The sequence below is a fragment of the Hibiscus syriacus genome, unplaced genomic scaffold (genome assembly GCF_006381635.1).
Source record: "Hibiscus syriacus cultivar Baekdansim isolate YM2019G1 unplaced genomic scaffold, ASM638163v2 tig00004777_pilon, whole genome shotgun sequence".
Taxonomy (NCBI): domain Eukaryota; kingdom Viridiplantae; phylum Streptophyta; class Magnoliopsida; order Malvales; family Malvaceae; genus Hibiscus; species Hibiscus syriacus.
The window spans coordinates 335,026-407,114 of record NW_024062029.1 but is presented as its reverse complement, the minus strand read 5'-3'; the positions used below and the strand labels follow the sequence as shown (position 1 = coordinate 407,114).

General features: G+C 35.2%; 1 protein-coding gene and 3 long non-coding RNA genes across 5 annotated transcripts; all 4 read right to left on the bottom strand.

Moving 5' to 3' along the window:
- Positions 1 to 1,107: 1,107 nt before the first annotated feature.
- On the bottom strand, positions 1,108 to 1,771 carry LOC120197074. The gene is made up of 3 exons (XR_005523245.1): positions 1,578 to 1,771; positions 1,227 to 1,274; positions 1,108 to 1,147 (listed from the first exon to the last, which is right to left on the bottom strand). It is a non-coding gene; the product is annotated as an uncharacterized LOC120197074 (long non-coding RNA).
- A 16,488-nt stretch (positions 1,772 to 18,259) lies between these two features.
- Positions 18,260 to 19,154, bottom strand: LOC120197056. 2 transcript variants are annotated; one of them, XR_005523242.1, is made up of 4 exons: positions 19,110 to 19,154; positions 18,695 to 18,736; positions 18,362 to 18,480; positions 18,260 to 18,280 (listed from the first exon to the last, which is right to left on the bottom strand). It is a non-coding gene; the product is annotated as an uncharacterized LOC120197056 (long non-coding RNA). The 2 variants fall into 2 exon arrangements; XR_005523241.1 differs by lacking the exon at positions 19,110 to 19,154 and adding an exon at positions 18,841 to 18,891.
- Positions 19,155 to 53,640: 34,486 nt separating this feature from the next.
- On the bottom strand, positions 53,641 to 59,877 carry LOC120197067. Its single transcript, XR_005523243.1, has 3 exons — positions 59,792 to 59,877; positions 53,853 to 54,038; positions 53,641 to 53,764 (listed from the first exon to the last, which is right to left on the bottom strand). It is a non-coding gene; the product is annotated as an uncharacterized LOC120197067 (long non-coding RNA).
- A 333-nt stretch (positions 59,878 to 60,210) lies between these two features.
- On the bottom strand, positions 60,211 to 61,211 carry LOC120197122 (importin beta-like SAD2 homolog). The gene is made up of 4 exons (XM_039198737.1): positions 61,091 to 61,211; positions 60,860 to 60,995; positions 60,672 to 60,759; positions 60,211 to 60,364 (listed from the first exon to the last, which is right to left on the bottom strand). The coding sequence occupies exons 1-4, from the start codon at positions 61,196 to 61,198 to the stop codon at positions 60,211 to 60,213; spliced, it is 486 nt and encodes a 161-aa protein (XP_039054668.1). The 5' UTR covers positions 61,199 to 61,211.
- Between the last annotated feature and the right edge of the window lie 10,878 nt (positions 61,212 to 72,089).

Here is a 72,089-nt window from a genome sequence, read left to right as displayed (position 1 = left end):
CGCAAGAAGTGCCGGTCATACCAGTGCCGGTCATACCAGTGCCGCTAATGTTAGTGGCGTTTGTGAAATAAAAACGCCACAAAAAGTCAAGATCTATAGCAGCGTTTTTGAAACAAACGTCGTAAAAGGCCAGATCTATAGCGGCGTTTTTGTATACAAACACCGTAAAAGGTCGAGATCTATAGCAATTTTTTTTAACAAACGCCGCAAAAGGTCAGATCTATAGCGGCGTTTTTGGATACAAACACCGCAAAAGGTCAGATCTGTAGCGGCTCTTTTGGATAAAAACGACGAATTCTATCCATAGCATTGACTTCTCTTAGAAAGTCAAATTCATACCCAATCTTGAATAGCACAAAGGATCAATAAATAACAACATCCAAAAAGAACAATGAAACGCAAATCATGTGGAAGAATATTCTTAATTTACATAATCTAATAAGTAAATAAAGCACAAGTTAAACCAACAAATATATTATACCAACTTAATAGCTCGAGAACAATTGTCTAAAATGATTATAAATTTCATTAAAAGTTTTACCAACATGAATAAGTTGCATTTTTCATCAGATAGTAGATTCTGAACAAAACAATCATGCAAGAATGAATAAAAACAATGATATTCACTAAATCAAGTATTATTTGGAATATACAAATAGACCAGATGTACTAACTTGACATCACACCAAATTTTGAAATGACAAGTCAATAAGCTAAGCTATGCGAATAGAATTACATTCTGGTGATTAAAAATGATTAATTACAAATTGAATAATGTGATGAATCAACTCTAAAAGTCCTTCAGGGTGATAATTGTTTTTCCCACCCTCAAGTATGATGGTCCCTTATTTATTGTTGAAAACCATACCCATCATTGATCAAACTTTCTCCTAGCCATTGTTATTAATTACTTAACACTGGAAAGAAAGTAAAAAAAGTGAAGAAGACCCAGAAACAGAAGAAATTGGAAAACAAGGATAGATGTGCTTTGAAAGAATATCAATGTAAATACTGACACATGTTTTTCCATTTCCTTGGGAACAGAAAACAGATCAAATTTGATATATGTCTTTAGCATGTACAATGAAAATGCTTGCAAGTTACGGATGCCAGTTATCATCAGATCTTGGACTCCAGGATGTTGCACCTGCCATAAACTTTAAAGTTATAATCTCACGGACTTACCTTTGACTTCATGCTATAATATCATCGTAAACGGGACTTACCTTCACAACAACATCTTCCACATCACTTTTGAGTCTTGCTCGATAAACCTAATTTAGAGATGAAAACATATTAGGTATATTCCATAGGATTCTCATAAGGAATATCCTACCAGTACGAATTAAGAGTTAAGCCAATGACTTAAAAATAATAATATACAAAATTATCAAAACGGTGTCATTAAAGCTAAATTATGTAATAGCCTATAATATCTTGGCAAGTGTTAAGCTTATTTAATGAAAATATATGTTCTTTATCCGTTTTAATCATTAAAAGCTGCAAAGTTGAAAACATACCCTTCCCAGCCAACTCATTCAGAATTTCGAGCTATGTAAAGAAATGGAAAGTAGTACCAGCGCAATTGAAGCTGAACCAAGAGGATTTACATCAAACTTTTCAAAAACCTCGCCTATACTTCGACCCAACTCCTTCTCTAAAACAAGTTGAACAGCATCAAATGGTGTTGCAGGGGCTTGATCACACAGAGTAACAAGCTTTCTCACCCATGCAACTGGGGCTAGGTCTGGCTTCCCAATAATTTGAGCAACCTAAGAGCAAAGCATCCATCAAGCAATTAACGGATTTTTAATAAAATATGGAGATACTCTAAATCACTCTATGATTGGGGAACAAGTGAAAACAAAAGTGTGAAAGTAAAACAGGGTTTCAAGACGCAAAAGGGAACATAATCAAATAGGTACAAAACCATCCCTTGAATGAACTGAAAGAACACAAAAGAAAAGACTTTATAGTTTTCCAAGAGCTAAGAATAGCCCAAATAAAGCAATCAATAAGATAAACAAACAGAAAAGAAACTAATGAGTAAAAAAGACAAAACCTTGAATTGAATATTTTTTCACAACAAAACTCAAGTCATCACTCTTCAATTTGCCAACATAGTTTCAGACATGAGGATGAAGATTTGACTGTCCAAGGAATATATAATTACATGAAAGAACTTAAGAAAAATCCGAACATAACTACCCGTATCCAAAATCTATGTCCTTTCAAAACAATGAGGGAAGCGATAACAGTGAAGTGGTGGAGCTGAAATATTAAGAACGGCAAGAGATCACTACCATCGCCAAGGCCGGACATGTTGAAGTTAATCCCTTCGTTGTTGCTCATCGTGAAGAAATTGCATAAAGGAGAAATAAACAAGCTTGATTTTAGCAAGAAAATGGGAATCTAAAACCCTAGATACGATAAAAGTGGGAGAAGAGGGGAAGTTAAAAGGTGAGTGAGAAAGGCATTTATTTAAAAGGGGGAGAAGAGGGGAAGAAAAGGGGAATCTAAAACCCTAGATAAGTTCAAACAATTGTAGCATTTATTTAAAAAATGCCACTATAGATAAATACTATTGTGGTGTTTGTATAAAAATGCCACTAAAGTTCTAATATGTTACGACGTTTATTGAAAAAACGCCACTATAGGTAAATACTATTGTGGCTTTTGTATAAAAACGCCGCTAAAGTTATAATCTGTTGCGGCGTTTATTGAAAAAACACCACTATAGGTGAACCCTATTATGGCATTTATATAAAATAACCGCTAAAGTTCTAATCTGTTACGGTGTTTATTGAAAAAATGCCACTATAGGTGAACCCTATTATAACGTTTATATAAAAATACCGCTAAAGTACTAATCTATTGTGGCATTTTTGGACCTATTGAGGTGTTTGTATAAAAACGCTGTTATAGTATTAATCTGTTGCGACGTTTATTGAAAAAACGCCACTATAGATGGACCTATTGCGGCGTTTGTCAAAAAAACGCCACTATAGATGAACCCTATTATGGTGTTTGTAAAGAAACGCCGCTAAGGTTACCATTTTGTGGCGTTTGGAATGTAAACTTCACTATATGTTTAAATTTAGTGGCGTTTACTCTAAAAACGCCGCTAAAAACGTTGCTAAAGAACATTTTTACTGTAGTGGGTCCTAACCATCGAGATTTGAGCTTCCCAAGAAAACGTCGCTATAAAGCAAGACTTGTTAGCCCATATGAAAATGCCATGGCATCAGTTTTTGGCCATGCCACTTCTTGGTTTTCTCCTTGTATATCCAAGCATTCCCATATGCTTGTGCTCTAAACTCTTCCATTTCATTAAGTTCCATCAATCTCTTCTCCCTAGCTAGTTGAGCATCAAAATTCAATTGCTTGATGGCCCAATAAGCTTTATGTTCAAGTTTAACTGAGAGATGACAAGCTTTCCCATACACTAGCTTGAATGGTTACATCCCCAAAGAAGTTTTGAATACTGTTATGTATGTCCAAAGTTCTTCATCTAACTTCGGCGACCAATCCTTACGCCTTGGGTTCACCACTTTCTCTAAAATCTGCTTAATTTTTCGATTGAATATCTCAACTTGGCCATTTGTCTACAGATGATATGCCGTGAAAATCTTATGTCGATCTCTATATCTCCTTAATGCATTGGCAATCAACTTGTTATCAAAATGGGTTCCTTCATCACTAATGATAGCACGAGGTACTCCAAACTGAGTGAAAATATACTTGTGCAAAAACTTGAGTACGATTTTAGAGTCATTCCTTGATGTTGCTATTGCTTCCACCCACTTTGATACATAATCCACAGCAAGTAATATATATATATTTCCTCTAGAAGATGGGAATGGTCCCATAAAATCGATGCCCCAAACATCAAACAGCTCTATCTCCAAGATATTTTGCTATGGCATTTCATGACGCCTGGATATGTTTCCATTCCGTTGGCATCGATCACAAGTTTTGTAAAAATACTTGAGTATCTCTAAACAGAGTTGGCCAGTAAAAGCCTGATTGCAGGACCTTAGCAGCAGTCCTTGCTCAACCAAAATGGCCTCCACATGGGGCTGAATAACAATGGTACAAAATGTCATGTTGTTCTTCTTCGAGTACACATCGTCTAATGAGCTGATCGGCACATTGCTTAAACAAATATGGCTCATCCCAAAAATAGTGCCTTTTATCGTGCTTGAACTTCTTTTTGGTCTGGCTGTCTAAATCAAAAGGCAATATCCCACTAACAAGAAAATTAACAAGGTCAGCGTACCACGGGATTGTCGTGGCATATAAAATTTTCTCATCAAGAAATTCCTCTTGAATATCTACAGTGTCATGGCATTTAGAATTGTTCTCTAGCGTAGATAAGTGATCAGCAACTTGATTTTCAATTCCTTTTCTATCTACCACCTCTAAGTCGAATTCTTGTAAAAGTAAGATCCACCTAATAAGTCTAGGCTTGGCATCCTTTTTGTTCACTAAGTATTTTATAGCTGAATAATCAGTGTGAACAATAACTTTAGTGCCTATTAGGTAAGGTCTAAATTTATCAAAAGAAAATACCACGGCAAGTAATTCTTTCTCAGTGGTGGTGTAGTTCAATTGTGCTTCATTCAAAGTGCGACTAGATTAATAAATAACATGAAAAATTTTACCTCAGCGTTACCCCAAAACAACTCCTACAAATAATCACTTGCATCACACATCAACTCAAATGGTGATGTCCAATCGAGAGGAACTACAATAGGTGCCGAGATCAAGCGCCAATTTACCTCAGTGAATGCACCGAGGCATAACTCGTCAAACACAAAGGGTTGGTTTTGTTGAAGCAATGTGCACAAGGTCTTAGAAATCTTGGAGAAGTCTTTGATAAACCTTCTATATAATCCAGCATGTCCAAGAAAACTTCTTATACCCTTGACCGAAGTTGGTGGTGGAAACTTTTCAATCACTTCACTCTTCGCTTTGTCTACCTCGATACCCTTGTGAGAAATTTTGTGGCCCAATACAATGCCTTCAGTCACCATGAAGTGACATTTTTCCCAATTTAGGACCAACTCAGCCTTCTCGTATCTTTTGAGAACTCTTGCTAAATTGCCAAGGCATCGTTCAAAATCGTCTCCACAAACAGAAAAGTCATCCATGAAAATCTCCAAAAAAATCCTCAATCATGTCTGAAAATATGGCTTGCATACAGCGCTGAAATGTTGTCGGGGCATTACAGAGTCCAAAAGGCATCCTCCTAAAGCCAAAAATACCATAGGGACAAGTAAATGTAGTCTTTTCTTGGTCTTCTGGTGTGATGGCAATTTGATTATACCCCAAGTACCCATCCAAAAAGCAATAGAATGCTTTGTAGGCCAATCGATCCAACATTTGGTCGATGAAAGGTAGAGGAAAATGGTCCTTCTTTATAGCTTTATTGAGTTTCGATAGTCCATGCATATCCTCCATCCGATAACAGTGCGAGAGTTAGTAGCTCATTATCCTCATTAGTAACCACCGTCGTGCCTCTTTTCTTCGGAACACATTGGACATGGCTCATCCATGAGCTATTTGAGATAAGGTAAATTACTCCAGCATCAAGACACTATAGAATTTCTTTCATCACCACTTGCTTCATAATAGGGTTGAGTCTCCTTTGTGGTTATATTGAATTGCCATGGCAATCTTCGAGCAGAATCTTATGCATGAAGATCGTGGGACTAATTCCTTTTAAATCGGCCATAGTCCAACCAATTGCTCTCTTATATTGCACCAAAACACTTAACAAACTTTTCTCTTGCTTAGTAGTAAGGTTAGTAGAAATAATCACCGGTAAAGTTTCATCGCTACCTAAGTAAAAATATTTAAGATGCCCTGGCAAAGTCTTAAGCTCTAAAGTAGTTGTATGCAATAATGAAGGCTTACGAGGAATAAATTCATCATAATTCAGAGGTTCAAAATTCATATCTGACCTAGCTTGTAGTAAGCTAGATTGCTCCTCCAAAATTGGGAAGTTGTCATACTCCACTAAGCTTTCATCATCCTCCAATATTTTTTCTCTACTAGTTGAATAAAATTGTTCTGGAAAAGATGTTCAGTCTCTTCTTCAATCACTGAGTTCAATTCATAAATGTCTTGGCATTCTTCAGTGTCATCAACATACTTGAGAGTTCGAAACACATTGATGGTCACACATTGATCAGCCACTCTCATGGTGAGTTCACTTTTTTCACAGTCTATCAAGATACGTCCAGTGGCTAGGAAAGGTCTTCCCATAATAATAGGTGCCTTGGCATCAACTTCACAATCCAGAATTAAGAAGTCGACTGGAAACACAAACTTATTCACCCTTACTATGACATCTTCGATTCTCCCTTCAGGTTTAACATGGGATCTATCAGCAAGTTATAAAATAACCGAGGTGGGTCTTGCATCTCCTATGCCAAGCTTCAAGAATATAGATTTCGGCATTAAGTTGACACTTGAACCAAGATTACACAATGCCTTTCCAGCAAAATTAGGTCCTATCGAACAAGGAATAATGAAGCTACCCGGATCATTTCCCTTTGGTGGCAACTTACCCAATAAAGAACAAAATTATGTTGTCGTGGTAACAATCTCTACTTTCCTCTTCTTGGTATAGATTTCCTTCAGAAATTTAGCATACATCGACATCTTCTCAATAGCTTCCAAGAGAGGTACGTTGATATGGAGTTGATCAAGAATGCCCACGAACTTCTTGAACTGAACTTAATCATTATGCTTCTTCAATCTTTGTGGGAAGGGTGGTGGAGGTCTAACTTCCTTAACTGTAGGAATAGGATTTGCTTTTGCCTTGGCATCAGAATCTGGTGCCTTAGTAGAATCATTAGTAGAACCCTCCCCTTTGTCCTTATCAGAAATGATATCATCATGTAATTAAGTTTCTCCACTTTCAGTAGTGGTAGTAGAGTCATCATGTTGTGCCCCACTAGCCTTGATTTGTTGATTGATTTGTGTTCCACTCCTAAGAGTCAACACATTACAATGCTCTTTTTCATGCGCTTTTGTGACTTCAGTATCACTTGGCAAACGTCATTGCTGACGCTCTTGTAATGTCGTAGCAATTTGACCAACTTGACCTTCCAAAGCTCTCAGAGATGAGCTATGGCTTTGAAGTAAAGCACCTTGAGTTTGAAGTAAAGCTCTTTGATTCTTAATTGAAGTAGAATGGTCTTGCAGCATTGTCTTCATAGTAGATATGAACTCTTGAATGGTAGCTTCCAATGAACTCATGTTCGCTGAAGATGAAGCTCCTTTGTTGGCATTATGCCATGGCATAGCATTTTGGTAACTTTGAGGCTCATTGTGATTCTGCTGTCGAGTGGGTTGATTAGCATTGTGGGCTCCTTGATTTCCCCATGAGAAATTAGGATGTTGACGCCATCCAGCATTATAAGTGTTAGAGTAAGGATTGTTGTTGCCTCGATTGAAATTGCCTACAAAGTTGATGGACTCATGGTTGGTCAGACATTCGCTCCCATAATGATTGCCTTGGCATAAAAGACATGCCAAGCTAGTTGCTTTCACTTCCCTCACATCCGTAGAACGTTGTAATTTTTCAGTATATTAGTGATAGTTGAGAGTTGAACGGGCACCGAATCATCATTCGTATCTAACTTAAATGCTCCATGTTCTCTCCTCCTACTCCCAAGCCTTGAGGAAGGAAACTGATAATCATTATTAGCAATTCTATCCAAGATAGCAAATGCCTCAGTAGGTGATTTATCCAGCAATGTCCCATTTGCCGAGGCATCCAGCAACATCCTCGTGGGTGCATTGACTCCATTATAGAACATAACTACTTGAGTCCAATCGTGAAAACCATGATTTGAACACTTTCGAAGCAAACTCTTGTAACGATCCCAACACTCATACATGGATTCGTTGTCGCCCTGGCGAAAGGATGTTATGTCATTCCTTAGCTGAGTATTCATGTTCGATGGGTTTTACCTCAATAAGAAACTCTTGCAAAGATCGGTCCATGATTCCATCAAACCAGATGGTACACCACTTAACCAAGCCCTTGCTCGGTCACACAATAAATATGAAAACAACTTTAATTTCAGAAAATCCTCATGCACTCCTTTTTGGCGGAAAGAATCACAAACTTCCAGAAAATTTCGAATATGCTGCCTGGCATCTTCAGTTGGCATACCCCAAAATGCCCAATAGAATTCAACATGTTGAACATGACTGGTTTCAGCTCGAAATGTGCAGCTGGAATTTCGAATGCCACAATCCCATGATTCAGATCATCCAATTCGGATTTAAATGATCATGAATAACACGTGGCCTTCTAGCAGGTTCAACATTTTCTAATGCCGCGGCATACTGATTCCCGTCATCTTGACCAATACCTTGGTTTCCAATTTGATATATATTTCCTTGAGCACGTTGAGCACATCTCCTTTGTCTAAAGAGTCTTTTAATCTCATGTTCTATTGGTTCCAATGGCTCTTCAGAATTTCTTCTAGGCATACACTAAATAAACCTGGAAAATAATAAAACAAAAATATAAAGTAAACTATACACAAATAAAAGTACAAAAATAAAATGCTATGGAAAAACTAATTAACTTCTGGCTGCCAAACCCTGGAAACGGTGCCAAAAACTTGTTTGCTTTTTTGTGAGTACTATAAAATTATACGCAAATAATGTGCAAGTATACACAATCTCTCAATTAATAAAGAGATGAGTGAGTATCGTCTCCACAGGGATTGGGTGAAATTACAAAAGTCTAACCAAATCAAAGCACTACTCTATCTATGTATAGTTAGTATTGATATATACAATGTCACGATAATGGAAATGTGTATGCTGGTGGATATGAATTGATGGTCTGATGGTGTAGCAAATGGAAATACAGTGGCAAGAGCAGATGTTTAATATTAAAAATGATGAAATGTCAAGGCAATATAAAATGGTAAATAATAGAAAATAAATAGCAAATAAATGATAAGTAGATAATCCTCACACAACAAGCTTCAACTGTAATAAATGGTAGGGATTGATTTAAGGATGTTAAACTTATCTCTCAGGCAGATTTAACCTATCTAATCTTTACTTACTCGACAGGGTTTTTCGAAAGTGCTCCCTCTATCTATAGTCAAATGAACCTAAAAGAATAGGATGTCATGGCATCTGCTCTCACTCAACGATGCTGGCAGCCTACACTATTGATAAAAACACCCTTTTTAGTCATTGAAATCCTATCCTAGTCTCTCTCGAGTACTAAGGGATTAGGATATAGTGTTCCTAGGCCGGTTCAAAGCCCTTTGAAAACACTATAGCCCATTGCTTATGAGGATCTTGTCTTGTGTTTCTCTCGAATACTACAAGTATCTTTAGCTTAGGTTTCTCTCGAACACCTAACCTTCATATAAGAAATTGACACTCTCATGCCTCTTACAAACCTAGATGGTGAAGTATTTATAAGCAAAGCAAGCAAATAACCAAGATAAACATAAATCTACCATTACAATAAAGTTTAAACAACCATTAAACCAACCACCGCCAAATAAGTTAGTTCATGGTGGGGTTCGAAATATTCATAGAACAAGCCATAAAATATTCATTCCAACAACCCAAAAATAAATAGAAAAATAACAGCAAAAGAGAAGTGAGAAGAAGCCTTCGACGCGCGCCACCGGAGGTCTCCTCAACCACCACGAACCACCTTAGCTCGCTAGCTCCTCTCTGACGCCTAGCTCACCACTCCTTGAAGCTTTATCAATGGAGGAATACCCAAGGAAGAAGAAAGAAAAAAGGAAAATAAAAATGGGATTTTTTTCTGCTATGCCCGTATGCCTATGCGTGTGTGTCCCTCTCTCCCTTGTGAGGTGTCATATATAATAAAAAATATCTAGGGGTAATGATGAGGTTGTTGGGTGATGTTGGGTGCAAAATACCCCTCATACCCCTAGAATCACACCATATGCATGAACCTTATCCTCCAGGTGGCAGTGGTCCTCTGGCAGGCGGTTACAACCATCATTTCACGTGCAGAGCCAGCTGTCCTCGTAAAACTGTATCTTTTTATCGTTTTCTACGCCAGAAATACCAAGGCATTTCAATATGCTTCAGCAACGTGTGATGACATGGCATTACTTCCCAAAGAGACCCATTTTTCTTGTTATTTCCTGCACACCACAAACAACTGCACCTTTCTCTCATACAACACTCTTAAAAGATAAAATAGCACTACCACCACAAATGCAACTACATGATCCTAAAATGACTAAAATGAGCTTTTAAACAAACAATAACTTAAGTGAAAAAGGCCTTAAAAGTAGCCTTTTTAGGAAGTTAACAACTGGGAATTCAAGCAGTGGTTGAGCTTTTGTCATTATTAAGTAATGCTAGTATTCGGAATGATGCCAATGATCAATGTGTATGGACGGGGAATGGGGAGGGCGCTTATTCGGTCAAATCATGAGTCAAATTACTATCAGGAGGATCTGTAGTGGATTCGATTCGGTCGAGGTTGGTTTGGATCGGTTATGCTACCCCAAGAGTGGAGGCATTTATGTAGCAGGTTTTGCATCTGAAATTGGCAATTAAATCTGAACTTATCAAGCGTGGTGTAAGTGGGATAGATAACCTTTTACGCCCTCTCTGTGGTTTGCATCAAGAGATGGTTTCTCATCTATTTTTTCTTGTTGTATTGTGTGGGGCTTATGGGTGAGTTTTTTAAGGTTTTGGAATCTATCCTCGGTCCTTCCAGAGAATCCTAATGCCTTCTTATCTTCTTAGGGAAGCCTAGTTCCTAAGTCTATTATTTGGAATTTTATTCCTGGAGCTGTCTTGTAGTCAATATGGAAATGTCAAAAACCAATTGGTTTTCGAGAAAGGAAATCTTGATCTTAAACATTTGTTCTTTATTTTTAGATATAGAGTGGTTGCGTGGTTTTCGATGAAATTTCCTAATTTTCTAGTTCTCTTAGATTGCCTTGTTAGTGACCCAAAGTTGGCTAATTCAAGTAATTTTCCCATGAAGGTAAACTCCTCATCGGTCTCGTGGAGTCCCCCACTCCCGGGTTTCTTCAAAATTAATGTGGATAGGGGCAGTGATAAGTGATTGGAAAAGCAGTGGAATTCTTAGAAATGAAGAGAGCAGGCTGTTGGGTTCCTTCTCGACATTTATTTGTCAAGATCCGCCTATTTTAGCTGAGTTGAAGGCCATTCAACCTGGTTTAGCTATGTTTGTGGAGTCAGAGTGGTGTGGAATGGGTCGGATAATTATAGAGACTGGTTCTGCAATTACAATGAAGTGGATTAAGACTCTGGAGGTGTGCCCTGTCGTGTTTTCACATCTAGTTAAGGAAATTTTCAGTGTTGTAATAGAGCTTAGTTGTAACACCCCCAACCCGTACCCGACCTGGATTCGAGTCCGAGGTGTCACATTGACTTTTCAAAACATTTACTTGTATAAAATAGTGAGTAATTTAAAAAAAACTTTTGTAACATTTAACTTATTCAAAACATTTACAGAACTATTCAGAGCTTATACAATATATTCTTTTGATTACATGCCAACTAGAACTTTATATACAAAAATATATATATTATTCACCTCTCTTCTGATCTGTTATTCGGTAAGGAGAACTGACCTGTCTTGTTCCTCTTTACTTCTCTTTTCGCTTTCCAAACCTACGTGTGAAACAATCACACGCTAAGTCGATGACTTAGTGAGGCATATAAAACATATAATATTTCATATAACATAAAGCATACATGAACATATATCATCATTAAAAAACACATATATAACATCATATGGTTCATGTAACACATTTCAAACCACTTACTTTTGATAACCATTTATAAACCCATAGTATACATATCACATTCAGTATGTTTGTTTAATCTCTTTATTAGCCCATGTACACTGGTGAGAACTTAAGGTATGTGAGTACACTGAGGTTGTACACACATATGCTGTCACCATAGCTCATATAAATGTCCCGAAGGACCTATCCAGAGGTCATAAAGATCCTCGGTAACTGTCTATAGGTTCCGATGAACCTAGGTAAACTATCCATATGTTCCTTAGAACATAGGTATATTGTCCATATGTCTCAAAAGACATAGGTAATTATGCCCATATGTTCCGTAGAACATAGGTATATTGTCCATATGTCTCAAAAGACATAGGTAATTCTGTCCATATGTTCCGTAGAACATAGGTATACCCTCGACTCTTGGCATGCCAACTATACCCCTAGCTCTCATATCACATAACATGGGCATTATCATTTATAACATTTCATATCACTTGTTATTTCTCTTCTGTCACATACCACATGTATGTGTAACCATATATCTCACTTTTCATATCATTCATTTATCACATATATGCCACTTTGCTTATAACACTTCTCTGGTTTTCATATGACATGTAAATCATTGTCATCTCTTGTTCTCATATAATTTCATATAGTCACTTATCACTTATCACATAGTTTACATCCTATGATCATAGAATCATATCAATAACACATATACTCATGCACACATATAAATCATAACAAACACATACCTCTATGAATTCATGCAATTTACTATTGGAAATAGACTTATCACAAGTCTTATTTTCCTCATATAGTAGAGAATGTGCACTCACCTTAGCTTTGCTTTGATTCTATTCTAATCCTTCAATTGATTCAGAACGGGATCACGTTCTATATCTACATAATCATACATAGATCTATATTAGTATTATAACTAATATACTCTAATGGTTCACTCTTTAGATTAAGAAAAATGCCAATTTCATCTTTCAATGAAAGTATGCATCGATGCACTACTGATGCATCGGTGCATAAAATGCATTCGATGTTGTATTATCACTGGGATACATCGATGCATGCCTTATGCATCGATGCACTAATTGCATTCGATGTTTCTATTTTAAAAGAGTGCATCGATGCACTACCTGTGCATCGATACACCTTCAAACAAATTTCTGGGTTTTAACCTTGATGCATCGATGCACTATGAATGTGCATCGATGCACTCTGCCCAGAACCTCTTTTTGAACCCGAAAATCATCAACTCTTCACTCAAATGCTTCATATTTCATCCCCTTTCATATTCCTAACTTTCATATACATGTTTAAACTCATTTATAATTAATTATCTCGTCTTTAACCTTAATATCTCTCTTTATTAACTTCAAGAATCATCAGATTTTTAACATGTTTTAAATCTAATTCTAACACTCCATATCCCTTAATTAGATTGATGACAAGTCAAATTGCTTCTCAAAATTCACTTACTAACTCTTTTCCATAATTTCCTTAAGAAACTCATTTTCTTTAATCTTTCATAACTTCTTTATCTTTTGATTTTAGGACAACTTAAGCTTTCCATAAGCTTAAGTATTACCCAATGATCAAAACCCACTTTTAAAATTAACAAATAATCAGCTAACAAGGAATCTTACCTTTGCAAGCTTGGCTCTTTCTTTCTCTCGTACAAGAAGAAGAAGAAGATGAAGAGAATATCTCTTCATTCTTATCCCCTCTAACATATATATCCTTATCATATTTATTTTTAATTCATTTATTAGTTAAATGACCATTTTGTCCTCTACTTCATTTGATAATTACTAACAACTTTTAGGATTTATTTCCAGATAAATCATTGAACTAATCCATTCTTCTACTTTAATCACCAAATTCTGAAACTTTACCATTTAGTCACTAACCCATAGTTTGGGATGTTACAACTCTCCCCTCCTTATAAGAAAATTCGTCCTCGAATTTTCACTGCACATCTTAATAAGAACATATCTTCTAATGTTCTTATGTTGCTTCCCTGACTTATTCTTTCTTGTCATCATCAGAAACTTACTTTTCAATCCTTTAGTTTTCCAACTATCTTTTCGTTTATACATTCATCTTCTGTTGCTTATCATAAAACAATAACCGTATACCAATCCATTGTTGTCTTTTCTCTCATTCGATTATGCATTTTTCCTTTGACCTTTCTAAAATTCCATATAATGTCACTCATCACGTTGACAATAACATCCATCTCATCACTCTATATCATAAATCCATCTATTTCTTCATAACTCTCTAATTACCTTATAACCATACCAAACTTGTATTTCGTCACCATTTGACCAAAACACAACTTTAAATCTATTTCGTCACATGTATCATTTTCAGTCGGAATTAACTCAGCAGCAATTCTGCTTAGCTTATTAAACTTATAATCATACTCATACAAGGTGTAATTCCCTTGTTTCAAGCTCGTGTATTCCAGTTTCATCTGTCTTATAAACTGGTCATCAATGCACTTATTCTTAAACTCTTATACAATTCTAATCACATCATTTAATCTTTTAACGTTCTTATGGTGACAATTGTCCACCATACTCTAACTTACCAAAGTAGTAACAAAACTACTCAATTCAACATCTCCACTTTGAAGAAATGAAAACCTTCTATCATATCATTCAACCAAAGGTCTATAACAATAGAACCTTCCTCAAATCCACCCTTGAACTTGGGTGCTCGCAACTTTATCAACTAATCTTTTAATTTAGGCGCAAGTCCTAAACACAAATCATGTATCATTTTCAGTCGGAATTAACTCAGCAGCAATTCTGCTAGCTTATAAATTATAATCATACTCATACAAGGTGTAATTCCCTTGTTTCAAGCTCGTATTCCAGTTTCATCTGTCTTAAAACTGGTCATCAATGCACTTATTCTTGAAACTCTTATACAATTCTAATCACATCATTTAATCTTTAACGTTCTTATGGTGACAATTGTCCACCATACTCTAACTTACCAAAGTAGTAACAAAACTACTCAATTTAACATCTCCACTTTGAAGAAATGAAAACTTCTATCATATCATTCAACCAAAGGTCTATAACAATAGAACCTTCCTCAATCCACCCTTGAACTTGGGTGCTCGCAACTTTATCAACTAATTTGATACATTCATTCTATGAGTTAAAGAAGTATAAATTGAAAACACATCAGAACATTCTTCAACATGAAGAATAATTTTCCAAATTTTATACAGGCATTTCCTGAGGTGTTTGCTCTTCTCCCTGCCTGGCCAGGGCAGGTGAATGCTATTACCTTCAGGTTTATTACCTTTCACTTCTTTCGAAGCTCTTATTATCATACTTCTATTATCACATACTAATCTATTTTTTTTTTAGCAAGACAGCATACTCCTTACACATCATATCAGAATTTCACTTTGAGTGGCATGTACACTTTTTAAAACACTTCTGACTTCGATTTAAGCCTAGAATTGGCTAAACCGTAGCTCTGATACCATTAAATGTAACACCCCCAACCCGTGGATTCGAGTCCGAGGTGTCACATTGACTTTTTCAAAACATTTACTTGTATAAAATAGTGAGTAATTTAAAAAAAACTTTTGTAATTTAACTTATTCAAACATTGCAGAACTATTCAGAGCTTATACAATATATTCTTTTGATTACATGCCAACTAGAACTTTATATACAAAAATATATATATTATTCACCTCCCTTCTGATCTGTTATTCGGTAAGGAGAACTGACCTGTCTTGTTCCTCTTTACTTCTCTTTTCGCTTTCCAAACCTACGTGTGAAACAATCACACGCTAATCGATGACTTAGTGAGGCATATAAACATATATATTTCATATAACATAAAGCATACATGAACATATATCATCATTAAAAAACACATATAACATCATAGGTCATGTAACACATTTCAAACCACTTACTTTTGATAACCATTTATAAACCCATAGTATACATATCAATTCAGTATGTTTGTTTAATCTCTTTATTAGCCCATGTACACTGGTGAGAACTTAAGGTATGTGAGTACACTGAGGTTGTACACACATATGCTGTCATCACAGCTCATATAAATGTCCCGAAGGACCTATCCAGAGGTCATAAAGATCCTTGGTAACTGTCTATAGGTTCCGATGAACCTAGGTAAACTATCCATATGTTCCTTAGAACATAGGTATACTGTCCATATGTCTCAAAAGACATAGGTAATTCTGTCCATATGTTCCGTAGAACATAGGTATACTGTCCATATGTCTCAAAAGACATAGGTAATTCTGTCCATATGTTCCGTAGAACATAGGTATACCCTCGACTCTTGGCATGTCAACTATACCCCTAGCTCTCATATCACATAACATGGGCATTATCATTTATAACATTTCATATCACTTGTTATTTCTCTTCTGTCACATACCACATGTATGTGTAACCATATATCTCACTTTGCATATCATTCATTTATACATATATGCACTTTTCTTATAACACTTCTCTGGTTTTCATATGACATGTAAATTATTGTCATCTCTTATTCTCATATAATTTCATATAGTCACTTATCACTTATCACATAGTTTACATCTATGATCATAGAATCATATCAATAACACATATACTCATGCACACATATAAATCATAACAAACACATACCTCTATGAATTCATGTATTTTACTATTGGAAATAGACTTATCACAAGTCTTATTTTCCTCATATAGTAGAGAATGTGCACTCACCTTAGCTTTGCTTTGATTTGATTCTAATCGTTCAATTGATTCAGAACGGGATCACGTTCTAATCTACTAATCATACATAGATCTATATTAGTATTAAACTAATATACTCTAATGGTTCACTCTTTAGATTAAGAAAAATGCCAATTTCATCTTTCAATGAAAGTATGCATCGATGCACTACTGATGCATCGGTGCATAAAATGCATTCGATGTTGTATTATCACTGGGATGCATTGATGCATGCCTTATGCATCGATGCACTAATTGCATTCGATGTTTCTATTTTAAAAGAGTGCATCGATGCATACCTGTGCATCGATACACCTTCAAACAAATTTATGGGTTTTAACCTTGATGCATCGATGCACTATGAATGTGCATCGATGCACTCTGCCCAGAACCTCTTTTGAACCCGAAAATCAACTCTTCACTCAAATGCTTCATATTCATCCCCTTTCATATTCCTAACTTTCATATACATGTTTAAACTCATTTATAATCAATTATCTCGTCTTTAACCTTAATATCCTCTCCTCTTTATTACTTCAAGAATCATACCAGATTTTTAACATGTTTTAAATCTAATTCTAACACTCCATATCCCTTAATTAGATTGATGACAAGTCAAATTGCTTCTCAAAATTCACTTACTAACTCTTTTCCAGAATTTCCTTAAGAAACTCATTTTCTTTAATCTTTCATAACTTCTTTATCTTTTGATTTTAGGACAACTTAAGCTTTCCATAAGCTTAAGTATTACCTAATGATCAAAACCCACTCTTAAAATTAACAAATAATCAGCTAACAAGGAATCTTACCTTTGCAAGTTGGCTCTTTCTTTCTCTCGTACAAGAAGAAGAGAAGAAGATGAGAGAATATCTCTTCATCCTTATCCCCTCTAACGTATATATCCTTATCATATTTATTTTTAATTCATTTATTAGTTAAATGACCATTTTTCCTCTACTTCATTTGATAATTACTAACAACTTTTAGGATTTATTTCCAGATAAATCATTGACTAATCCATTCTTCTACTTTAATTACCAAATTCTGAAACTTTACCATTTAGTCACTAACCCATAGTTTGGGATGTTACAATAGTGTTATTAATAGGTTTGTAAAAAGGGTTATGAATTGGGAGGCTGATAGTTTGGCTAAGTCGGTATAGAGAAATTTTTTAGTAACTTTTTGTTTGGATGATGTTTTTGTATAGAAGATTGTGGTTAAGTTGGTGGGAGATGTTTGTAATATCCTGTTGTTGTATGAGGTGTACTTTTTTTTGGCAATAAAATTTTTGACACTCTTTTCCTCCTTCAAATGTCCACTGAGGTACTTATGTAATGTGGCGGTTATGAAGTATGAGTGTAATTTCTTTTAGGCAATAAAATTTGTGGAACTCTTATCCTCCTTACAATGTCCGCTGAGGTACTTATGTACCGCGACAGTTATGAAATATGAGGTGTAATTTCTCTTTGGCAATAAAATTACTGGCACTCTTTTCATCCTTCCAATGTCCGCTGAGGTACTTATGTACCGCGGAGATTATGAAGGGGTTTTTAATGAGGCCTCGTTTCTTATCAAAAAATGTATTGTACTTATGGCACGCAAACAGCCAACAGCGGCCAGAGCACCAGGATCATCAACTTCTGTAGTGTTCATGCACCTCCAGAATGCAGCTGCCTGGAAACAGATACATTATGATAGTTTCAGAATAGACAATTTGAAATTTGGCACTTTCAAAAATGATAAAACATGCATTACCGGATTCGGACATAATCCAAGAGCATAAGGAGACATCTCCTCCCCAAACTTGTCCACTATAGTCTTCCGAGTAAAGACAAGATCCTCATTCTCAACTTCATTCATAAGTTTGAAAATCTCTAGAGGAAAATAAATTACAAAACAATTGACTAAGCTGAATAACAAAAAAATTAACTATGTACTGTGTGGCAGCTGACTAGAATCAATGTACATGAAACCAAAGTTGAGAAAATAGCACAAAACAGTGTTCCGAAGAGCCAAGTAAATTTTGAGACAACCGACAATAACTAGGGATACTAATAAAAAAATAATCAAGCTCCAAATACCACTTACCGTCAAGTAGTTGAAGAAGAATAGGACGAATCTCATTTAAATCTGCATATGAAACAATTTATTGTCTGTTAAGCACTCAACAATCAGATAAATAACTAACAATGAAACTACAAAGCAAAATAGAGAGAGAAGTACAAGTTGTATACCTGTGGATGCTTCTATAAACAATCTTAATGCAAAAACTGAATCAACACGAAATGGAGGCTCTGGATCATGCAATCTAGAAACAACGCTATGCAGTGCTTGGCGGAAATTATTCTGGTTAGAGAAGTTTACATAGGCATACTGGCCTGCTACCGATGCAGCCTAATATCTATTTCAAAAAAGTACAAAACTGAGAAAGTTCTCACACATACAAACATCTTTTGGAGACCTTGATTAAGTTGCCTTCATGATTGAATAGTGGAACACAAACCTTGGCTCTAAGATGACCAGCAGGACTCCAGAACTCAGGAAAAACTTGTTGCATCAGCATATGTTCCAATTCAGATTTGTAGGGCTCAGTTTGTTTCAGTTTATCACAAAGTGCTCCAATGGCTAGAAGAGCAACATCTTTCTGTCGATAGGGCTCATATTCTACTGGTGCTGCATCGTATCTGGAACAAGGAGTACAATGAATATACCAAAACAAAACAAAAATTAGAATATCAAAGAAAACCAATTTTCCCAGCAGTTCGAAAATGTAAAAAGATACCTTTTGAAAATTTCCACAATGAATTGAATAAATTTTTGAATATTCTCTTTTCCACGTTTTATGACTAGCTCACTGACAAAGTCCGTGGAAGCAGTTCTAGGACTATATAAATCTTCAATTATGTCTGCATTACAAAACATAATGTATAAATCACTGTGACCAGTACAGGGTTTTGTAACACACACACACACAAGGTTTGGTACCTTACCATAACCCTTCCTTACATATTCATGTGGATCTTCCTCCCAAAGCTTTTGATCATTGTCATTGAAGTACATGAGAAGGAAAACTATTTCAAAAAAGAAGATATCAAGCTGTGGTTGCAACAACGTATACATGCTATTTTTTGAAATGCTGCACTGGTGGGTGTCGAATCTAACAAATAATAATACTTGCTTTGAAATATAAATTGTAGTAGTGATAAGCAAGGTCGAATCCATAGGGATTGGGTAGACTTATTTTAATGAAAATTAAAGTAAATAAAAAGGGTTTTGAAATTGAGAAAAATAAAAAGGAAAAAAAATTATAATCAACTAAGAATTTAGAGAAATCAATATCAAGAATATATCCAACTAAAGGAATAGTTTCAGAGAATTGATCATGATGCAATGATAAAATCTTCTACTTTTCACTAAATTGGTTATGGTTATTGAGAAGCTCTAACAATCTGTCTCTCCTTTAGTTTCTTGATAATTAAGAGAAGCTCTTTGATTATTTCCCTTGTTAATGAACAACCCAAGACAAGCTCTTAAGATTTAATCCACCAACAATATTAACCACTAGAGGGACCACCAATTCTAACCAACAATACACAAGCTCGATTCATTTAGCCTAGGTTATATACCTTCATAACATAATCATAATCAACTGTTACTTTACCACTAATATTAGAACGTTTAAACAATTACGGATTTAAAGTTCTAAATGACAATTTATCAACCTGATAATTGAACAACGGGCCCTTTGCATAATCAATCAAGATAATAATTCTTAATAAAAACAAAAGATATAAAAATAGCAAAGAAATAAAAGAACAATGAAAATTATTTAGATCTCACAATCCTTGAAGAACCTAAACTTCAATTATCCTCCAGTTGGAACAAAAGTATTTAGCCACTCATAATTGAAAGGATACCAAAAGAAAAACTTAAAGAAAACTTGATGTAAAACCTGATGAAAAACTTCATGTAAAACTGATGCCCTAGCTCCCCTTTTATAAGGATTTTCCTACTCTAGATAAGGAAGTTTCCCTTAAAGAAAATCCCACAAAAATAGGAGTTTTAAATGCCCCATCCTTTTCTAAAGATAATAATAAATCAAAAGTGTTACAACTGTCATTAAACTCTTTTTCCCTTGTAAATTTGTAACCCTAATTTAGGGTTGTACTGACTGGTAAGGCACTCCCACGCCTTAACTGAAGACTTCTTCTGCGATATCTCAGGATGAATAAGTCGTGCCCACGCTTTATGCGAAAACCTCTTCATGGTCTTATCAACTTCTTGAATTCTGATTTTTCCTCCTTGATTTGGGGATTTTGTGAAGATCATGCTAATTATTAGATTTTGAACTTGTTTTATCCAAATCATCAACCTAATCCACAAAATACGAAATATAATCAAAATCCATGATTTAAGCAATTTTAGTTTTTCAAATGTGAGGAAAATATCATAGAATATATGTCTAATATGCATCTTATCAAATTCCCCCACACTTAAACCAATGCTTGTCCTCAAGCATACAATAGTTCAAATTCATAACTCTTCTCAACATCAATCCTTCTTCTTCCTTTGCTCATCCTTCCACAATCAAAATTGTCATGCCTTAAAGACTCAAATCTAGGCACAAGTAAGGAATTAGCAATTCCTAGAAGAAATTCTCATAAACCAACACATATAAATAATCACTCCATCAATCTTTTCGAAATCAAAATGCAGTGGGATCTAATACCCTCACATTGGATTCAATCAATATGCTCGAAGTGTTTAGGGTGTCAATAAACTCTCAATCCAAAACATAGAAAAGTTTTACCATAGGCTTGCTAATCTATCACATCCCCACCACTAATCAATGAATTGAATGCATAAAAACCTCAGGGTCTTAAACAGGGTGTAAGGGGCTTAGATGAGGTTTGGTAGGAAATGAATTTGAGTTGTTTTATATTGAAGGAGTCATAGAAACTTATCCACATGGAACTCAATCTCAAATGTTCTCTTCAAGCCACATAACACATTTTTTTGCACAATCTTTTTTTTTTCCTTTGCACGACTTTTTTTCTTTTTCTTTTTCTTTTCTTTTTTTTCCTTTTTTTTTTGTTTTTTTCCTCAATGAATGAGATTGCAACTCGAATCACTGTATTCCAACATCTTCCAATCTTCTCAAGATAATTTGAATTCTCATGTGAAGAAGCTTATACAATCCCCTAATTCAAGGTTCAAAAGAGGGGAAATTAACAAAAATGATTAGATATTTGCTTGTATCATGGTTAATTTCAAACAAAAAGTCTCAGGCTCAAAATTGGCTTTTAAGGATGATAATCAGGGTAGGCTATTTACGAAAGCTAAAAATGGTTTCACCTAAATGCCCTTATCGTTCTTGATGCATCCAATTCTAAAATGTGGTCTTCGTCATGTATATATGTATGGCAATCAATCAATCAAGAAATGAAGCATGCTGAAAATGATTGCTTATTGGCCCAAAAACTCGCAAAAAGGGTAAACATGTATTAAATCCCACACATTTTTCATTCAATCAGTCATCAAGAGTAATCAACCAGTGTGTAGCAAATAAGAATTCAACTACTCAAGCTAATCCCCTATTATGCTTCAACTTAATTCGATAATTCAGAACAATCCAAATCATGTAAGGATAAACATCGAAAGAATCTGGAATTTCGAAGAGAAAATCACAAAAAGAACTAAAGCATACTTGTTTTTTTCCAAAAAAATTGAAGCAAAATTATGTTCAAAGCAAAACCATGTATAAAATACTCTCCCCCACACTTAATTCATACATTGTCCTCAATGTATCAAAAGTATATGCTGAAAAACCATAAAAGAGTAAGAGTAGAAAACTCCCCTAAAATGTTGAGCAACAACGATATCTGTCATGAGCTGGGGGTGAAGGCGCTATGCGTCGGATGGGTTGATTCTCGGACTGAGCGGAGACATGGGTCGGGTGGAGAGGGAGGTACGGCTGGTGGCACGCATTATTCTAAAGGAGCACAGAAAATAAACAAAAGATAAGGCACATTTATATTTAAAAAAATTATTTGAATCTTGTTTCCTGAACCAGAAGTGGTGTTGAGTAATTGAAAAAGGAAAAATTGGGTTGCCTCCCAAGAGCGCCTTTCTTTAACGTCTTTGGCTAGACGTCGTAGCTTCTTAATCATCCTAAGTTGGGTACTCCAAAATGGTTTGACCAACAGTATGCACCAGAGAACCATCATAAAAAGGTTTGAAACGATGATCATCGACCTTAAATATTTGACTCGTATCCAAACTTTGCATTTCATCGATAGAGAAATTTTTTCTCCATCCAATAGCTTCCTTGTACTCTCTAAGCATTCAAATCAACTTTTTCTTTTAAGCAAGAGAGTTTGTTAGGAATGATCATCGGATTAGTTTCCTCTTGTCCTAGATATACATGCTTCAGATGATTTGGCAAAGGCTTCGTTTCCAATTTGGGTGCCTGCACAAGAGAAGGATGAAGCTTGGTGTGAGAAAGAGTGACTCAATATAAGATACATCATACCTCATGGTTTGAGTGATTCTAGTTCTTTGATTGTATCTTGCAAATCAAGATCCAACACAGACTCTTTAATAATTCCCTGCAATCATTCAGAAGTGAAATTCATGTTGAGTGTATCTTTCAACTTGTCATCATCATTTTGATCAAAGGTTTACTGTGCTAAAGGGTCAATAACATCCATGACAAAAACAGAGGACACATCACTAGGACATCTCATGGCATCATAAATATTGAATTTAATAATTTTACCATCAAATTCCATGGTAAGTATACCATCATTTACATCAATTTTTGTCCTAGCTGTTTTTAAAAATGGCCTTCCTAAAAAAATTGATGTTGATTTAGAAGAATAATTTTCTTGCATATCAAGCACATAAAAATCTAAAGGAAAAACCAATTCATTAATTTGCACCAAAACATCTACTAAAACTCCTTTAGGATATACATTAGATTTATTAGCAAGTTAAAGAATTACTCATGTATCTTTCAAAGGACCAACATTCAGAGATGATTAAATAGAAAGAGGCATGATATTTATTGAGGCTCATAGATCTAACATTGTTCTCTTAATCCTAACATTACCGAGTTTACAAGGGATAGTAAATATACCTGGATCTTTGCACTTGGGGGTAGTTTTTTTCTGGATGACAGTTGAAACATTCTCCCCCTTACTTACCTTTTCATTACCCTTGAGCTTTCTCTTGTTGGTGCACAATTCTTTAAGAACTTTAGCATATCGAGGTACTTGTTTAATTGCATCAAGTAAAGGAATATTTACCTCGATCTTGTGAAATGTCTCAAGAATTTCTTTCTTTTCTGCTTCTTTCTTAAACTTAGCGAATCTAGAGGGAAAAGGAGGATCTATGACAAATTCCTTCACTTTTTCACTTTTGAGTCCTTTAGGTTGGTCTTTCTCTTCTGCTTCTTTCTTGGACTTAGCGAATCTAGCGGGAAAAGGAGGATTTATGATAAATTCCTTTGGTTTTTCACTTTTGAGTCCTTTAGGTTGGTCTTTCTGAGTTTGAGGAGTAACAACTTCCTTTTCAGATTCTTCCTTTAAGGCTCTCCCATGTGTCAATGGACTAGGTTCCTTCAACTCCTTTCCACTTCTCAATGTGATTGCACTAACATTTTGTCTTGGATTAACAACGGTTTGTGAAGGTAACTTACCTTGGGATTCTAACCGACTCATGGAGGATATGCGTGTTCTTGTCTCTTGCTGAAATTGTTGTGTATTAGTTGCAAGTGATTTGAAAATTTCCTCTAGAGACATACATGGCTTTGATGAAGACTGCTCAGGTGGAAAACGTTGGAATTACGATGGTCTTGGTCCATAGCTAAGGTTAAGATGATCCCTCCATCCTGTATAGGTATTTAAGTAAGAATCATATTTCCTTTGTGGAGGATCGGGAAACCTTCAAACTGCATTGGCGTACTCATGAGAATCATCTTGAAGTGTAGGGAATATGTCAATCGGGTGACCGATTGCAGTACATATCCCACAAGCTTTCACTTACTGCATTTTTTCATACAACTAGTTGTTGAACAAGGGAGGTGAGATGCGATAATTGATGTTCAATGGAGGACGAACCTACCTCATTCACCCTTCTTGAATATGTGTTTTTCCTAAAGCCAAATTATTGTGAATTAGCGGCCATGATAAAGATCAATTCCCTAGCATCATGAGGAGTTTTATTCATTATGGCACCTCCACTAGCTGCATCCATCATCTTCCTCTCCATGGGTAGTAGTCCCTCATAAAAATATTAGATGAGAAGTTTCTTAGAAATCCCATGTTGAGGGCAGCTGGCACACAGTCGTTTGAATCGTTCCCAATACTCGTGAAGGGTCTCAGTATCTTTTTGTTTTATTCCACATATATCCCTTCGAATGCCAGCGGCTCTTGAAGCATGAAAAAACTTATCAAGAAACATCCTCACCATCTCAGCCCAAGTAGTTACAGAACCAAGGGGTAAATAGAATAGCCAATCCTTAGCTCTATCGGCTAGCGAGAAAGAAAAAGCACATAGTTTTATCTACTCTTCAGTCACTCCTTGCGATCTCATACTTGAACATACCACGTGGAATTCCTTCAAATTCTTATGAGGATCTTTATTCTCAAGTCCATGAAAAGTAGGCAACAAATGAATCAAACCAGATTTTAATTTAAAAGCTACCTCCAAAGATGGGATGTCAATGCAAAGAGGTTGTTGATTCACATTTGGTGCATCCAATTCTCTTAGAGTTCTTTCTTTGTTGGCCATTGTTCCTTATCGTTTGGATGAATCAACCAAGTTGAGTATAGATTCTGATTCAGGGGATGATGAAGAGGAAGCTTATTTGTTACGCAAGTTAGTTTCTTTTCTTAACCTGCGAGAGGTCTTCTCGATTTCAAGATCGTATTGGAGTTCACCTGCACGAGAAGAATGGAGCATTAAAATACGTCTAAATGAAACCAATCCCCGGTAACGACGCCAAAAATTTGGTGGGTTTCGAATCCAACAAATAATAATACTTGCTTTTTGAAATATAAATTGTAGTAGTGATAAGCAATGCCGAATCCACAAGGATTGGGTAGACTTATTTTAATGAAAATTAAAGTAAATAAAAGGGGTTTTGAAATTGAGAAAAATAAAAAGGAAAACATAATTATAATCAACTAAGAATTTAGAGAAATCAATATCAAGAAAATATCCAACTAAAGGTATAGTTTCAGAATTGGTTCAGAGAATTGATCATAGATGCAATGATAAAATCTTCTACTTTTCACTAAATTAGTTATGGTTATTGAGAAACTCTAACAACCTGTCTCTCCTTAGTTTCTTGATAATTAAGAGAAGCTCTTTGATTATTTCCCTTGTTAATGAACAACCCTAGACAAGCTCTTAAGATTTAATCCACCAACAACATTAACCACTAGAGGGACCACCAATTATAGCCAACGAATACACAAGCTCGATTCATTTAGACTAGGTTATATACCTTCACAATATAATCATAATCAACTATGTTACTTTACCACTAATATTAGAACGTTTAAATAATTAAGGATTTAAAGTTCTAAATGGCAATTTATCAACCTAATAATTGAACAACAGGCCCTTTGCACAATCAATAAAGACAATATTCTTAATAAAAACAGAAGATATATAAATATCAAAGAAATAAAAGAACAATGAAAATTATTTAGATCTCACAATCCTTGAAGAACCAAAACTTCAATTATCCTCCAGTTAGAACAAAAGTATTTAGCCACTCATAATTGAAAGAACACCAAAAGAAAAACTTAAATAAAACATGATGAAAAACGTGATGAAAAACTTCATGTAAAACTGATGCCCTAGCTCCCCTTTTATTAGGATTTTCGTACTCTAGATAAGGAAGTTTCCCTTAAAGAAAATCCCACAAAAATAGGAGTTTTAAATGCCCTCATCCTTTTCTAAAGATAAGAATAATTCAAAAGAGTCTTCCAGCCGTCATTAAACTATTTTTCCCTTGTAAATTCGTAACCTTAATTTAGGGTTGTACAGACTGGTAAGGCGCGCCCACGCCTTAACTGAAGACTTCTTCTGCGATAGCTCAGGATGAATAAGTTGTGCCCACACTTTATACGAAAACCACTTCTGGTCTTGTCAACTTCTTGAATTGTGATTTTTCCTCCTTGATTTGGGGATTTTGTGAAGATCATGCTAATCATTAGATTTTGAACTTGTTTTATCCAAATCTTCAACCTAATCCACAAAATACAAAATATAATCAAAATCCAAGATTTAAGCAATTTTAGTTATTCAAATGTGAGGAAAATATCATAGAATATATGTCTAATATGCATCTTATCATGCACATATAGTTTTTTTGGGTCAAAATCCATTATTAGCATTTTTGAAAACTTTAAAACAACTTGCAATACAGAAATGTAGAAAAAGAGCATATGGCATCAGTGAAATCTGCAATATCACCTATAGTCTTGAAATGTAGTATAAAATTATTATAAAATCACACTTTTTATCAAGAAATGACCAAAACTTCCTTCATAATTTATTAACATATGGAAGAGAAGTAAAATCAGGTATGACAGAAATGACCCTAGTTAACACTGCTACAAAAAAAATCATAACATAATCGATCAAGAAACTCAGCACATTGCTCTCTATCTCTCAGAAACAGAAAAAAACAGGCATGAGGAAACACCAGAAAGAAGATATTTATCACAATACTATCATTTCAGTTAAAGCAGGCTACCTTTAGCCTAAAAGATTGGATGGTCCTGATATCCTGAAATAATAACCAGCTTGAAAAAAGAATAAATATACATCGTATACTGACTAAAGAACATCAAAAGCACCATTTAATCACACAACCTATGCAGATAGATAGTACAAACCTGTTGCTTAAATACTGAAGAACAAGGTTGGTAACTCTGTGTCGTAATCGTCTTTCGGGTGGACCCGGAATTGGGTTTCGACTTGGATTAAATGAATTGGAGTCGCCACCGATCATTTATTTAAAAATAAATAGGTTGATCGGATACCTTATTTCTTACCTGATCTACGTCTTTCCAAAGATATGTCGGATTAGGGAGTCGGTTACAGTCAAGGAAGGGTTAGCACCCTTGAACTGCCCTTTCGGTACTATATAATTTTCAGTTGTCTTTAATTAAGAAAATTATAATTTTAAATTAGAAGGTAAAATTTGATCCTAAATTACTTACCTTTAACAAATTTATGAAAATACCCTTAAATGATAAAATGTTAGATAAAAAGGAGGAACAAAAATAATGCATGGAAAACAAGTTTATTAACGAAAATAAAAAAATAACCATGCTAAATACAAGATCAAACAATAAAAGAAACACATATAATGAAACAAATAAATCCCCGAAAATGGCTAAGACATAAAATAAAATAAAATAATAAAAGAAAACAAATTAAATTAAATAAAATAATAAAACAAAATGAAATAAAAAAATAAAAAAATAAAAAAATAAAAAAATAAAAAAATAAAAAAATAAAAAAATAAAAAAAAATAAAAAAAACAAAATGAAGAGAAGAGAAGAATGAAAAGAAAATAGTGTTAATAAATGGATTAGTTAGAATACAATATATATATATATATATATATATATATATAAACGTGATGAAAAACAAAATGAAAGAAAATAAGGAACAAAAACAAAATGAGAGGGCCACAAGCCATCAATTTATCGAGAAAATATAATGAAAGAGAGAAGGTAAGAAAACAAAGGGGGGCCTAGGAAGAAAAGCTTAGAAAAAAAATAAATTAGTTAGGTAATATGTATATATATAATATAGTATTAATAATAAAAATAATAAATAAAAAAATTTGGTAAAACAAAAATAATAATAATAATAGTAATAACGAAAAAAGGATGGAAAATATATATATTAGAATATTTATAAACAAATATATACATAAATATACCATATATATAAATAATAAAATATAAAAAAGAGAATATATATATAAGTGTAAAAAAATATTTAATAAAGGATAAAAGAAAAAAAATAATGCAAATAATAAAAGGAATATATATATATATAAAAATTAAATTAAATAAATAAATAAAATAATAATAATTAGAACATGAATACAAGGGACTAAATTGAGAAGGAAACAAATCAAGTGACCAAATTACAAGAATTTCGAAGCAATAATCGGATCTTGGGGTAAAAATAAGTAAATTGTATCTCAGGGGGACTAACAGGGTGATTTACCCTTTAACAGAAACACGCAGATCCTTCCCCGGGTCAGGTTGACACACGGGTCACCGCACGGGCTGAGTATAAAAGCTAATTTTTTTTAAAAGACTCTTATTTCTCTTCTCCCTCTCATAAAAACTCTCCCCCATCTCTCTTTTTTCTCTGCGTGGTTCTTCAGAAATGAAGAACACAGGCAACAATCCCTAGTTTCTGGCCAATGGTCACCCCGTGCCGCCTCGCCCCCGCCGATGTTCGGTGCCGACCGTCGGTCATCGACGACAAAATCAAAAAAAGCTTTCATTTTTTTAAATTTCTCTGTTCCCTCGTTCTGAAAATCTCAATAGTTTCTTCAAAAACCAAGCCTCGAGGGGTAGATCTAAGGTTGAAGGTTTCGGGAAAAAAGATTCTACCCCCATGTTCATCGGCGTAAACCCATTTTTTCTTTGTATTTTTACTTGAAAACAACAAGACGAAAATCAAGGACGCCACATGCAAGTCGAAACGAATCAAAGGTAAAAAGAGATTAAACCTTTTATTTCTTCTACTGTAGAACGATTACAAGACTTGTTTTCCTTTCGAATACTCCTACTTTTCTTGTATTTTTTTGTGTAATCTCGATGTGTGTTCTGGTGTGGTAATTACAAGGCTTATTTATAGTACTAAAAACCCTATTTTAGACTAGTATTTGAGTCCTAATCCAACTCTTCTTTGTAGGTTGCATGGAGTAACGTTCGCCGGAAGAATAGGAGAGGAAGACGTGAGCGTAAAGACTCCTCGATTGGGTGGCAGGACAAAATCTGGTATCTTCTGCTGCCCCTCTTTGCTCATTATCGTGTAACAAAAATGGAGCAAAGATTACAAGACACAAATTTTGTCCATATCGAATATCCTCTGTCGTAGATTTAAAATCTGATATTGAAACTGATTTGTCAATCATAAAATGACTCCATCATTGTGAGGTTGAGTCAAAATTGGAAAATTTTGAGCATGAAATCCTTCGTCGTGAAGTTGAAAACGAGCTCAAAGCTTTTGACAAGTGGCCCCTGAATCGTCTTCTGGCTCAAGATACTTCGTCGTGAAGGTGGAACTTGAGCTGAAGACTTTGGTGTTGTGATGTTACAGATGACTCATTCGTCGTGAAATTGGGTCAATCTGTATGATCCCTTCGTCGTGAAGTTGAGCCTGGGAATTGGATATCCTTCGTCGTGGAGTTGAAATCCAATGTAAGTTGTGTTGCTTCAAGGCCAATATCCTTCGCTATGAAGTTGAAATTGACTCTGAAACTGGAAAGTTTATAGACAGACACTCATTCTTTGAGTTGAATATCCTTCGTTGTGAAGTTGAAATCCAATCTAGAGATGGATGATGCTTGTGTGCACGATTTCCTTCGTCGTGAAGTTGAAACCGCATGTGGCCCCTTCGTTCTGAAGTTGAGCCTGGAATTGGATATCCTTCATCGTGAAGTTGAAATCCAAGTAAGTTGTATCGCTCCGAGTCCAATATCCTCTGTTGTGAAGTTGAAATTGGCTCTGGAACTGGGAAATTATTTGTTGATAACCAGTCGTCCCTTCGTTGTGAAGTTGAACTTGTGTTGTCTCGAATGGCACGATATCCTCCGTTATGGAGTTGAGATCATGGATGTGTGGGTACGATATCCTCTGACGTGGAGTTGAGATCGTGGTTGGCCCCTTCGTCGTGAAGTTGAGCCTTGACTTGAATATCCTTCCTCGTGAAGTTGAAATCTAAGTATCGTGAATGAACCCTTTATTATGAAGTTTGGCTTCGATCTAGATATCCTCCGTCATGAAGTTGAAATCTACTCTCAAGCCAATTGCATTGCTTCGAGTTCAATATCATTCACCGCGAAGTTAACATTAACTCTAGCTAAAACCTGAAAAAGTTATGCATATATGTGATACTATGAACATATATTATCTTGGGGCTATGGAGAGAGATCTCGATCTCCGGTTGCATGTCTGGAATCTTGATTCTGGAATCTTGAAGTTTCGATCCCTAGTCTTGTATTGTTCAAATATGATGTTTGTTTTTTTTTATCCTTGATCTGGGAAATGCTTCTCGACCATCTCAAGTATATGAATGAGCCTTGATCGGCTTCTGAGTACCTGTACTTTTCAATGAATCTTTGTACAGTAATATGCGAATATCTTTTGCATAAGTAAATAAATCATTAAGTTTAAGCTCAATCCAAGATTTTCAAAAGGAATTGGTTTAGAGAAAAAGATTGTCTTTTATTTATGAGGAAAAAAGAATAAATAATACATGACAAACGTTATGGAAGATAAAGACATGATGAGGTGTAAAATAAATGTCTTAGATCTCAATAATGTGGGCACTTCAAAGCTGAAAAGCTGTTAGGTGACCTTGAATGCAGCCTTTGCCAAAGGATCTTTGAAAATGCGAAAATATTCAGGAGAGTGCAACTCTTCTCTGACTCGTCGAGTCTCTGGAAAATTCAGATGCCAGGGAGTTTCAACTATCTGGATTTCTTGAGTTGTCCAAATCACCCTTTCGGGTTTTCAACTTGGACCCATCCTTGGTTGTAAGACGCCCTTTGCGGGTTTTCATCTTGAACCTACCTTATTTTTGTTCTTTTTTTTTTTTTTTTTTTTTTTTCTCTTTTTTAATTTTTTTCAGTTTAGAGCGCCCTTTCAGGTTTTCACCCTAAACGTTTTTCACTTTTTGTTCTTTTTTTCTTTTTCTTTATCCGACTTAGGATGCCCTTTTAGGTTTTCATCCTAAGCGAAGTATTTCTTGACTGTATCTGAATTGATGGGATATGGCAGTTCGGGCCAGTACATTTCAGTCAGGACAAGGGCTCCTCCGGAGAAGGCCTTTTTTACGACATAAGGTCCTTCCCAATTTGGCGTCCATTTTCCTCGAAATCTTTCTGGGCTAGCCAAATTCTCTTTAGCACCAAATCTCATTCACGAAATATTCTCGGGTGCACCTTCTTGTCATGTGCTCGAATCATTTGTTTCTGATAGATTTGACCATGATGAATGGCTTTCATTCTCTTTTCATCTATCAGGTTTAATTGATCATACCGGGATTAGACCCATTCTGCGTAATCTAGTTTGACTTCTGTCAGGACCCGTAGTGATGGAATTTCTACTTCAATGGGTAGCACTGCTTCCATTCCATAAGCTAGTGAAAATGGAGTTACCCCAGTCGAGGTTCGTACTGAGGTTCGGTAAGCGAACAAAGCGAAAGATGACTTCTCATGCCAGTCTTTATAGGTCTCGGTCAGTTTCTCCACTATCTTTTTAATGTTTTTATTTGCTGCTTCTATTGTGCCGTTCATCTTTGGTATATAGGTAGTAAAATTGTGATGCTCTATGTTGAATTGCTCACAAGCAGTCTTCATCATTTTATTGTTCAAGTTTGTAGCATTATCGGTAATGATTCTTTCAGGTAAACCATACCGACATATGATCTCTTTCTTCAGAAACTTGCAAATAACGGATTGAGTGACACTGACATAGGAAGCAACCTCTACCCACTTGGTAAAATAATCGATGGCTACAAGGATGAAACGATGACCATTCGAAGCCTTCGGATGGATTTTCCCAATAACATCCATGCCCCACATAGATAAAGTCCATGGTGATGTCATGACATGAAGTGGATGAGGTGGAACATTTATTTTATCTCCGTAAATCTGACATTTATGACATCTTTTAGCATAGTTGATGCAATCACTTTCCATTATGGACCAGAAATATCTGCATCTCATTATTTGTCTCGACATCATATGTCCATTTGCATGTGCTCCGCAAACTCCGTCATGTACTTCTTCCACTATCATTTTTGCCTCTTCAACATCGACGTACCTTAACAGAACTTGATTATGGATTTTCTTATACAAAACCTCCCCGTCAAGAACGTATCCAGCTGCCATCCTTCTAATGGTCCTTTTATCGATTTTAGTGGCCTCTTCTGGATAACTTTAATGCTTGATATACTGCAAAATATCGTACTACCAAGGCTTAGTGTCGTTTACTTCTTCAATCTGGTAGCAATGAGTCGGGTACTCATACGACTGCATGTCAATTGGTATCATTTTAGATTCCCCGCCAACTTTGAATGCGACTGCTAAGGTAGCCAAAGCGTTAGCCATTTGATTTTCTTCTCTTGGCATAGAGTGAAAGGTGACTTCATCGAATTCTTCGAGCAGATCCAGAATTAACTTCCGGTATTCCATCAGCTTTGTATCTTTGGTTTCCCATTCTCCACGGAGCTGATAGATTACTAATGTTGAATCTCTGTATATCTGCAAGGTCTTTATATTTTGCCCCAGTGCAACTCGAATTCCCAAGACACAGGCTTCGTACTCTGCCATGTTATTGGTATATTCAAAGTTTAGTCTGCTGGTAAATGGGTAGTGACTCCCTTCTGGAGAGATTAGTATTGCTCCGATACCATGTCCTAATGCATTTGATGCCCCATCGAAATACATTTTTCAGGAACTGTCTGTTGAAGTACTTGTTTCTTCTAAGGATAAAGCTATCAAGTCTTCGTCTGGGAAATCAAAGTCTAATGGCTCATAACTCTCATCGGTTCTGCTTGCTAAGAAATCCGATATTGCACTTCCTTTGATTGCTTTCTGGTTCACATACTCAATATCGAATTCAGAAAAGAGCATCTGTCATCGAGCTAACCTTACAGATAGAGCAGGTACACCCATCATGTACTTTAGAGGATCTAACTTGGAGATTAACCAAGTGGTATGATACAATATATTGTCAGAGTCTTTTTGTAGCCCATACTAGAGCACAACAAACCTTCTCGATAGGAGGATATCTGACCTCGCAATCGATGAACTTTTTGCTTAGATAGTATATGGCTCTTTCCTTTCTTCCAGATTCATCATGTTGACCTAAGACACACCCCATTGAGTTCTTGAATATGGATAGATACAAGAACATAGGTTTGCCTGGGATGGGATACATTAAGATAGGAGTATGAGACAAGTACTATTTCACCTTCTCGAATGTAATCTGACAGTTTTCATCCCATGCTCCAAGGTTGTTCTTTCGGAGAAGGTGAAAGATTGGATCACACTTATCGGTTAACTGAGATATGAACCGAGCTATGTAATTCAATCTGCCTAGAAAACCTCTGACCTCTTTTTGTGTTTGAGGTGGAGGTAGATTTTGGATAGCCTTAACTTTGTCAATATCAATATCAACCTCAATGTCTTTTCTGCTGACCACGAAGCCTAATAGTTTCCCGGATATCACCCTAAAAGTACACTTGCTAGGGTTCAGTCGTAGCTGGAACTTTTTCAATCTCTGGAAGAGCTTCCTCAAGTGTTTGATATGTTCATTCTCGGTCTGTGCCTTGACAATCATGTCATCGACATAAACCTCGATTTTGTGTATTCTTTAATCTGAAAGGCATCACTTTGTAACAGAAAGTCCCCCATATTGTGATAAAAGTGGTCTTCTCCATGTCTTCAGGGTTTATCTTGATTTGATTATATCCTGAAAATCCATCCATGAACGAAAAGTAGTTGTTCCCGACTGTATTGTCCACCAGAGTGTCTATGTGTGGCAGAGGAAAGTTATCTTTGGGACTTACTTTTTTAAGGTCTCGGTAATCGACACACATGTGTACTTTCCCATCATTCTTCGGTACAGGCACTATGTTGGCCACCCACTCCGGATATTTGGCCACTTGAAGAAAACTGGCATCAAATTGTTTCTTGACATCTTCCTTGATCTTAAGGAGCATTTCTGGTTGCATTCTTCTTAATTTCTGCTGCACGGGTCTGTATTCTGGTTTGATAGGCAGTTTGTGGACTACCATATCTGTGTCTAATCCTGGCATGTCTTGATACGACCAAGCGAACACTTCTCTGTACTCCTGAAGTAAGTCTATAAGGTTGTGTCTTGCTTCAGTCGAAAGAGTTGTGCCGATTTTAACCTCATTTCGATCTTCCTCAATGCCTAGATTCAAGATTTCGATTGTCTCTTTATGTGGCAGTATTTGTTTATCTTCTCTTTCTACCATTCTCAATAATTTAGTAGGCAAGTTGCACTCCTCTTCATTGTCACATTCATCAAATTCCCTGAGACAAATGGACGATTCAAAATCCACTTTCGGATCAGGATCATTAGTTCCTACATTATTGTTATCTGGGGATCTGAAAGAAAGGAAAATGTGTATGCGTGAGAGGAAAATGTGTATGCGTGAGAGGAAAATATCCCACACAAAATAGTCAAGAATTAAATTCGAGGGAAAGTAGAAATGAAGTACCGAAATAAAGAAGATAGATAATGAATTCAAAATGAAATAAAGGAAAATTTGTTTGCCATGGGAAGAGAAAAATGCATCTTTTATTTAACTTAAACCAAATGTTTATTCACCTTTACAAAAGATTGCCTATTGCCCTGGGTATAGGCAAATAGGGATAGTTCGATTATTACTCTGAAAGATTCTTGTAAACCACAGGTAGTTCTTCGACCGACCAACTACTAGGCACGAACCCAGGTGGTAGAGGGCATATCCCATCTTCGTTGTCAGCATTTCCAGTGGTTACGACATTGATGCTCAGACTTCTAAAGTCTCTTCTAAATCTGACAAGGTGGTCTCAAATATATAACCACCTGACTTGAATGTGTGACAAAGATGCGGGAATGTCATGGGTTCCCATTGAAGTTCATTTCTAGTCAACCTTGCTAATCTCCTATCCCAGTTCTTTTGGATCTCTTTTCTCTTTTCCTGATAACTGGGTTAAAAATCGAGCCCAAACTGATCTAGCTTCGAAATGGGAAGGGTTGGATTTATCATTCCTTGTAACTGCTTCCCAAACCCATTTCCGATCTTGGCACCTCGATCCAGGGTTTGCTTTATCTCTATCTTTGTGCAATGGGAGAGTCGAGGTTTAGGAATCTTTCTTCCTTCTACCACAAAGGAGGAATTCACAAATTCCAAGGAGTATAACGAACACTCTACCGCTTTCTCATCCACCTCGATCTATGGGGCCTCCGTGGTCACACTTGCCACGATATCTTCCTCAGCATTAATGATTACCAGGGCCCCATCAATAACAAATTTAACTTTTTGGTATAGCGTGGAGGGTACTGTACCAGCTTGATGAATCCATGGTCTTCCCAAAAGACAGTTATAAGAAGGCATGATATCCATCACTAAAAACTTAATATTGTAGGTGGCTGGTCCGATCGTCAGCGGCACCTCAATCTTGCCGATTACTTCTCTTTTGGTCCCGTCAAATGCTCGGACCACATTCTAACAAGCTCTCATATGAGAGGTATCCATTGGCAGCCTCTTCAATGTTACCAAAGGCATCACGTTTAGAGCCGAGCCATTTTCGATCAATACACTTGGCAGAGGATGCCCCTTGCAGTAGGTAATGATGTGTAATGCCTTCGTTCGGCCTCTTCCTTCAGACGAAATCTCATCATCTGAAAATGAGATGAGATTATTAGCTTGAATATTGTTTACCAGTCGATCCATCTTACTGACTGGTATGTCTTGTGGCACGAATGTTTGATTCAGGACTTTTAATAGTTCTTACAGATGTGCTTCTGAGCTTAATAAAAGTGCCAACATTGAGGTGCGCGTTGGCAAGTTGTGGAGCTGTTCTACAATACTGTACTCGCTATGCTTCAAAAATTTGAGGAATTCTTTAGCTTCTTCCTCTTTTATAGGTTCATTGATAGCCGGTACATCTTCCTTAAAAGGCTCTAGTGATCTCTGCCCTACCTTGCTATCACACTCTTTGGAAGTACTCACCTGGCATTCGTATTTCCAAGGCACTTACCGATTATCCTTGTATTAAAAGGTCGAGGTGTTGTGATCACCACTTTTGCTTGCGGAGTTGATGTTATCATCTTTGCCTTAGGGGTAATGATCAAAGGACTACCCCTACCGAGTATTTTTTTCTGATGATTCTCCGGTAGCACAAACATCTACTTCCGGGGAATCCTGAATTTCTTCATAAAACTCCAGCTCTTTCTGGTCCATCATGAGCTGGACTAATATCTTGAATTCGGAGCACTCTTGCACTTTATTCCCCTCTTCGTTGTGGTAACAACAATAGTTACCACCTTCATTCTTTGCTTCACATGATTGGGGTGTAAGAAACCCTTCCTTTACCATTTGGCTCCATATCCAAGCCAAAGGAACTTTAACTTCTGAAACGCTGATTTTGATTCTCCTGTTGTTTTCGGTTGTGACTGCATTGATTCCAGTCTCTGAATGATTAGGCAAGGGATTCTGGGCGACACTCGATGTTTCAGAGTTGAAAGTGATCCAATTCTTGTTCCGCATTCGTTGTACAAGCCTCTTGAATGCAAGATAAATTTCAATCGAATGCCCCTGCACACCGCCATGATATTCACATTGAGCGTTCTCTTCATACCATCTCGGATACGAGGGCTTTATCGGATCCATTGGGTAGGGTGACACTGTATGAGTATCGAAGAGTTGTTGGTATAACTCTTTATACGTCATGGGAATGGGATCGATCTGCTCCCTCTCCTTTCTTTCTTTGGTTCTCTCTGAGCTTGGTTAGAAGTACCGGTTGGTACAGCTGCGGTGGTTTTTTAGCTTGAGACCGTAACACCCTTGTTGACGTTGTAAGTGTTGACATTGTTGATCTCTCGGTCTTTGTTCTTCATATGAGACTTTTTACTAGAGTCTCCTCCCTCAATATTTCCTTGTTTAATAGCCAACTCAATCATTTCACCGGCCATGACTAGATCTGAGAAACCTCCCGATGTAATTGCCACCAGGTGCCTAAAGTAAGGTGCCTTCAGAGTTTGTACAAACAACTTTCTAGTTTCCTTTTCATCCAAAGGTGGATGAACCTGCACAGATAAATCCCTCCATCGTTATATATATTGTCGGAAACTCTCATTGTGTTTCTTCTCCAGGATTTGTAACATAACCTGGTCTGGTCTCATATAGTTGATATGCTTGTATTGTTCCAGAAAAGACTTAGCTAAGTCTTTCCATGTCTTGATATGAGTTCGGCTGAGTTGGTTATACCGAAGGATAGCTGAACCGAACAGGCTCTCCTTAAAGTAGTGGATCAGGAGTTGGTCATTCCCCCCATATCCTATCATTTTTCGACAGAACATAGTGATATGGGCTGATGGGCAGCTGTTCACATCGAACTTCTCAAACTCATGAACTTTAAACTTTGGTGGAAGTACCAAATCTGGAACCATGCTCAGCTCCCTTGCATCCACTCCATAATAATCATGGTCACCTTAGACCATCTTCATTCGATCTTCTAACATCCTGATCTTCTCTTCCATCTTTCTTGCTTTGTTATCTTCATTGAAATCCGGGATATTGTAATCATCCGAATGATTATCAGGATTAGTTGTGGAAGTTTGCACTTTTATAGCAGACGATGCTTTTTCTTTGATAGCAGAAGAATTTGCTTGTGGTCTGGGTAAGATCTTGGGTGAAATAACCACCTGTGGGGTTGGTGATATGGTTACCCCCTCGGAGGGACTTCCCCTACTGCACTAGCTTGTTGTAAACCCGATAACTTGGCCATGATTTGGTCGACCAAGGACTCCTGGTTTTTCTTGATGGACTCCAGAGTGCTATGACTATTTTGAGCCATCTTATCTTCCAGATTTTTTTGCATTCTTACCATGTTCTCCTCGAGTTTTTCCATTCTGGCCTCCATTTGTCTCTTCTTTGCTCGAGTATTATGTGGATGATGCGTATTTAATGTTTGCAGTGGTAAACTTGGTGTTTGCTTTTTCTTTTTATGAGACATGTTCTGTTTGTTAATACGAATGTAAAAACATGGAAAATATAAAAATAAACATGAAATATAAAATGCAAAGTCTGCAATGCATGTGTCGCAACCGTATTTCGGTTGGGCCCCGGGATTGGGCTTCGACTTGAAAAATATGGATTGGGAGTCGCCACCGATCATTTATTTAAAAATAAATGGGTTGATCGGATACCCTATTTCTTACATGATCTGCGTCTTACCAAAAATATGTCGGGCTCGGGAGTTGGTTACGGTCAAGGAAGGATTAGCACCCTTGAACCGCCCTTTCGGTACTACGTAATTTCCAGTTGTCTTAATTAAGAAAAATAACAAGTTAAATTAAAAGGTAAAGTTTCGATCCTAATTACTTACCCTTGATTGATTTGAAAATATCCTTTAAAAAAATCGAGAAATGTGTTAGATAAACAAGGTAAAGAAAACAAATAAGATACAAGGGAAAAATAAAATAAATAAGTAAGATAAGAAAAAAAATAGTAAAGTAATAATTATATATAGTAATATTTGAAAAAATGAAAAATATAAATATATATATATATATATCAAAGTATTAATAAAATAAATAAGCTATATATATACACCAAATACTTAAAAATAAAAAAGCTACCCTCCCAATTCACCGAAAGTGGGGGGCTTTAGTAAGAAATAAGACAAAAAATGGGCCCTCTAGGTTAGTAGTATATAATATAATGTTTAATAATAATAATGATAAAGACACAAGGTTTTTTTAAAACAAATAATAATATAATAATAATAAATAAATAAAAACGAAAATAATAAAAAAAATAATATAAATATATAAAGTTATAAGATATATTACATAAATAAAGAAATAATCAAATAAAAATAATTAAGAATATATATTTAATAATAGGTATATAAATAAATTATTAAAAGTATAAAAAATATATACGACTAGATAAAGATAATTACAATATATATATAGTAATATTAGATTTATAAGTAAAATATTAAAGAAATATATATATAATAATAATTAAATATAGTAAAAAAATAATTGAAAATAATTTATATATATATATATACATATAATAATAACATGAATAATAAAAATAAATGAATAAAATATCCATATAATAAATAAAGGGACTAATATAGATTTTTAAAAAGCTCTTCCCCTCCTTTAACCAAAAATCAAACCGGTTTTTAAAAATAAGCCTCGGGGTAGATCTAGGTTCGAAACTTCGAAACCCCACCCATTTTGATCATCGGCGCAACCCACGTTTTGGGTTATTCGAACCAAATCTCAAGAAAAATAACGTGCACATGCAAAAGAAAGAAAAAAGAAAATGCTACCTTTTATTTCCTTTTCGAATCCTTTACAATAGTTTTGCCTTTGTATCTTCCCGTGCTTTCCTCTATGTTTTGTGTGTAAATCTTGTGTTACAATGGTGAGTTACAATGGCTATTTATAGTGCTTATGGATCCTATCTTTAGGAATTTAAATCTTAGTAGAACTCTATCCTATTTTTAGGAGTTTGAATCCTAGCAAAATTTTATCCTATTTTTAGGAGTTTGAATCCTAGTAGGACGAAAATGTGTGTTGACAGCTGCCCCTCTTTGCCCATAGTCGTGTAACGGGGATAGGGAAAAGATTAAAAGACACACTTTTCGTTCAGTGGAGTTGAAAATTAACTCTGATGTTTCAATAACTCCCTGTCGAATTGAGTTATGGATGACTCCTCCATCGTGAAGTCGAGTTCATCTTGAAATGATATGAAATTGAAGCCGTAGTTCGGAATTTGAATCAGCACGTGGCTTCCCGTTACCCTTCGGTCTTCTTCTTGGTTTAAAGACCTTGGATCGGAATCGTACTCAGAAATCTTCATTGACAGATAGCTTTTTCTTGACTTAAGCTATGTTGTTTGAAAATGGTTGCTTGTCACTAAGGCACGGCTAACCCAGGTCATCTTCTCGACTTGAAAACCTCGACTACAACCGGAAAGTAGTGCGATTGATGTGTCATCGAGCTGAATAGAGTCGAACTCGACAATTTTGATGGCAGATAATCCTTCTTTGAGTTGGATATCCTTCGTCGTGAAGTTGAAATCCAAGTAAGTAGCATTGTTCTGAGTCCAATATCCTCCGTCGTGAAGTTGAAATTGGCTCTGGAACCGGGAAATTGTTTGTTGACAACCAGCCGTCCCTTCGTTGTGAAGTTGAACTTGTGTTGTCTCGAGTCCAATATCCTTCGCTGTGAAGTTGAAATTGACTTTGAATGAGATTTTTTTGACAAGCAGCGGTCCCTTCGTCGTGGAGTTGAACTTGCGTTGTCTGGAGTCCAATATCCTTCGTTGTGAAGTTGAAATTGGCTCTGAGATTGGGAAGTTGTTGTTGACAAGCAGCGGTCCCTTCGTCGTGATGTTGAACTTGTGTTGTCTGAAGTCCAATATCCTTCGTTGTGAAGTTGAAATTGGCTCTGAAATTGAGAAGTTGTTGTTGACAAGCAACGGTCCCTTCGTCATGAAGTTGAAATTGTGTTGTCTCGAGTGTCACGATATCCTCCGTCGTGGAGTTGAAATCGTGAATGTTTGGCTTCGAGCTAGACATCCTTCGTCGTGAAGTTGAAATCTATTCTCGAGCAAATTGTGTCGTTTCAAGAGAAACTATCTCAAGGGAGACAAAATTTGTTTGAAGGAAAACATATTCAAAGATTTCGTTAAATTGTTTTCAAAGTTTATGTTTTGAGAGAAACTGTCTCAAGGGAGACAAAATTCGTTTCAAGGGAAACTATCTCAAGCGAGATAAAATTCATTTCAAGGGAAATGTTTTCAATGTTTATGTTTCAAGAGAAACTGTCTCAAGGGAGACAAAATTTTCTGTTTCGAGGGAAACTATCTCAAGAGAGAGAAAAAATCATTTCAAGGGAAATGTTTTCAATGTTTATGTTTCAAGAGAAACTGTCTCAAGGGAGACAAAATTTTCTGTTTCGAGGGAAACTATCTCAGGAGAGAAAAAATTAATTTCAAAGGAAATGTTTTCGAGGGAAACTATCTCAAGCAAGATAAAATCTTCTTAAAAAAACAGCCTTGAGTGAAATGAAATGCCTTCTTTCGAGTGAAAACGGTCTCAAGCGAGACAAATCTTGTTTTAAGAAAAACAATCTTGAGTGAAATAAATCTTCTTTCGAGAAAAAAAGTCTCAAGTGAGACAAAGTATGTTTTAAGAAAAACAAATTTGAGTGAGATAATCATCTGCATTAAATGAGACTGTCTTAAGTGAGACAAAGTTTATATTGGAAATGTTGAATCTGGAGATGAATGTCGATCTTTTAATCTGTCAAGTTGGCTTTTAATCTCATCTCCTGAAAGATCTGTAAAATGTATATGGATGTAACTATCCTGATGATGTATGCTTGATGCATGCCCAAATGAAATTTATTTGCTGTTGAATTTGCCCTCAAGGGAGGAAAAATCAAGGTTTTTATTGCTCATGATGATGAATTCAAAGATGCAAATTTCATGCATCATGTATGTACGTGTTGATGTATATGTTGAGATGTGAGGGGAATGGCTGCATGTGCAGTCTTCATTCTGACTTAATTTGTCTTCATTTCCACCATGGTGTACTCTTGCAGACCTCAAGACAATTTTTCCTTCCCTTATCAAATTTTACCCCAAAGATGGTTTCTTTTGCCCTGTTTCGATCTTGAGCTTCGGAGCGATATTTGTTGAATTCCAAGATATGCTTCCAGAGAACTTATCTTGTTTGAAAATGCTTTTCTTCTTTCGAATTTTCAAAATTTTGAAAAATATCAAAAAGAACTTTTGAAAAAGTTACCTCTTTCTAGGTTTCACAATTGAAGCAAATCATAAAACATGAGTTCATTGGATATCAAAAGAATCAAACACTCTTTTAATCTTTGATAGCTGCAAATCTTTGACAAATATCAAGATCGAAAAGTTGGTCTAGAGGTGGGTTTGTTTCATCGATTTGGTTATCGTGAAGATCATGGCATGCCCCTCTTTCTTGATTTGGTATTTTGATCAGAGGCGAACAAAATGACACAACTAGCATAATCAATGACTAGACCTTTCAGAACACTTCTGTTTCAGTTCTCTGAAATCTTCCATTTGTTCAAGTTTCGTAAGCTCTTCTAACAAAGGTAGTGCAGAAATATCGGTCTAAAAAATGAAATTCTTGAGTGCTCGTGTGAATTTGACTATAACAGGTGTTTCTCAACTCCCTTAGTCTATTATTACCAAAAATTTCTTTTTAGATGAATTTGATTTATTTTGCCATTGTCTGGCTAGCCAAATCTATAAAGTCAGGGCGTTCAACCAATTGCTTTAGAGGGACAGCTTATAATCACTTTTATCAGGTTTAACTGAAGGGTTCATCTCATCACAAAGTCTTTGACCTGACAAAAGCAGTGGAGCAAACACCGAATTGCCAAGTGCCCGAGCAATGTCATGATTTGAATGTAATATATTCATAAAGCCAGGGCTTTCGAGTTTCCTCTATAACCAATTGCCTTAGTGGAATAGCTCAGCTTTAGAGGGACAAATCACTGAAGGGTTCGTCTCATCACAAAGTCTTTGGCCTGACAAAAGCAGTGGAGCAAACACCGAATTGCCAAGTGTCCGAGCAGTGTCATAGTTTGAACATAATCTATTCATAAAGCCAGGGCTTTCGAGTTTCCTCTATAACCAATTGCCTTAGTGGAATAGCTCAGCTTTAGAGGGACAAATCACTGAAGGGTTCATCTCATAACAAAGTCTTTGGCCTGACAAAAGCAGTGGAGCAAACACTGAATTGCCAAGTTTCCGAGCAGTGTCATAGTTTTAACATAATCTATTCATAAAGCCAAGGCTTTCGAGTTTCCTCTATAACCAATTTCCTTAGTGGAATAGCTCAGCTTTAGGGATTTAATTTCTTAAGATTGTCAAGAAGAACCTGTTATAGTCTAGGTGTTTTTGAAAGTCAAGGGATCTCATCTTTAGAGTTCAATTTCCAAACAACTGACCTAAGTTAGATTTGCTTACTCGACTATTCCATCTGTGAATATCATTATCATCCATGAACATTATAAACAAGGGTATAAACCAATTAGTTTTGCAATCTCATGTGCTAGTTGCCCTATTCTGTTCGCTCTTAATACGTGTATGAATACCAAACCTTGGATGGACTCTTCATGAGAAGAGAAAACTTAGCTCGGTAAGAGAAAAATATGTAGTTTGATGTATCTTTTAAATTAGGACCAAGGGGTCTTTGTTTTGCAGGGTTCAATCTTGTCATTTGTCAAAGATTTACAACCTCAATTATTAAACAGTTTTTAATTGAGGTGATATTCAAGGAATTCAAGATTAAAATTTTCTCATCTCCTAAGAAGGAAGCATTTTATTAAAAATGTTTAAACGTCAAGTGACTTAAAATTTTCACGCATAAGAAGTACGAAAGAAAAACAAGTTCAAACAAGATAATATACTTGATAATGCAACAAAATTCCTAATGGATGCCCCATATGACTCTTGATCAGAATGCCCCATTACATATTGAAAGTGAATGCCCCTGAATCGATCAGATCTTGGACCTTACGTTTCAATGCCCAACAATTCTCAGTGGTGTGCCCTGAGCTCCCAATATGATAGATGCATACGGCGTTAATATCATGACCTTCAGGATATGGGGCATCTCTAGGTTTGGATTGAACTAGAGTCACAAGATTTTTCTCAACTAGCGTTGGGAGTAACTCCTCATATGTCATTGGGATTGGACTGATGCAAATCTTTTCTTTCCTTGGTCCTCTCTGAGTTTGTTTAGAAGTACTAGACGGTACAACTGCAACAGTTTTTGGACTTGAGACTGTAACACCTTTGTTGGCGTTGTAGGTATTGACATTGTTGATATCTCCCTCAATTTTTCCTTGTTTATAGCTAGCTCGATCATCTCACCAGCCATAACTAGATCTGAGAAAGTTCCCGATGTAATTGCCACCAGGTGTCTGAAGTAGGGTGCCTTCAGGGTTTGTACGAACAACTTTCTAGTTTTTTTTTCATCCAGGGGTGGATGAACCTGCACAGACAAATCCCTCCATCGTTGCGCATATTGTCAGAAACTCTCATTATGCTTCTTTTCCAGGCTTTATAGCATAACCCGGTCTGGTCTCATATCGTTGATATGCTTATATTGTTCTAGGAAAGACTTGGCTAAGTCTTTCCATGTCTTGATGTGAGTTTGGCTGAGCTGATTATACCAGCGGATAGCTGAACCGGATAGGCTCTTCTGAAAGCAGTGGATCAGGAGTTGATCATTCCCTCCATATCTTGTCATGTTCTGACAGAACATAGTGATATGGGCTGATGGGCAGCTGTTCCCATCAAACTTCTTAAACTCAGGAGCTTTAAACTTTGGTGGAAGCACCAAATCTGGGACCAGGCTTAGCTCCCTTGCGTCCACTCTATAATAATCATGGTCTCCTTAGACTATCTTCATTCGATCTTCTATCATCCTGATCTTCTCTTCCATCTTTTTCGCTTTGTTATCTTCATTAAAATCCGGGATACTGTAATCATCCGGATAATTATCCGGATAATTATCAGGATTAGTTTTGGAAGTTTGCACCTTTACAGCAGATGGTGCTTTTCCTTTGACAGCAGAAGAATTTTCTTGTGGTCTGGGTAAGATCTCGGGTGACATAATCACCTGTGAGGTTGGTGACATGGTTACCCCTTCGAAGGGACTTCCCCCTTCTGCACTAACTTGCTGTAAACATGATAACTTGGCTACTATTTGGTCGACCAAGGATTCCTGGTTTTTCTTGATGGATTCCAGAGTGCTCTGACTATTTTGAGCCATCTTATCTTCCAGTTCTTTTTGTAGTCTTGCCATTTTCTCCTCGAGTTTTTCCATTCTGGCCTCCATTTGTCTTTTCTTTGCTCAGGTATTATGCGGATGATGCGTATTTAATGTTTGTAGTGGTAGACTTGGTGTTTTCTCTTTCGCTTTCTGAGACATGTTCTGTTTGTTAATACGAATGTAAAAACATGGAAAATATATAAATAAACATGAGATATAGAATGCAAAATATGCAATGCATGATGTATGCAGCTTAGAGGCACTGATCCAGAAAAAGTGTTCATTATTATAAATAATCTTTATTCAGACAAAAATATCTTATCTTGTAAGAGACATAAAACCAATCAACGGTACACTCGGATTAAATCCTCTAAACCCCAAATAGCTTCTAGTAGATTGACAAGTCTTTTGCCTTCATCCGTTACTGGTTGAATACCTTGTCGAACCACTCCGGCTTCCCTTGCCAGGCCATGAAGATGACGGGCTGCCTTCTGTACTTGATCTAGGAAGTCTCGGATGGCTGCGTCTCTGGCCAGTGTACTCTTGAAAGGCTGACTTTTGGTGTGCTTAACGTAGACTTACCCTAGTTTGATGTTTTCACAGTGTAGCAGTGTGGTGTATTCTTCAATAGTAGGTACCATGTCCTCCCAGTTAAAAGTGAAACAATTGTATCCTGGGTTCCAGAATTGGACCATGGCTCTAATCAAGGGCTCATCAATCCTAACGTGAAGTAAAAGTGCAATGTCACCGTACCGTTGGCTGAACTTCTGTGAAGCTCCTGTACATTGTTCTGTTTTAGGCTGATAGATGCGTAACTAACCAGCTCTGACACATAGCTTTCTTAAAGGTTGTCTCCCTTTTCTTTCTGAGTCTTCTTGGACCATAGTCGTATCTCGGGGTTCTTAGTCTCTTGTATTACAACACCTTTGTCCATTAATTCAGATTATTTTGTGTAACAAACACATTTTTGGTGGATCAACACCTCTTTTAAATGATGCAGGTGATGAAAACAAAATAAAAGAGAACAAAAACAAAAAGAGTTAGTGAGGTAAATAAAATAATAATAAAAATGAAAAATCCTACCCCACATGATATCTACCCCTCATGCTTATTATTACTACCCGAACATGATCTCTATCCCGTAAGTTGGTTTTGAACAAGTCCTAACCGCATAAATTTATAGTTCATATGGTTTAAACAGAAAGTAAAGTAGGAAATAATTCCGGTATCCTAGGGTTTGAAATGAGGTCTTGGTGTGGGCCCTAACTCCTTGTAGTCTCCGGGTTTAGGTTCTAAAAAAAGGTACCCAAGTTCTCCTTGCTGGTGCCCCCTTGGGCTTACCAGACCCTTAGTCCTAAACCCATCACAGGCTTGTGTGGACTAAGTTAAACTCGAGAGGACACATTCCCTTATGCCCATACGGAGAATAAATTCACACGAAGGCATAAGGTATATGAATCCCGAAGGTTACTTGCTAGGCCCATACGATGAATAAATTCACACGAAGGCATCGCTTTCACCCCCACTTAAACGGGTTCGGAGCTCGGGTATAGAGCCTTTGGATGAAAAATCTTTAAGGGCTGAAATCATTAAAAAACGGTCAATACAACTATTTACTCAAAAATATAATCAAAAGTAAGTAATAAGGATCGAAATATTACCTTAAAATTTAAACTTACCCTTTTCATTAAAAAGATAACTGGAAATTATCTTAGCCTGACTCACTTACCTGTGTCCCCAGCGGAGTCGCCAAGCTGTCGTAACCGTATTTCGGTTGGGCCCCGATATTGGGCTTCGATTTGAAAAATGTGGATTGGGAGTCACCACCGATCATTTATTTAAAAATAAATGGGTTGATCGGATACCCTATTTCTTACCTGATCTGCGTCTTACCAGAAATATGGCGGGCTCGGGAGTCGGTTACGGTCAAGGAAGGATTAGCACCCATGAACCGCCCTTTCGGTACTACGTAATTTCCAGTTGTCTTAATTAAGAAAAATAACAAGTTAAATTAAAAGGTAAAGTTTCGATCCTAATTACTTACCCTTGATTGATTTGAAAATATCCTTTAAAAAAATCGAGAAATGTGTTAGATAAACAAGGTAAAGAAAACAAATAAGATACAAGGGAAAAATAAAATAAATAAAATAAATAAGTAAGATAATAAAAAAAATAGTAAAGTAATAATTATATATAGTAATATTTGAAAAAAGGAAAAAAATATAAATAAATAAATATATATATATATATATATATATATATATATATCAAAGTATTAATAAAATAAATAAGCTATATATACACCAAATACTTAAAATAAAAAAGCTACCTCCCAATTCACCGAAAGTGGGGGGCTTTAGTAAGAAATAAGACAAAAAAATGGGCCTCTATGTTAGTAGTATATAATATAATGTTTAATAATAATAATGATAAAGACACAAGGTTTTTTTTAAAAAATAATAATATAATAATAAAAAAAAAACGAAAATAATAAAAAAATAATATAAAGTTATAAAGTTATAAGATATATTACATAAATAAAGAAATAATAAAATAAAAATAATTAAGAATATATATATTTAATAATAGGTATATAAATAAATTATTAAAAGTATAAAAAATATATACGACTAGATAAAGATAATTACAATATATATATATAGTAATATTAGATTTATAAGTAAAATATTAAAGAAATATATATATAATAATAATTAAATATAGTAAAAAATAAATGAAAATAATTTATATATATATATACATATAATAATAATAACATGAATAATAAAATAAATGAATAAAATATTCATATAAATAAAGGGACTAATATAGATTTTTAAAAAGCTCTTCCCCTCATTTAACCGAAAATCAAACCGGTTTTTAAAAATAAGCCTCGGGGTAGATCTAGGTTCGAAACTTCGAAACCCCACCCATTTTGATCATCGGTGTAACCCACGTTTTGGGTTATTCGAACCAAATCTCAAGAAAAATAACGTGCACATGCAAAAGAAAGAAAAAAGAAAATGCTACCTTTTATTTCCTTTTCGAATCCTTTACAATAGTTTTGCCTTTGTATCTTCCCGTGCTTTCCTCTATGTTTTGTGTGTAAATCGTGTGTTACAATGGTGAGTTACAATGGCTATTTATAGTGCTTGTGGATCCTATATTTAGGAATTTAAATCTTAGTAGAACTCTATCCTATTTTTAGGAGTTTGAATCCTAGCAAAATTTTATCCTATTTTTAGGAGTTTGAATTCTAGTAGGACGAAAATGTGTGTTGACAGCATGTTGTATGCAATTTAGAGGCATTGATCCAAAAAAGTGTCCATTATTATAAATAATCCTTATCTAGACAAAATTGTTTTATCTTGTAAGAGGCATAAAAAACAATCAAAGGTACGTTCGAACTAAATCCTCTAGACCCCAAACAGCTTCTAGTAGATTGACAAGTCATTTGCCTTCATCTGTCACTGGTTGAATACCTTGTCAAATGACTCCGGCTTCCCTTGCTAGGTCGTGAAGATGACGGGCTACCTTCTGTACTTGTTCTAGGAAATCTCTGATGACTACGTCTCTAGCTTTTACCCTTTGTTGTGCTTGCTCCCAACGGAAACACCACTATAATCCTCCGTCGAATGGCATTATCTGAAGCTCGTTCGCTTGCTTCTTGAACCCATCTACAACTGCTTCTAACTCTGCTATTGTCTTTCCATCTTTCTCATGTTGTTTCTCTAAGTCAGTCACCCGGATTCTCAAGCATTGGTTCTGATATTGACTGTCTGTCAAGCGCCTTTGAGCAGTTTTCAGCTGTTCCTTCCAAGCTTTTTCATCAGGCCCCTCGAACTTCCTTTTCAGACTGTGAGCTTCGTCTTTCCAATATTCAAAGGTTACTTTCAACTTGGAGTTATCCTTGACTTTATCTTGATACCCCTTTCTCAAATCTTCGAGCTCAAAACGAACTCTTTTTTATTCTCTTTCTAGTTTGTCTGCTCTGTCTTTCTGAGAGTCGGCATCTAGCTTCCATTGATAACGTTCAGATTCAAGTTCCTTAACCATTTGCTTCAGTTCGTTATTCACAGCTTCGAACTCTTCCTTGGCTATCTCAAGTTCAGAAGGGACAGGTCTGAGATGTTCCTCCATGGTCCGGGTGTCTTCACAGTCTGGTACCGAGATATTATCATTTTTTCTCAATCTTCGTCACTCCATATAATCTGGAGTAAGCATGTCTCTGGCAGCTACAACATCCATCTGAAATACTTTCTTCCACGAATCAGCTGCTTCTTTGATCATCTTCTTATAACTGTCACCATGATACACAAACTCTGATCTAGCTAGCCCGCATGTTACCGAGACAAACTGACGTGCCCCATGCTGTCTAAGTGCTATCAACGGAGCATACCCAACTGCACCCCAAAGTCCGAGTAAGGTCATCGTATCAAATCCCCACTTCGAAAAAGAACATCACCGAGAAAAAACCAGGGGGCTCTCCAGGTAATATTCCGGTCCTGAAGATGAGTGAAGACCTTCATCCATTTTTCCTTTGTAACGTCTTCATGCCATTTCATTGTGAAGAACTCTCCCAAAGGTGAATAGGTGGTGCTAAATTGACGGTAGGCAACCCCGTTAGTCTTCCAGAAATGGCTGTGAATCCAGACTTGAAGAAGCTGTATACATCCTACGAACCTTCCTCCACCAGTTCTTCGACAATGGTTGAGAGATCTAAAGGTTTCGGCTAAGATGGCTGGTGCTGGGTTGACTTGCTTCGGGAGTTGTTCAAACAGCTCTACCACAGCAGCATCAATGTAACCCAAAGTCTTCGGGAATATAATCAGACCATACAGACCCAGTGCAAACAGGTATAATGCCTTCCACTCATCGGGATGGTTCTTCATCAGTTGCTTATATGAAGCCAACCAATTCCTTCCCCACTGCCTTTACATCGAGCCCGGTCAGTTACCCATTTTTCATCAACCCCGACAACCTTAGCTAGTGCATTCTTGAAAGGTTGGCTTTTGATGTGTTTAAGGTAGGCCCTCTCTAGTATGATACTTTCACAGTGCATCAGTGTAGTGTACTCTTCAATGGTGGGCACCATGTCCTCCTGATTAAAAGTAAAACAACTGTATCCCGGGTTCCAGAATTGAACCAAGGCTCTGATTAAGGGCTCATCAGTCTTGATATGAAGCAAAAATGCAATGTCACCGTACCGTTGACTGAACTTTTGTTTCTGATCATTCTTCTAACTGTCCATATATCTCGAAGTTCTTGCACGTCATTCTGTTTAGGCTGATAGAGGCATAGCTGACCAGCTCTGACACATAGTTTCCTTGAAGACTATCTCCCTTTTCCTTCTGAGTCTTCTCAGACCATAGTCGTACCTCGGGGTTTTTAATCTCTTGTATTACAACACCTTTATCCATTAGTTCAGATTATTTTATGTATAACAAATGCTTTTTAGGGATCAATGCAAATCCTAAAAAACAAACACAAAGGCAAAAAAGTTAGTAAAATAAAAAATAGATAAATAAATATAAAATAACGAAAAGAAAAATAAAAAAGAAACATGGTTAGGGTAAAAATGTTTTGGAATGTGGTTTTGGGGTAGGCTCTAATTCTTCATAGTCTCTCGGTTTAGGTTCTAAAAAATGGTACCCGAGTTCTCCTTGTCGGTGCCCCCTTGGGCTTACCAGTCCCTTAGTCCTAAACCCATCACAGGTTTGTGTGGACTAAGTTAAACTCGAGAGGACACATTCCCTTATGTCTATGCGGAGAATAAATTCACACGAAGACATAAGGTATATGAATCTCGAAGGCTACTTGCTAGGCATATGTGGTGAATAAATTCACACGAATGCGTTGCTTTCACCCCCACTTAAAACGGGTTTGGAGCTCGGGTTTAGAGCCTTAAGTGAAAAAAACTTTGAAGGCTGAAATCATGAGAAAACAATTACTATAACTATTTACTCGAAAATATAATCAAAAGTAAATAAAACATATCAAAATTTTACCTTAAAATTTAAACTTACCCTTTTCGTTAAAAAGACAACTCGAAATTACCTTAGCCTGACTCACTTACCTATCCCCAGCAGAGTCGCCAAGCTGTTGTAACCGTCTTTCGGGTGGACCTGGAATTGAGCTTAGACTTGGATTAAATGAATTGGAGTCGCCACCGATCATTTATTTAAAAATAAATAGGTTGATCGGATACCTTATTTCTTACATGATCTGCGTCTTTCCAAAGATGTGTCGGTGTCGGGAGTCGGTTACAGTCAAGGAAGGGTTAGCACCCTTGAACTGTCCTTTCGGTACTATATAATTTCCAGTTGTCTTTAATTAAGAAAATTGTAATTTTAAATTAGAAGGTAAAATTTGATCCTAAATTACCTACCTTTAACAAATTTACGAAAATACCCTTAAATGATAAAATGTTAGATAAAAAGGAGGAACAAAAATAATTCAAGGAAAACAAGTTCAATAACGAAAATAAAAAAATAAACATGCTAAATACAAGATCAAACAATAAAAGAAACACATATAATGAAACAAATAAATCCCCGAAAATGGCTAAGATATAAAATAAAATAATAAAAGAAAACAAATTAAAATAAATAAAATAATAAAACAAAACGAAATAATAAAATAAATAAAAATAAAACAAAACAAAATGAAGAGAAGAGAAGAATGAAAAGAAAATAGTGTTAAATAAATAAGATAAGTTAGAATAAAATATCTATATATATATATATATATAAACGTGATGAAAAAAAGGAAAGAAAATAAGGAACAAAAACAAAATGAGAGGGCCCCATGCCATCAATTCATCGGGAAAATATGATGAAAGAGAGAAGGTAGGAAAACAAAGGGGGCCTAGGAAGAAAAGCTTAGAAAAAAAACAAATTAGTTAGGTAATATGTATATATATAATATAGTATTAATAATAAAAATAATAAATAAATAAATAAAAATATTTGGTAAAACAAAAAAAATAATAGTAATAACGAAAAAAGGATGGAAAAATATATATATTAGAATATTTATAAACAAATATATACATAAAGATACCATATATATAAATAATAGAATATAAAAAAGAGAATATATATATATATATAAGTGTAAAAAAATATTTAATAAAGGATAAAAAAAAAAAAATAATGCAAATAATAAAGGGAATATATATATAAAAATAAAATTAAATAAATAAATAAAATAATAATAATTAGAACATGAATACAAGGGACTAAATTGAGAAGGAAACAAATCAAGTGACCAAATTACAAGAATTTCGAAGCAATAATCGGATCTTGGGGTAAAAATAAGTAAATTGTATCTCAGGGGGACTAACAGGGTGATTTACCCTTTAACAAAAACACGCGGATCCTTCCCCGGGTCGGGTTGACAAACGGGTCACCGCACGGGCTGAGTATAAAAGCTAATTTTTTTAAAAAGACTCTTATTTGTCTTCTTCCTCTCACGAAAGCTCTCCCCCATCTCTCTTTTTTCTCTGCGTGATTTTTCAAAAATGAAGAACACAGGCAACGATCCCCAATTTTCGGCCAATGGCCGCCCCGCGCCGCCTCGTCGCCGTCGTTGTTCTGCGCCGGCCGCCGGTCATCGGCGGCAAAATCAAAAAAAGCTTTCATTTTTTTAAAGTTCTCTGTGCCCTCGTTCTGAAAATCTCAATAGTTTCTTCAAAAACCAAGCCTCGAGAGGTAGATCTAAGGTTGAAGGTTTCGAAAAAAAATTCTACCCCCATGTTCATCGACGTAAACCCATTTTTTCTTTGTATTTTTTACTTGAAAACAACAAGACGAAAATCAATGAAGCCACATGCAAGTCGAAACGAATCAAAGGTAAAAAGAAATTAAACCTTTTATTTCTTCTACTGTAGAACGATTACAAGACTTGTTTTCCATTTGAATACTCCTTTTCTTGTATTTCTTTTGTGTAATCTCGCTGTGTGTTCTGGTGTGGTAATTACAATGCTTATTTATAGTATTAAAAAACCCTATTTTAGACTAGTATTTGAGTTCTAATCCAACTCTTCTTTGTAGGTTGCATGGAGTAACGTTCGTCGGAAGAATAGGAGAGGAAGGCGTGAACGTGAAGACTCCTCGGTTGGGCAGCAGGACAAAATCTGGTGACTTCACTCTGTCATGGAGATAGCCTCCAACACGAATAACATCCAAAAAGTTTAAGTGGCATTCCAAATTTTTCCTGCATAATTCTTCTGAAACATTTGGGCGAAAGCTCTGTTTTCTGGATTCCTAAGTTTTAAATCTCCAAACCTATCAAATAGCCACCGAAATCACAAAAAGTCTAATAACAAAGCCCGTCATAAATTACTCCATAGCATGTTGCAATTTTGAAACATACCGAGAGTATAGCATATTTAAAATATGAATCGTCCATTTTTTTCACCTTCCACCACCCCCATGATTTCCTGAGATCAGGATCTACAGGTTGCCCTTCCATAGGTACGGGCCTCTCCAGAACATTTAAGAAAAGCATCATCCAAGCATTGAACACATTTGGATCAAGTAATTGCTTTGGAATCTCCAACTGAAAATTAGAGACAATAACCCAAAGATGGAATATGAATCATACATATCCCATAAATCCAAGTGAAAGGAAACAAATTACAGCAGAAACATCATACAAGTTTTGTTCATAATATTTGGCATGCATTTTTTCCTGCAGCTCAAAACCCATAAGAATGCACTAAAACGGATTTAGCAGCATGCTAGTACTATATTGAGAAACTTTGCACATCTGAACAAAAAAGAAAAGTAAGGCTGCCTATTATCTTATTGAAGATCACATAATGAGAGATCAAGAGTTAGTAGTGATAGCACAATATACAATTATCAAATCTGAATCAAAAACACTTTTTACAAATAGCAATAGGCACAATCTCAAGTGAAAAACAAATTAGTTTCATAAATATACCAAAAAGTAAAAATAAAAACTGAAAATGGAAAATAGGAATTAGAAAAAATAAATAAAACAAATGTCAGAAGCTCCCTTTAGCATCTCATTCCCAGATCAGGTGATAAAACACTGAAGATGCAATATAAAACTAGCAAAATAAAAACTTAATGTGGTAACGTCTTTTTTTTATGAACAAACAAGTTTTTAATTAAAACCTCGAATTTACGACTTATTTAGAAAAATTGAATTTTTGTGTTTATTTTGACTAAATTGATTTGGAGTTGCCATCGACCTTTGAGTTATGTAGGTCGAATACCTAAAAACGTTTTTAAAACAATTTAGAAAAAAATCATTTAAAAACCAAAAGATGGTATGTGTTTACCAAAAATTTATTTTTAAGGATTCGGGAGTCGATTACTCGTGTGGAAGAATAAGCACCTCACAGCGCCCAAAATTAGTACATAATCGCTTATATGTTGTCGTGGTGGAAAAAAAAATCGAATCAATATTTAAAGTGTGATCCTTTTATTGCATATTAATTAACTTATTTCGAATTAATTATTAGAGAACATTCCTTAATTTGAGAATAAATCACGGGATTTACACATCCTCCAATGGGAAGGGTATCTCATCTTTTTCTCCTTTATACAAGAAATGTATCCCTCCTCAACGTTATCAAAAAGCTCAAATCGAATGTAAATTGAATATTAGTAATAGTATAAAATAACTTACTATTTAAAGAAACACACATTGCATCATTTGAATTAAAATAAAAATGAATTAATTATATTTTTTATAAAAATAAACTCGACTTATTTCAAGTTCATTTTTCATTTGAATATCGTATCGAATCGTACTACTTCGATCAAGCTATGTTTTTTGTGCCCATTCTAAGATAGAGTGTTCTTGAAAACATACGAGTATAATGAAATCTTACCAAGTATTAATATCGAATATAAGAGTAGTTGCAATCTTAACAAATGGTGATTAAAACATGGGTTATATGTTAAAATATATAAAAGGACTACTATATTTAAAATAAAAAATAAGAGATCATATTAAAATGAAACAAAATAAAAAGTCAATGATAAAAATAATTAAAAGCATGAAACAATGATAATCAAGAAGCATAAATTGAAACTACAACATCAAATTTATAAAGAAGATAACAAAGCAGAACCCACTAGTGACTAAAATAGAATAAATAGAAAATAAAGCGTAATAATTAAAAGACTAAAATTAAAGTACCGACAAATAAAGAGCAAAAATAAAAAGACAGAAAATTAAAGTAACGAAATTAAATAAATAAAGTGCAAAAATTTATATGTGCATAAAATTAAATAACAAAAAATAATAGTAATCAAAATAAAATTTTAGTGTTAATTTTTAATATTTAACCCGGGCCTTAAATAATGCAAATCATACCTCAGGGCGAGTCGTCGCAAGGTCGTACTATGGTTCGAACATAAAATAAATAAGTAAATAACAAGTTTATTTAAATGATTCTGTATTTCTCGACGCCGACCACCCTTGCGCCGGCGAGGACTCGATCTAAAAGGTAACCGAATCGCTCACTCCTCTACCTCTTTTTCTTTATTATTATTTATTTTACACTCATGCACAAACAAAAAAAAAGGGAAGAAGCTTGTAGAATACCTCTTGTTTAGATTATGCTCAGCAATGTTTTCAAAATCGGACCGGACATTGAACCGGTGAAGGTACTGGTTCACTGATTCACTGGTTCAACCGGGTTCAACCGCGGTTGAACCGGATTTTATATAAAATAATATATATTTTTAATTTTACATAATATTCAAAGCAATATTAATATATATGTAACACTTTTTTTAAGTTTACAATATTAAAAGGTATAAAAACATTACAAGTCATAACATGTATAAATAAAAAACCATAAAATCAAGTGAAACAAAATGATTCAAATCAACTACAACATAATATTTAAGGTAAAACATATTAAATAATAAATATAATTATATAACTATAATCAAAAAATAAAATTGGGGTTTAAAAAAATCATAACAAATGATGTCATTTGGTTTAATTGTTTAAAAAAACAATCTGTAACCCCCTAGACCAGGCCTATGCGTTTCGACTAAGTCTAGTGGATCACATTATGATTCTTTAAGACATTTTTTTCGAAACCGTTATTCAATCAATGTAAAATCACATTATAAATGACATGAAATTATAATAAATCATACTATCAAAACCCAACTTGTAAATATAATACCAATAAGTAATAAATTAATTTAAAACATATCTTAAAAATCAAATCACGATAAACCGAATAGTAATAGCAAAAGTGTCATCATATTAAAATCCCATACTTTAAAATAAGGTCCATGTTAACAAAATAAAGTCAACTTGCAAGGTAAAAACATTACAATCAGATATACTTCAAGAGATATGTTAATCCTCCAAGTGCTCAATCCAGGGTATCTAACCAACAGTATCTGAAAGGTGAAAAACATTTTTGAAAGGTGAGCTAGGCTCAGTGTGTCCCAACATTACCATAAAATTACAATAGGTACACTAAACAAATCATAGCCCATTATGTCTCATAAAATTATACTGCAGTAAATCTCTTTAAAAAAACGTTACCCTAAGGGAACATCTTAGGGCCTGAGAGCCTACCCAAGATAGATTTCGGGGCCGTGGAGCCTACCTAAGAACACATCTTAGGGCCGCAGGGCCTACCCGAGAATGATCTCAGGGCCGCAGAGCCTACCTAAGAGTCACATTAGGTCCGTAAAATTTTCCAGCTTGATCAGAGCTGTACTTTATAAATTCGTATTCCAAAAATTCAATTGCACCGTGTTATAAATTCCATAAATCCATAAACATGGTAATCATATACCATTTCAAAAAAAAATATCAGATAACAGTCATAATCCATAAATCATCACATTAAATCGGTGCATCAACAATACGGTAACCAAAGAATTCAGTGTACCACATATTAAAACAAATAAAACAGTTCAGTAATAAATAGGGAACTCACCTCGGTAATAGTTTCAAATAGTAGATCTACTGATTGTTGGTTTCACCACGCTCTACTATAGTTTTCGAACCTATTTTGTAGTAACACTATATTACTTATGGGTAACATAAATAAATCTCTAAAATCATAAAATTTACGGGTCTTACGGGTGAATACTGGCATACATGGTTTAACTGATCTAGAAGAGCTGGGTCGAGCTGTTGAACGATCCGGAGAGTCTCGTGTACCTTCAAATAATAATAATTTATCAGCCCCAAATCTTACTTAATTGTTCAAAGCTAAAATTCTTAAGTATATAAGCATTTTTCGGGTTTGACTATCAATTTGGAGGATTTCGAGACTGAATTTGGCCAAACGGATTGCGGAATCAGAATCAGGACGTCGAAAAACATAAAGTATGACTTTTTGAAAATTCAAATTCTTGGTCAAAGTCAAAGTCAACAACTTTGACCGTCAATTTGGAGACCTTCGGGTTTGAATTTGGTGAAACGGACTGCGAAAATGGATTCGGCACATCGAAAACTATCAGGATAGGTATACTCGGAAAAGATTTACAGTCGTTTAAGGGTCGGTCAAAGCCATTTTAAATTTTGGTCAAAGAAAGTCAACGGTCACGGTCAACGGTCAACGGTCTGGTCGGGTCAACGGTCGGGTCGGGTCAACCCGGTTCAGAACCGGTTCAGACCGGTCAAACCGGTTCAAAACTGGTCAAACCGGTTTTCCAGCAGTTCACTCTCCCTGCGGCGGCGCGTGAATAGTGCTACGGTGTCGGAAAATTCCCGGAAAATTTCCTAAAAATTATTTTGAGCGATTTCGAGATACTTACAACAATCGGTTCAAATTTTTGAACGGCTGAGAGCTCGATTTCAACTCGGCCGAAACTTTGACTACTCCACCTCCTCACGCGCCGCCGTCAATGGCGAACAAGGTTGACACCGGTAGACTCGAAACAGCACAAGGATCACGATGGTGCAGGAGGTGTCGTAAACGGAGCAACGATCGGCGGTGAATTTGAGATTTTCTCGGCGATGGAGCTAAAAATAACGTCGAGACTTTGACTGTAAATTCCCAACGTTTGGCAGCGTTTCGCTTCAATTAATTTGAAGGGTTTATTCCTCGCTTGAAGATGAACACAACGGTAGTTTTAAAACGACGATCAGAATTCGGACGGCGCCGGAATCGAGGTCGGAAACTGACGTAGGGGAAGGGGATTTGGGCGTGGGAAGGGGATTTGGGCGTGGTTTTCTGTTTGAAACAGAAAACCACGATACCACATATATACCCAAACTTACCTAATTATTTTGGGTAAATTCAGGGTTTGATCCCTAAATTTTCTTTAACTCTAAAACAAGCTCCAAATTTTAAAATCTTTCAATTTAGTCCCCAATTTTCGCCAATTTTTACAATTAACCTCCAATTTCAATTAAATATTATTTTGTAAATATTCGGGTTGTTACACAATCCCACATGGCTAAGAAACATAGAAGAGTATCCCAAAAGTTTAAAGAGTAAAAATATGAGAACAAAATAATCTCACATGGCTAAGAAACATAGAAGAGCATCCCAACTTACTTCTATAAATAATAGAGGTAATTTGACATTCAAAATTATGGAGCCTTTTGGTGAGCACAAAGCGAACTATTCTTTCGCTTCAATTGAGCTCAAATTTTAGGCTTCAATTGAGCTCAAATTTTAGGCTTCAATCGAACTTCTAAATTTTTTTTTGAGTTCGAGCCTTTTCGATTTCAAGTTTTAATATTATATTTCGAGTTGATAATTTTTAGCTCGTGAGTTTTTGAGTCGAGTTGAACTTACTTTTAAAGTTTTCGAGTTCGAGTCGAGCTCAGCAATACTCGAATTTGACTCGGCTTGTTGAACAAATGACGTTGTTTGGTTTAATTATTTTTTTAAAGAAAAAAAGTGAACCGGCAGTTCAAACCGGTTTTGCCGGTTTTCAGCCGGTTCTTCCGGTTCTTTACCGGTTCTGTGCTAATCCGGTTTTGGGAGTTAACCGGATCGGACATGCCACCGGTTCACGGTTCAACCGGTCGAACCGGCCGGTCCGGTCCGGTTTTAATAACATTGATGCTCGGTGCTAATTCTCTCTCTTTTTTTATTACTTCCAAAAATTCCTTACAATTGCTTTTTTTTATACCCATTACGGTAGGTATCAACAAAAACGAAAAAAAATAAAAAATAAAAAAGAAATCCTGACATTGTTCATTTTTTACTCCTTGTAGGGTGGGTATGATGGAGCAGTAACCGGGGCATTGATTTTAAAGGATTTTCCCTTTTTTTATTTTGTTGTAATTAATAATAATATATATATATATATAGGGGTAAAATTGGTGATTACATTTACGTAGATGGATGACCAGAAAATTTTGCAAACAAGCTTGATAAGATCTGCTACGTCCAGTGATGGTTCGTCAATCTGCACAAGTTTATATTGAGAAGACGAGGAAATGTCTCTTCAACTATGTGGTGAACAAGAGCTCTCTCCTCCTCCGACTTGAACTAGAATAATAAAGAAATTATGGAATTAGAATTGAAAAAACAATGAAAGATATGAGCATGCACCAAATTATGAGAAACAATTAGTTGTTATTTGAATTAAAACAATGTAACACTTTTAAAAAGATTAAGCTGACTTCTAGCATATCAAAATCAAGCATTACTGCCATGGAAAGATGCTAGTTGAATAAAAAAAAATACTTCCTATCACCTTAAGTAGGTAACTCGGGTTAAAAAAAAGCCAAAAGGAGAAAATAAGGTGTATACTTACTCATATTTCCTAGCAAGAATCCGCAACACAAACAAAGCACCGTAAACTTGCTGATCTTGTAGGTTATGCTTCACCCAGTCTAGAAGACGCGGCCAATGCTCCGGATAGTCAGCATTGATGATGGTCTTGAGACACTCACCGAATTGCACTCTGCAATAAAGCCGATATGATGAATCTTACAACTTTAGCACATAATCTGCATGCATCGCCAATGAAACAGTAAACAATTCTAAACGAACAATAAGAAAAAGGGAGAGCAACCAAGAACCAGTTGATCTAGTAGGATGAGGCACTAGGTCCCTTAAGCAAGGTTAGAGGTTTAAATCCTGGCGTTTGCGAATGGAGCAAACTGGGTTAGGAGGATCGCCCTCGCCTCTGCAGTACCCGATCTGGATTAGTCGGTCAATAGATCGGATACCAGTGATTAATTAAAAAAAAGGAGAGCAAAAATTTTTACCTCAACAAAGGAGGAACTTGAGCCACATACACAAGAATATTATCATGAACCACATCTTTATCACTGGGAGAAATATTTTGTTGCCAATCTACGTTTATTAAAAACAAAAATATAATTCATATTCATAAACATATATATCAGATAAAATAAAAATAAGCATATAATTAAGTGATCGAAATTCTAGATACTTGGATAAAGAGGAGCCCAGCTCTTAGCAATGAAGTTCTTAAAATGAATAGAAGCAAATTGACGAACCGCGCTATCGCAGTTATTATCAACGATGATCTGCAATACTCTCACTAGACGCTGCGGCGAATACTGAAACTGAAACCAAACAAAATCTAGAAAATTCAATAAAACAATGTCTTGATCAAAAATCAAATAAACAAACCAATTAATAACAATTAAAAGAAAGAAACCTGATTAAGACTTTGTTCAGCAGCTTTGCGTTCAGTAGGATTGGAACTAAGAGCAGCTTGAAGAACAAGAGCTGCTTGAAGAACAAGAGATAAACTTGGAAGATCCATTTTTTTCAATCCAAACAATAACAAAAATCTAAACCGTAGCTGCTCAAATCAACAACAATAAGAAACGGAAGTTTGGTAGGAGAGACAGCTAGAGGTTGAGGAAAAAGAGAGGAGTGAGGATCAATTAATTAGAGTTTTACAGTTTTTGTTCTTTTCGTTTTAAACTCTTTAAAAAAAGTAAATTATGCATTTAATACATAAACTATCAGTTTTGATCCGTTTTAGTACCTAAACTTTTATTATTTTAAAAATCATACTTAATGTTTGGTTTTTGTTTCAATTTAGTACCGTCATTAAAAACTTAACGGATGGGCTAATGTAGCATAACTCTGGTGGACGGACTGTTGAAAGTCAATTAAGGGGGCACCGAATTCACTGCATTTAATTTTTGTTGAAAATAGTAATGGGAAAATTGCATTTTAGTTCTTGCACTTTTAGGATATTTATAATATTAGTCCTTAAGCTTCAACTATAAATACCTTAACCCATTTAGCTTCAAAATCATCCCAAATCATTTCTTTCTCTAAATACTAAAGAGTTTAGAGAGTTTTTTTATGAGTTGTGAGTGTTTTGTAAACACCTGTAAATTTTCTCTCTTTAGTAAAATATCTGCAGCAATCTGGAGACGTAGGCATAATTGGCCGAACTCCATTATCAATTTTGGGTATTATTTTTCTGCTTTTATTTCAAATTTTTACTAATCTGGTTATAGAGAAATTACTCGTTTAATTCCCAACAACTGGTATCAAGAGCTTTTGGTTGTTAATTTTGTCAGTTTTTCTGCGAGGTTACTATTCATATGAATAGTGAATTTCGTGAATAGTAAAATTTGGTTGACAATATGAGTTTGTCGACGGAGGTGTTCTAATACATGGTGTTCGTAAGAATTGTCAGAAACGATCCAAAAGAATCCAGATTCGAGTGGGAGCGATGGCTACATACGAAGAGAATGTGAAAATTAAGAAGTTCGATGGTGCGAAACTTGGCTTTTGGAAGATGCAAATTGAAGATTTTCTGTACCAGAAAAATCTATATCAACCTCTCTTAGGAAAGCAACCAGAGGGCATGAAGAATGAAGACTAGGCTCTTTTCGACAGACAATCCCTCGGAGTTATCCGACTGACGTTATCCCGCAATGTTGCTTTCAACATAGCAAAGGAAAAGACAACGACGGGTCTTATGGCGGCTCTCTCCAGTATGTATAAGAAGCCATCGGCCTCAAACAAAGTTCACTTGATGAGGTGATTATTCAATTTGTGGATGGCGAAAGGGGCATCAGTGGCTTAACACCTAAATGAACTCAACAAAATCACAACCCAGTTGAGTTCCGTGGAAATTGAATTCGATAATGAAGTTCGAGCTTTAATTCTCTTATCATCTCTACCAGACAGTTGAAATGCTACTGTTACAGCAGTCAACAGCTCGTCGGAAACAGTAAATTGAAATTCGACGATGTTCGGGATTTGGTATTGAGTAAAGAAATTCGACGGAGAGAATCGAGTGAAGCGTCAAGCTCCTCAGCCTTGCACACGAAGTCTAGAGAGATAACTTCATAAAGAAATCCAAATCATGGCAGATCAAAATCTATAACGGGAAAATCAAGAATGGGAAAGAAAGATTTTAACTGTTATAATTGTGGCAAGAAGTGTCATTTTAAAAGAGATTATCGAGCACTGAAGAAAGATATCGGCGCACAATAATCTACCAACATGACAGAGAAGACAGGTGATGCCATGATTCTAAGCGTCAACAGTCCGATTGAATCATGGATCTTGGATTCAGGGGCATTTTTCCACTCCACCCCATGCCAATAAATCATGGAGAACTATGTCAGTGGTGATTTTGGGAAGGTTCATCTAGCTGATGATGAAACCTTGAAGATCGTCGAAAAATGAGACATCCAATTAAAGTTGCCAAACCAGACCACCTGGAAGCTGAAAGGAGTGAGGCATATTCTTGTCCTCAAAACAAATTTGATTTCTGTAGGACAGCTTGATGGAGAAGGATATAATACAACCTTTTCAGGCTGTGAAAATAAGATTACCAAATGAGCACTCGTCATTGCTCGTGGTAAGAAGACTGACTGTAACATCCCAAAAGTCGGGTCAATGACCAAAATGGAATTTTTGGTAATTTAGTGACCAATCTCAGAAAGATTAAAAGTTTAGGGATTTTAATGAAAAATGTTGGTGTTGGATTTTATAACAAAGTTTGGAAGTAATAAGGGTATTATGGTCATTTCTCAGGAAATATTTTATTGCCCTTTATAAAGGGTAATAAGCACGTGGGAAATGAGAGAATTCTCCAGAGCTTTCTTTCTTTCTTCTTCTTCTCCAACCGTGAGCTTCAAGAGAAAATGTGAGTTTTATGAATTCTTGATTATTTGTGGAATTAAGGGTTGGGTTTTGATCATTAGATAATAACTAAGCTTAAGGAAGCTTAAGTTATCTTAGAAATCAAAACATAAAGGAGTTACAAAATATTAAAGAAAATGAGTTTCAAAGCGAATTTCTGAAAAAGAGTTAATAAATGAATGTGGTGATGAAATTTGACTTTGTCATAGGTGTGAATAAGAAGTTATAAGTGTTAAATCAAAGTTTGGATAACATGGAAAATTGGGAATGATTCTTAATTTTAAGAATCATGAAGAGATATGAAAGATAAAGATAGCTTATATGGATATAAGTTGGTTTATAAAGTGGTAGTTGAGTTTGATGACATGTTAGGGGCTTAAAATAGAAGAATTGAGTGAAGAGTTGATGATTTTCGGGCTTGAATACAATTTATGGGCATGATGCATCGGTACACATTCAATATGTACCGATGCACTCTTAAAAGAAGAACACCGAATACCTGGAATGCATCGATGCAGTTTGAGTGTGCACCGATGCACCAATACAAATTTTGAAGGTGCATCGATGCGTTAAGGGGATGCATCGATGCATAAAAATTCGAAGCCATTTTGTGTATCGATGCACCTATAGTGCATCGATGCACCCCTAAGGAAAAATGTGAATATGGGTTTATTAAGTTTGTTTAAGTTGCTAGTATCAAATTACAAGGTGTATGTATCTAATAATTGTCTTGAAAATGTATAATTATGTAGATTCAGAGCCTGAAAGAGTTCCAGAATCATTGTCAAGTAAGATCGATCAAAGGGAAAGATAAGAGATTGGAATTGACTAGTGAGGCCAGGTGAGTGCATATTCAATAGTCTATGATAGGTGATGGGAAAAAGACTTGCGATGAGTCTATTTCCTGAAGAGTTACATATGAATTCATGATTAAAGGCATGAGTTGAATATGAGTGTATGTATGCTTGATTATATGAATTGATATGTTTTGTCTGTGCTATGTGGTTTATGTACACACACTATTAAGTGTTAATGAGAGAATATCAAATAAGTTATGAAATTATATGAATATAGAAGATAAGTTAAGAGATGTAGGGAAATGGAAATAGAGGTTTATGAAGAATCATAGGAGAATAAATTTAAGTAATAAGATAATGAAATATAAGACTATGTGAAATACATGGTTATGAGAATTAATAAAATAGAGTTATTTGATTTAATGAGAATTGAGGAAACTAAATAAGATTGAATTATAGAATGGAAAGAGAATAATATATTTATTAGGGAACTTGAATACAAAGCGCTGATATGTATATATATGATAAATTATATGCTAAAGATCTATGGGGTTATAAGGAATGTATGAAATTGAATTAATTAAATGGATTAAAGTAGTATATAAATAAAATATGATTAAGTGTAATATATATGTTTAGAAATACAACATAAGTTATATAATCTAAGGGAATATAAAGAAATAAAGCATAAAGTAGACGAAATGAGATAAGTTATTATATAACTATATGATATACGTTATCAGGTAATATGAAAGGATTCAGGAAACTTATATAAGCTATGTGAAAGTGATCTAGGTGTTTATATGTGAATTATACGGTAATAAGTTATATGAAATAAGTGTAGTGATTACCATATCATAAGAGATAAGTCAGAGAATGTGAATAATATGACCAGAAACTATGAGCCTGTGTGATGAAATGAATATATGAAGACATGGCTATGAGATATGTGATAAGAAGTTATGATTAAATGATCAAGAGATATAAACTAAGGGATATTATTGAATTACATGAAAAATGTGTTATGTGTAAGTGAATTATGTGATTATATGAATATGAAATCATAAGAGAATTTACATGAACTACGTGATTACATGTATGTGTGAATGAAACTACGAGCTTAAATGAATATGTGATATGTTACATGAATATGTGCAAGGATATAAAAGATAATGCCCATGTTATGTGTCTTGAGAGCTAGGGGTATAGTTGGCATGCCAAGAGTCGAGGGTCTACGCGGTCCTTCAGGATATATATATATATATATATTCTTTGGAACATGTGTGAAGTCTTGTGATACACATACTTGATCCCTAGTATATGTATATGATTCTTAAGGAATGATATGTGGTCCTTATGGAGATTATTATATGGCACAACGGTGCAATTCTACGCGGCACTCTGGTGCAATTCTAGGTGGCACTTCGGTGCAATTATACGAGCTGTGGTGACAGCATTAGTGCACAACCTCTATAGACTCACATATCTATGGTTCTCACATGTGTACATGGGCTAATAAAGGAAATAATATAAAAGAACCTTGCATGATAGTATGTGATTGGTTTGTAATCTTTATGGTATGAAGTGATATATGTGATATGATGATGTGAATATAGCTTGGTTAAAAGGAATTGATGCAAGAACATATGACAAAAAGATAAAGAACGAAAATAAGACTAATAAAGAGATAATAATAAATACCTTACATATGATTTACATGTTTTGTGCTAGGAAACCTGTTATAAGAATATGTGAATGATGTGTGTGTACAAGTGGATAGTGGTTGCATGACAGAATGTATGATTTTGTATGATATAATAAGTATAGATTATGAATGCATTAGTAGTGGTTATATGTTTTTATGCCTCACTAAGTCATCGACTTAGCGTGTGAGTGTTTCACACGTAGGTTTCGGAAAGCTAGAAGAAAAGTGAAGAGGAGCAAGACCGGTCAGTTACTTCTTACCAAAGATCAGATCAGAAAAGATGTCTTGAATTAGATGTATTTTGTATATTGAATATAGTTGGCATGTACTAATTGATTGAGTTAAACAAACCGCTGTGACTTTAATGAAAGTTTTAAATTTTCTCGAGTTTTTGTCATGAGTCAAAGTTTGAAAAGTCAATGTGACATCTCGGACGCGTATCCGGGTCCGGTACGGGTTGGGGGTGTTACATTTAATGGTATCAGAGCTAAGGTTTAGCCGATTCTAGGCTTAAACCGAAGTTAAATGAGTTTTAAAGATGTGTACATGCCAACATAAAGTTGAAATTTTTTTTGATCTGATAGTGTAAGGAGTGTGTTGTCTTGCTAATAGAGTTAGATTGCTAAGTTATAATAGAAATATTATTATGATAATTCTGAAATAAAGGGAATGGTGATATTCCTGATTGTTATAGCTATTCATCTGCCCTGGCCAGGCAGGATGAAGAGCGGACACCTCAGGAAATGCCTAGTAAGATCAAAAGTTGATTTCAGAAAGCTGAAATCATATCTGAATAATGATAGAAAGTTTTCATTGTTTTGAATCAGAAATACGATATGGAGTAGTTTTGTTATTACGTGGATAAGATAGAATATGGTGAACAAGTGTCACCATAAGATTGTTAAAAAGATCAAAGGATGTGGTGAGTATTTGTATAAGAATTCAAGAATAGATGCATCAGGGACAAGTGTATAAGAGATATAGAAATAGAGTTTATGAATTTAAGACAAAAGGATAGTACTATGTTTAAGCAAGAATATGGATATGATAAGGGTTTGCATTTTAGATGGAAAGAGTTAGCGTTGGCTAACCAGATTATGTGGTGGAAAAGGTATAGAAATATAAAATTTTAGGATGTTGTCAGGATAAGACAACCAAGATGAGGAGGATTGGGATACAGTTGTATATTTTGATCATGATAATGTGACATAGTGAAGAATATGAGGATTTGTATGTTTAAGTAAAGCTAAGGATTGATAAGATGAGTTTAAGAATTGGTACATCAGTGATCAGTTTATAAATAAAGGAAGTTAGAATGTTGAGTTAGAACAACGGAAATTTCATGAAGTATGAGAATAAATGTGGATTTGATAAGTTAAGTAAACTATCGTTGGGATAATTTCGACTGAAAGAAATATATATTAATGGTTCGATGAAGGTTTATGTTTTAGATTGGAATATTTGGTGGTGACTAACATAATTATGTGATGATAAGTGTATTAAGTTGAAGGATTATAAAATGTTGTCAGGGTAAATTAACTAATTATGGTGTGAATTGAGACATGATTATGTATTTTGATCACAGAAATGTAAGGTAATGAAAGAGATAAGAGAATAATATTGTATACGAATAAGAGTGTGGGTTGGATAAGTGAGTAAATTGTACTGATTGGATTTCAACTTAGAAGATGAATATGATTAGTCTGATTAGGGCTTATGCCCTAAATTGGAAAAGTTGTGATGGATTAATTGTAATAGTATGGATAATAAAGTTATAAGATTTGAAGAAAAGATAAAGTTAAGTTAATTAAGTATGATGTGGATTTGGATATAGTTTTGATCATATAGATATGATGTTGGCAAGGAAATAAGTATTTGTATGTTTAAAAAGGAGTTTTGAGGAAGAAAATACAAGTACAAGAGATGGTAAAGAATGAGGTTTTGTATAAGTAAAGCGGATTATCAAAGTTATGAAGATGCGATGAAGATTAGTAATTAGGGATAAGTATAAACGATATGAAAAGAGTATGAGAGCTGAAGAAAAGATCTGATCTATGTTATAAGGAGATTTTGATTTTGGAAGAATGAAAGAATAAAGGGATAGGAAAAGAAAAAGATGGAGGTTAAACGATCAAGTAAGACAAGAGGTATATTGAGATATAAGTTATAAGTTTGATATTGAATAATACAATTTTCAATTATTAGAAGAACGAGAATGGGTGATTATTCTTTAAACAAATACGTAAGGGTTATATGAAAAGATTGTGTGTATAGTAATACATACAAGGATTAAGAAATAAGCAAAAGCTTGATTTATGTGCAAAACACATAGAGAATGATGAAAAAGATCAATTGATCCATAATAGTGAGGATTAAAGATTTGAGGTTGTTGTCTATATAATGAATAATATTATACAGACTTATAAAGATGTGGACGTATATTAAGAATTGAGTATGGGAAAATGGTAAGTTGCTAGCGGTAGCAGGAAATATTAAGGGAAGCAACATGGAAATATTAAAAGACATGATATTATAAAGCCATGCAGTGAAAATTCGAGGACGAATTTTCTTTGAAGGATGGGAGATTTGTAACATCCCAAAAGTCGGGTCAATGACCAAAATGGAATTTTTGGTAATTTAGTGACCAATCTCAGAAAGATTAAAAGTTTAGGGATTTTAATGAAAAATGTTGGTGTTGGATTTTATAACAAAGTTTGGAAGTAATAAGGGTATTATGGTTATTTCTCAGGAAAGATTTTATTTCCCTTTATAAAGGGTAATAAGCACGTGGGAAATGAGAGAATTCTCCAGAGCTTTCTTTCTTTCTTCTTCTTCTCCAGCCGTGAGCTTCAAGAGAAAATGTGAGTTTTATGAATTCTTGATTATTTGTGGAATTAAGGGTTGGGTTTTGATCATTAGATAATAACTAAGCATAAGGAAGCTTAAGTTATCTTAGAAATCAAAACATAAAGGAGTTACAAAAGATTAAAGAAAATGAGTTTCAAAGCGAATTTCTAAAAAAGAGTTAATAAATGAATGTGGTGATGGAATTTGACTTGTCATATGTGAATAAGAAGTTATAAGTGTTAAATCAAAGTTTGAATAACATGGAAAATTGGGAATGATTCTTAATTTTAAGAATCATGAAGAGAAATGAAAGATAAAGATAGCTTATATGGATATAAGTTGGTTTATAAAGTGGTAGTTGAGTTTAATGACATGTTAGGGGCTTAAAATAGAAGAATTGAGTGAAGAGTTGATGATTTTCGGGCTTGAATACAATTTCTGGGCATGATGCATCGGTACACATTCAATATGTATCGATGCACTCTTAAAAGAAGAACACCGAATGCCTGGAATGCATCGATGCAGTTTGAGTGTGCATTGATGCACCAAGACAAATTTTGAAGGTGCATCGATGCGTTAAGGGGATGCATCGATGCATAAAAATTCGAAGCCATTTTGTATATCGATGCACCTATAGTGCATCAATGCACCCCTAAGGAAAAATGTGAATATGGGTTTACTAAGTTCGTTTAAGTTGCTAGTATCAAATTATAAGGTGTATGTATCTAATAATTGTCTTGAAAATGTATAATTATGTAGATTCAGAGCCTGAACGAGTTCCAGAATCATAGTCAAGTAAGATCGATCAAAGGGAAAGATAAGAGATTGGAATTGACTAGTGAGGCCAGGTGAGTGCATACTCAATAGTATATGATAGGTGATGGGAAGAAGACTTGCGATGAGTCTATTTCCTGAATAGTTACATATGAATTCATGATTAAAGGCATGAGTTGAATATGAGTGTATGTATGCTTGATTATATGAATTGATATGTTTTGTATGTGCTATGTGGTTTATGTATACACACTATTAAGTGTTAATGAGAGAATACCAAATAAGTTATGAAATTATATGAATATAGAAGATAAGTCAAGAGATGTAAGGAAATGGAAATAGAGGTTTATGAAGAATCATAGGAGAATAAATATAAGTAATAAGATAATGAAATATAAGACTATGTGAAATACATGGTTATGAGAATTAATAAAATAGAGTTATTTGATTTAATGAGAATTGAGGAAACTAAATAAGATTGAATTATAGAATGGAAAGAGAATAATATATCTATTAGGGAACTTGAATACAAAGCGCTGATATGTATATATATATGATAAATTATATGCTAAAGATCTATTGGGTTATATGAAAAGGTTATAAGTAATGTATGAAATTGAATTAATTAAATGGATTAAAGTAGTATATAAATAAAATATGATTAAGTGTAATATATATGTTTAGAAATACGACATAAGTTATATAATCTAAGGGAATATAAAGAAATAAAGCATAAAGTAGACGAAATGAGATAAGTTATTATATAACTATATGATATACGTTATCAGGTAATATGAAAGGATTCAGGAAACTTATATAAGCTATGTGAAAGTGATCTAGGTGTTTATATGTGAATTATACGGTAATAAGTTATATGAAATAAGTGTAGTGATTACCAGATCATAAGAGATAAGTCAGAGAATGTGAATAATATGACCAGAAACTATGAGCCTATGTGATGAAATGAATATATGAAGACATGACTATGAGATATGTGATAAGAAGTTATGATTAAATGATCAAGAGATATAAACTAAGGGATATCTGTGAATTACATGAAAAATGTGTTATGTGTAAGTGAATTATGTGATTATATGAATAAGAAATCATAAGAGAATTTACATGAACTACGTGATTACATGTATGTGTGAATGAAACTACGAGCTTAAATGAATATGTGATATGTTACATGAATATGTGCAAGGATATAAAAGATAGTGCCATTTTATGTGTCTTGAGAGCTAGGGTATAGTTGGCATGCCAAGAGCTGAGGGTCTACGCGGTTCTTCGGGATATATATATATTCTTTGGAACATGTGTGAAGTCTTGTGTTACACATACTTGATCCCTAGTATATGTATATGATTCTTAAGGAATGATATGTGGTCCTTATGGACATTATTATATGGAACTACGGTGCAATTCTACGCGGCACTCTGGTGCAATTCTTAATGGCACTTCGGTGCAATTATACGAGCTGTAGTGACAGCATTAGTGCACAACCTCTATAGACTCACATATCTATGGTTCTCACATGTGTACATGGGCTAATAAAGGAAATAATATAAAAGAACCTTGTATGATAGTATGTGATTGGTTTGTAATCTTTATGGTATGAAGTGATATATGTGATATGATGATGTGAATATAGCTTGGTTAAGAGGAATTGATGCAAGAACATATGACAAAAAGATAAAGAACGAAAATAAGACTAATAAAGAGATAATAATAAATACCATATGATTTACATGTTTTGTTCTAGGAAACTTGTTATAAGAATATGTGAATGATGTGTGTGTACAAGTGGATAGTGGTTGCATGACAGAATGTATTATTTTGTATGATATAATAAGTATAGATTATGAATGCATTAGTAGTGGTTATATGTTTTTATGCCTCACTAAGTCATCGACTTAGCGTGTGAGTGTTTCACACGTAGGTTTCGGAAAGCTAGAAGAAAAGTGAAGATGAGCAAGACCGGTCAGTTACTTCTTACCGAAGATCAGATCAGAAAAGATGTCTTGAATTAGATGTATTCTGTATATTGAATATAGTTGAATGTACTAATTGATTGAGTTAAACAAACCGTTGTGACTTTAATGAAAGTTTTAAATTTTCTCAAGTTTTTGTCATGAGTCAAAGTTTGAAAAGTCAATGTGACACCTCGGACTCGTATCCGGGTCGGGTACGGGTTGGGGTGTTACATTGACACTCTCTATGTAACCTCAAACTTAGAGAATATCATTGCAGTAGCAGATGCTGATGGAAAATCAAACCTATGGCACCAAAGGCTTGGCATATGAGCGAGAAAGGGATGAAGACACTTTTGTCAAAAGGGAAACTGCCGGATTTAAAGAATATAGATGTCGGACTATGTGAAGATTGCATCTTTGATAAACAAAAGAAAGTCAATT

Bases quoted from the DNA above. Each gene is read 5' to 3' on its own strand.
- LOC120197122 (XM_039198737.1), bottom strand. From the start codon at position 61,198: ATGGATCTTCCAAGTTTATCTCTTGTTCTTCAAGCAGCTCTTGTTCTT. The intron at 60,996-61,090 runs GTTTCTTTCTTT...GTTTGGTTTCAG, and splicing joins CTGAACAAAGTCTTAATCAG to TTTCAGTATTCGCCGCAGCG. The intron at 60,760-60,859 runs GTATCTAGAATT...TAATAAACGTAG, and splicing joins CTGGGCTCCTCTTTATCCAA to ATTGGCAACAAAATATTTCT.